The 72,089-nt window shown below is 38.9% G+C and overlaps 1 protein-coding gene across 1 annotated transcript; it reads right to left on the bottom strand.

Moving 5' to 3' along the window:
* Positions 1-21,929: 21,929 nt before the first annotated feature.
* TMEM161B (transmembrane protein 161B) lies at positions 21,930-52,727 on the bottom strand. The gene is made up of 12 exons (XM_060761749.2): positions 52,562-52,727; positions 39,145-39,248; positions 37,301-37,384; positions 35,954-36,051; positions 34,142-34,298; positions 29,476-29,627; positions 28,568-28,628; positions 27,828-27,968; positions 26,209-26,322; positions 25,439-25,613; positions 24,092-24,188; positions 21,930-23,147 (listed from the first exon to the last, which is right to left on the bottom strand). Exons 1-12 carry the CDS (start codon positions 52,562-52,564, stop codon positions 22,870-22,872), a joined length of 1,464 nt encoding a protein of 487 aa, XP_060617732.1. The 5' UTR covers positions 52,565-52,727; the 3' UTR covers positions 21,930-22,869.
* Between the last annotated feature and the right edge of the window lie 19,362 nt (positions 52,728-72,089).

Genomic DNA, 72,089 nt, shown 5'->3' with positions numbered 1-72,089 from the left:
ACAGGTTGTGATGAGAGAAAATGCTAAGGAATCAAACAAAAAATGTATACAATGATACATTTTTCAGAGTGGGAGAGACGGGAGAGGTGAGAGACAACTGGTCTCCAGCGCTGGTCTGCCCTTGGTTTGTCTGCACCACCAGAACAAAGCAGGTCCCGTGTGCAGCTGATCTGGGAGCAGGCCAGAAGAAACCCAATTGTCTTCCTGGCTGAGCACACCAAAAAACACAGGGCACAAGGAAGGAGAACCCCAAAGAGAGGATGGCGGGTGAGGTGCGCCAGCTGCTGCAACCTCCCTGCCTTGTAAGTCAGGCAGGGCATTTGGACAACAACTACAAATCATGATGGATATACAATATATTTCAGAGAGTTACAGTTATACTCATGTTTTATTTCACTTAGTCATCTGTTCAACCACTGAGTGAACAAAATAGTTGACTTAGGATCTCTTCACACATCCCCCGGAGCCATGCCATTTTGCCAGCAGTTGTTGATGAAGCAGCAGGGTTGTGGGGCACCTTGTGGTACCCTACATGCCCTCCCATCAGATGGGGACAATGGGATAAGGTGTGTTGGTGCCTTGTTCCCATCAGATGGGAGAAAGGGCAGCAACAAACATTACTGCATTGTCCTTTCCCCCATCACATGGAGGAAAGGGCCCAAAAATGCAGGTAGCGCCTTTGGAGCTACCCAAAACTCACATACCTTTCTGTAGTTGCCGAGGAAGCATCTTGCAATGCTTTCTCAGCACTTGGAGCATAAAGAGGGCAGGGCTTGCCAAGCATCTGGTGATGGCGCTCAGGAGACCCCATCCCCAAAGTGCTTCAAAGGGGCAAAATGTCCCAGTGTGATGAAGTGGTGAGACTTTAGTTCAATCCAGCATTATTTTCTTAGATTCCTAAAGAGGCTGGGTTACATACTTCTTGCAATTCTGTGGTAAATGAGATGAAGGAATTATCTTGGGATCTGTAATAGTTGCAGGTTATCAGCTGTGAGGAAGACATAAAAGATGTCTACTACAAACCATCTCTCAGGACACTTCCAGTCAGTGACAAAATGAGGGTTTAAAAACTGGGGCAAAAAATCCTAAGACCTGACAGCAAGTCCACACACAGACCTGTCAGTCCCAGGAAATGGTCCTCTGCCATCCTCACATCTCCCTTTGAAGCAGATCAAGACGGAAAAAGGATGGGAGACATCCAGTGGAAGTTTTGTTTTTAAAAATTCTCTGAGATGCTCTGGACCTCATATGCACGTATGTGGAGATCCTAGTGTACACACTGTAGACTTCTTATATCTCTCTTTACCCAACTGTTAATTCTTATAGTATTATAAGAAAGAAAGAAATGGTTGCAGAGTGTTCTAATTGCTTTGCAATTCTACTTCCCTTTAGCCACCTGTGTGTCTGTGTCTCCATTTTTTGATAGCCCAATCAGCTGTTTTGTGCTTTTAAAACACGTATGCTGGTTCAGTCCACACAGGGTGTGGGAAAGAAGTCACGTGTTTTGCATGACTGCAGGGATATACAGTCATGTGAAGGAGTGCATTTTTGGGGTGGAATCAGGTTTAAAGCAAGCCCTTTAAACACATGCTTTTCAGCTGTTAACCTGATTCCACCTGCACTTCCCCCAAACATTGTTTAGCCACCTCCTTTTTATCCCGGTTACTTGTGGGTTTTACTGCATGTGTAGAAGACCCACCCCCCTCTCTTTTCCTTCCTTCCTTCCTTCCTTCCTCCTTCCCTCCTTCCCTTCCTTCTCTGGATGACTGGCTGAATATGTCCCCCACTCTCTTGTCCAAATGGTTTAATACAGAGAAGATCAAAGTATTTATTGAGGAATCCATTCAGTAAAAAGTTTGAATGTACAACTGTACAACGACCAACTGTGCAGGAAGAATCAGCCATACTACTTGTGTTTCTCTTTCTGTTTTGTCTAACAGCAAATCAGAAAAGGTTGTGTTGTGACAAGAGACATCATGTATACATGGAGATTTTGAAGGTCGGAGGGAGATGTTGTTTGCACAATTCCCTGAGCACTTTGGTATTTAAAATTTATTCATGATTTGAAAGCTTGGAAGATAGGAAGAGATTTAATCCACATAAATCAGTAGCCAGTTCAAAATCACAGTAGAGTATGTTGCCCATTGCTGTTAATGGTTACAGTCAGCAATGGCAACAAAGAAGATAAGGTACAAACTACTTTTACAGTATTTAAAACTTTCTCCAAGCTTTTGTATGGTACTCAGACAATACCCCTCAGTATTGGCTGAACAGATAACATGGAAGAACATGATCATGATTACTTTGGAAGGGCAGGAGAAAGGCTTGGAGTGTTGAAAACTTACTCTTGGGGGACTGAATCCTCAGTTCTGATTAGAGTACACCCATTAAACAGATTCCTTATAATGAACAAAACTCTATTAAATGCATTAAATACTATAGATTGTTTCCTTTATAATGTTGTTTTTGTAGGCAGGATATCTATTTAAAAAATAATCAGCAGCAACCAAAGTCAGGTTCTCACGGGTTTTGCTCTAGTAGAGACTAACCACTGGATTTAGACTACTGATTACAAGTCACAGTATTTCTCATGGTAGCTGTCTAAAGATTATTTAGAGTCGTCATCTGAAAGATAACCCTTTCAAACTCTGGATACACATTTTTAAATATCCATATTTACTCAAGTCTAATGCATCATCAAATATAATGGGCACCTCAATTTTTAAAACCCTGAAACAAAAAAAAAAGTATTTGCTGTCAAATGTGATGCACAGCACCAAAAAGTGTAATTTGGCCATTACAGATGCTGCCTGCTTTGAATTCCTTCTTTAAAAGCAAAGGTGCTAGGACACCAAAGCTTCCAGCAATGAGGGGGGAACCCTGGAATCCATCTATGGTGTAGAATGAATCCACTTTAACTGCCTTAGGTCAATGTTATGGAATTCTGAGCATTTAGTTTTACAAGGTCTTGAGTTTTCTCTGCCAAAAGATGCAGGTGCCTCATCAAACTACAAATCCCAGGATCACACAACATTACATTTGAAAATGATGTCCTTCAAAGAGAAGCTCTGGGTTTAGTTCCTGAGCACCTTCCCCTTTTGCTTTGGCTCAGCACTAAGATTACTGTATTATGTGGATCTAATGCACATCCTAATTTTGGCAAAGTAATTTAGCCAAAAAAGGTGAGCATTAGACTTGAGTAAAATGTGGATGGGAGGTATATTTTCATTTGAGGTTTCAAGTACTTCTCTTATAATTGGTTTGATTTACTTATGTTGGATGCAGACTAATTTGAACTTAGATTTTATTGAAATCAATGGGCCAAATGCACACTCCCTTGTCCTGTTGATTTCAGTGGGAATTAACTTCAACTAACTTAAGCCAGATCACTTGCTATACTTTTGCTATTTGAAAAGAAGTATTATTATGTTCAGCAACCAGGAGAAGGTACACCTTTTTTGGGGGAAAAAAAGTTACTTGATATCTAACAGAGGCAGAAGATCAAATTTTCTAAAGAGCACCTCAAACAGACAGTCTCTTTATACCTGCAAAGATCCTGAATACAAGATGAAGCAATAAGTGATATTATATACTTGGAATACAGCTGGATGCAAAGACAATAGGTGGGTAACTGGAGAAAAACACACACTTCAAATGTCCCTGTTACTCTAAAAGCATAAACCTTGTCAGTAGTCATCTTCAAAATGTCTTCAGAACAATTTTAAGTAAAAGCAAAGTATGCTGAATTTAGTATTTCAAACCTCTTCCTCCTACATAGTGAATGACCAAGCAATGCGATCATGTTTTTAAAAAAACTATGGCAAGTTTCAACGTGCAGATCTGGAAAAGCTTTAAAATATGGCTCATTTGACAAGCACAAAAGATTAATCTGTCCAACTCCAATTACCAAACATAGCTGGTAAGTGTTGAACTCAATCTGACTTTTGCAAACTTTTGATCAAGGTATTCAAGGGGATGGCTCATAGCTTCACTACTAATATATACAGGTTGGGTTCAGATTCAAAGGCAGCAATGCTATCAGGTCAAGAGGCTGTCAATCACTTGTTTGAGGCAGAAACCTAGGTTTCCACTTAGTGAAAGAAGTAGGATCAGCCCCAAATGAAACTTCTTTCCATTAAAGATTTTGTTATTCCTCCTACACACTTGTCTTTCAGTCTCTGGTGACAAATGTACTGTATTTGTACAAGCTATGGGGGACTACATAAATCTTTGATTTATCCTCTGTGGCTACAGATATTAAAACAACAGAGAGCCAGCGTGGTATAGTGGTTTGAGCACTGGCCTATAGAGACCAGGATTTGCCTTCTTTTTTCAGTCATGTAAACCTTCTGGGTGGCCTTATTTATTTATCTTATTTATACCCTGCCTTTCTCAACCCCAAGGGGGACTCAAGGTCAAACTTACAGTGCCTTAAAACATACAATGTTAACTTTAAAATAAATTGGATTAAAGTTAATACCAGGAATTTCTGTTTAAAGACTTCTAGAAGGCAAACTTGAGAGTTTTCTTGACATGTTAAACTTAGGAATAGTAGCTGGGGGCACATTGCAAATCAACATTCTGATAACCACGAAACAGCGAGTCCGTGGTAAGCGAACCGAGAAGCAGCAAGGGAACACTGTACATATTAAACATAATTAAAATACATTTCAATGTTAAAACATGCCATCCAGGGTCAGAGTCTAAGGCCATTCCGTAATCAACTGCACATTAAAATTATTGCACTGCACTTATTATTGCCTCGGGTAAGTCATACTCTCTCAGCCTCAGCTATCAGAACTGAGTGGTGATTACATAAATCACAAATTTACATAAAGGGCTTTCTTTCACCTATTATTGTGGAAATTTGCTGTCTGGCCACCACCGTTTGAAGCTAGCTGTGAACTGCATTAAATGATCAGTATAGATCTCACTTTTCCTCTAAACTAGAAGTCCCAAACACTTTATTCTTTTCTCAGACATCATTAGTACTCCAGATCTTTGATAACTTTTGTTACCTTGCTCATTTCTCCAAAGGTTTCTATCAGTTTTGTAGAAATATGACTGAACCCACAGATGGTAATCCATATGTGCTGTAGGGATATATATTGGACCAACCCCCCCCCCCCCCTCAAAAAACTTAAATTGTTCATTGAAGGACCTTTCACAGGCAATTTCTTTTGACTTCAATTACCTTTCTTATTAAGACAGGCTTGTCTTTTCTGTAGAAAAGCACGGGACTTTTCATCACAGTTTATGTCCCAATGCATCTCATAATACTGAGGAAGGCTCCAAGCAAAACTTCTGGGCTGGAGGAAGAGGAAAGAGCTCTTCCTCCTTCCTACAACGCTCTCTGCCTTCACCTGTGCAAGTAATCAGATAAACTGGGTCAGCAGAAATGAACAAGGTGAACCAGCTGCAAACTAAACGGACAAGGCAGCAATAAGCAAGATGGCTTGGAGGGCATATGCACAAGAGTTCAAATCTCTGGGGAACAGATTCATGCAGCACTAATCAATTTTTAACTGTGCTTACACCCTCTCCCTTTTTTTGTGCAACCGAGCTGAGACTAAGTATTTCACACTAATTTTGTAACCATTTTTGGCATCAAAAACACACTAAACCTGTCATTTAAATTGCAAGCACTTCAATTAAAGTTTTCCTTTCCTGATTATTATACTTAATCAAAATTTATTTCCCCCCCCCCCCCCCATTCTTCTTGTTCCAATAACTCTGCCTTGGCATCCAGCCTTGCATCCATTTCCTCATGTATTTTGGAGGCAGGAGAGACATCCTGGATATCCTATAAATAGTTGGTATGAAATATACAGGCGCCTGACTGCTGAATTGCAGAAGCAGCTTTAGGCAGCTTTAGTGGAAGATCTAAGGTGCTAAGCAACCATGTTCCTTAACAGCTCGAGGGCAGCTAGTCATTATGCAGGAAAGAACATTTTTTTTCAACCCAGGGCTGCTCTGGCTCATATGCTTACATTGCCAGATATAGGACAACAGGTAGTGAGAGATAGAAGGCCCTCAGTCTGTTGCTGTGCTTGTCAGTATGATGGTGGGTCCAGTCTAGGGTTTATAGTCCAGACTTTAAAGGAACTATTTAAAGTGCTGATGTTATTTGGTGATAGCATTTAGCACCTTAAATGCTGGTGGGCAAATGTGCTTCTAGAGATGTTGTGGCCTCCAAGGCACTCTGAAGTTTAAAAACAAGGTTTTAGCATTTTTTAAAAATGCCCCAAACACTGTCTAGGGATCATGACAGCATAGGCCATGTGTTCACTGGCTGGTAAATCCAAGGCCAGATTGAACAAGAAATGCTTCAGAGGTGGCCACATGCATGCTTCCAAACCTGCTGTAGCAGTGGATTAGAGATTGCATGGTTCAACTTCTGTGTCACCTTCATCATTCCCAGCTAACCACAGAGTTTCATTTGAGTTCCTGATCACTACCACAGCCTACGCTGACACAAGCAGAACTGCCCCTGCAACTAGGAAGAGCTGATCTCCTCACCTTCTTCTTCGTCATCTGAGCACCTCTCTTTTTTATATGCTTATTGAATATTTCCAGATTTTTTTTCACACAAGAGTAGAAAATGGAACAGTGAGGTAAAAAGTAAAAAGGGAGTGTGATGGTAATAGAGTTATTGTTAATAGGTTAACTCTTTACAAGTATCTAGTATATTGCTGAGGAAGAGGAAGGGGACTGAGGGACGGAGAGAAAGACATTGGATAAAATTATAGTTGTTACATCTAATTCTCTATTACCCTTATACACATTACTTAAAGTATTCAAATATTACAAAGTCCATATATTCGCTATAACAAAAAAGAAATCGTATTGTCATTTAATTTTAAATCAAATAGTCGTATCTACTTATATTTTCTCTATGGATACCTTTCTTGATGTCAGCATGAGCATCCATAATAGCCAGGAGATAATTTGGAGCTCTTCGGCTATCTGGGAGTAGCAATGGGAGTGACATAGGCACAGTCTGTCCCCATCACTTTTTGCCTGTGTTAATAAGTGCAAGCAAAAGTTGATGGTGGCAGTGCTTGGTGTGGACGACAGTCACCTCTGAGGAAGCTTGTCAAAGATGCAGGTGAAACGTCAGGAGAAATGCCTCTAGAACATGGCCATATAGCCCGAAAAAACCCACAAGAACTGAGTGTTCCAAAACCATTGGATATTCAAGAGTTTAAAGCATTTCTCAACTTGGGGTGAGTCCATATTTTAACTCTGGGTAGATGAGCCCCAAGCCATCATTTTTGGCTTCCTTGGGCATGGGAAGATATCTTTTTAAGAAACAGTGACTACAGAAAAGATACGTCTAGCTGAAATTTCTATAGGATATAGATGCATTTAATGAAGTAGACTGTAATCTACAAACGTTTATACTAGAAATGTATTTTCCTCTTTTAGTCTCTAAAGTGTTGCTGGATTCCTTTTATGCAGTTTTGTTTCTTCTAGTCCCTCATAGCACTAAGCAGAAATAAAACACTAATTTGCATAAAAAGAGCTAAGAGAATGAAACCAAGACTAGAAATTTACATAAATGTATTCTTGTTACAAACATCTTAGAAATAATTTGGGGAGAATAAATATAGGTTAAGTAGCTCTTATCTAAAATACATGGGGCAAGAAATGTTTTGGATATGGGATATTTTTCCCGAATATCCATATATATATATGTTTCCAAGTTATCTACGTGCGTGCATGCGTGTGTGTGTATATACACACACACACACGTAGATAACTTGGAAACATGAAATTCATTTGTTTCATATAGATCTTATAAACGTAGCCTGAATGTAATTACATACAATATTTTAAATAATTTTGTGCATGAAGCAAACTTTATGTACCTTGATATATCAGAAAGCAAAACTTTCACTATTCCAGCCAATGTTTGGACATATTTTTTTTCATTTTGGAATGTCTCAGAATTCTGGCTAAATGATATTCAACTGTCTATGATCATCTATCTAAAGATTTTTATTTTTATTTTCCAGAGGCATTCCCTTTCATATAGACTATTTGTACAGTCAATTTTTGGCTCATTCTAGCATACATTCTTTGATATATTCATCTTCCATGTGTAGTTTTAGCAGCAAGGTGTAGATTTTTGTATAGTTGTTTATTTCTTACTTTTCTTCCTCAAATCCTATGTGTACATCCTTTTGATATTGATGGTGTATTTGTGTAAATTCAAACCAGGTTGTGTCACGATAAAGATGAATGCAGGCACTCACAGACGTGGAAGTTTTTTGCCTTTGACAAAAAAGCAAACTCAGTTATTGTCTTTTGCAGAGTTTATAAAAGAACATATATACGTACAGAGTCCAAATGTTCTCTTTGAGACACAAGCCTTAGAGAACTCCAAGCTCCTTCCACCAAACTCCTCCAAACACACTGCCCTTCTGCACACTCTTCCACCTCCAACAATCCACACAAAGGAGTTGTACTTTGGTTCCTTTATTCCCCCTGCAACTGCCCCAGCCTGGCTGTAACTACACAATGTTGGCGAGGTGGTTTGGCTCATTTCCTGCTACATTGATCCTTACATCATTTACATCACTTACTACTTGTTACTTCTAACAAGTTGTAGCCTTGTTGGTTTATTTCCATCCTTGTTTAAGTTGTAGATTGCCTTGTGTATTGTTGAGTAAATCCACATAGGTTAACCTCCTTCTATATTACCCTTGGGATTTCCATTTTGCTTAAGACTTCCTGAAGAAGAACTAAGAGGCTTTGATTATCAAGACCGATCCATGTTTTTCAACCAGTTCAGTATAGCTGCTTCTCAGTATAGTTTTAAGTTTGGGAAGACAAATCCTCTTCTTTCTTTAGCATCTAGTAAATTTTTCACCTTTATTCTAGATTGTTTCCCTCTCCAAATAAATCTTGTAAATTCATCATTCCAGTTCCTATATTCTTTTTCCTTAATATCAATTGGGATATTTTGGATCAAGAAGCATAGTTTGGATAGGATGCTCATTTTTATTGTAGCTAGCTATCTGTCCTAGAAGAGAGATCTCCAAATTCATTTGTTTTTTTCAAGTCTTTTTATTTCATTTTAGGTTTTTAGTTATTTTTATATAAATCATTATTATTCATCATTATGTTTATTCTTAAACATTTGCTTGAGTTGGTTTCAATTCCTGTTTTCTGTCTTAGTGCTTTTTATTTGTTATTTAGCTTTGCCACTAATATTTTTGTTTTACGTAAATTGATTGAGAATCCAGCAACTACTTAAAATTGGTTAACCTGGTGTATCGTTTTAGGAAATTCCTTCAGTGGGTCTTCTGACATTAGCATAACGGCATCTGCAAAGAAGTTTATTTGCTGTACATTACTTTCACCAGCTAATACATTGTTTTGTTTCAGGGTTTTTAAAAATTGAGGTGTGCATTAGATTTGATGGCACATTAGACTCGAGTAAATACAGGTATATTACATAATTTATTTATTTCACTTTTTTGACTGAGTTTTCATGTAGTCTTCATAGTATATCATCTTCCTTGTCTCTATTTCTTTAACTTGCTTATGGGCCGAAGTTAAATTTTCCTCAAACCAGATTACTTTTCTCTTTTAAAGTCATGATGGTGTGGATAAAACACAGCAACTTTCATGCCCCTAGGCAATGTAGCTACATGGGAATTTGTGGAGGGGTAGAAAAGAAAAAGGGGGCAGTAGCAGCAGCAAAGATTCCACAGAATTTTTAAAAACAGTGATGAGCAACTGCAGAGCCTTCAGCTTTCAGAACTATATATAGAAATTGGAAATACAGTTGTTCCTCTACATTTGCGGTTTTGACTTTTGTGGATTAGATTATTCATGGGTTTGATTAAAATCTTTTGGTCCTCCAGTTTGGTTCTATGGTCGGTTTCCGATGGAGGTCAGCTATAGAGACATGGTAAAATACTTAGACATTCCTAGATAGGTGTTATCTCAGGAAAAAAGGAGTAATTTCTTTATTCAGTTTTTCTCTTTTATGGGGGTCCTATGTCCCTAATCCCATCAAATATGGTACAAGTAATGCAAACTTTGCTGTTTGTTTATGTGTGTGTGTGTGTGTGTGTTTATGTAATGGTAAAGGTTTTCCCATGACATTAAGTCCAGTCGTGTCCAACTCTGGGGTGTGGTGCTCATCTCCATTTCTAAGCCGAAGAGCCTGCATTATCCGTAGACACCTCCAAGGTCATGTGGCCAGCATGACTGCATGGAGCGGTGTTACCTTCCTGCTGGAGTGGTACCTATTGGTCTACTCACATTTGCATGTTTTCAAACTGCTAGGTTGGCAGAAGCTGTAGCTGACAGCGGAAGCTCGCGCCACTCCCCAGAATCGAACCTGCGACCTTTCGGTCAACAAGCTCAGCAGCTCAGCACTTTAACCCACTGCGCCACCGATTTGGGAGGGGGCCCTCCCTCTCCTCCCCCTCTCTAAATATATATATATTTACACTCAGTTCCTTCATAGTTAGCCTTACAAGTCTTAGGCCCCTTCTACACTGCTATATAAAATCCAGATTATTTTATTTGAACTAGTTTATTTGCCAGTATGGAGTCATATAATCCAGTTCAAAGTAGATAATCTGATTTGATTTTTTTACTGTGTCAGGGGCGACTTGAGAAACTGCAAGTCGCTTCTGGTGTGAGAGAATTGGCCATCTGCAAGTCATACCCTCAGCCTCACTGAGCAGCAAAGAAACTGTCTCCTTGAAATCATGCCAAGAAAACCCCAAATACAGGTTCACCTTGGGGCTGCCATAAATTTGAAACAAGTTGAAGATAAACAACAGGAACAAAAATAAATTAAATCACTTCAGCAATAAAATGTAGCTTTGTCTGAAACTCTTCACAACTGGAAATCATTTTATTTCATCTTGTCCTCTTACAACATTGGCCTCTTACAGGTTATGCAACAAACAAATTGTAGCTGTCCTATTTCTTTCAGATATATGCATAGTTTTTCATGATCTACAGACTTATCTATAATCTAAAAAGCATGGGCTGGTTTTCTTTTGAAAATCTTATTTTTATTACCTTACTAGCCAATTTCATAATGCTGATATAAAATTTGCTTGTGTCACTTATTACTTTCATTATAATATGGATCTAATCACAATCCCTGTGTGTTGAAAATGAGAATTGATATAAAAAGTGTACTAACTGCAAAAAAATATCACATCTCAACAAACTACACTAATGCCATACCAAATAGGTCAATGCTGCCAATTTGCAACTGAGGATTTGACTTGTTTCTGCTATAGAATGGACACATCTAGAGCAGAAATATACCCCATCCAAAATTTTCAGCTGAAGTACTCAACTAAGTTGGTGGCTCCTCAATCCATATTATCTGCTTTGAACTGGGCTATATGAGTCTACACTACCATATAATTCAGTTTAAAGCAAGTAATCTGGATTTTTCATGGCAGTATAGACGGGGCCTAGGATTCCAGAGAGATTGAATTAGAGATTAAGACCTTGCCAAAGACCAGGTCTGGCCAGCCCACGCCAGAGCTCCTGTCAGCCATCACCACCTCCAGCTCCTTCAGAGTCAAGCTAGTCACTTCAAGGATACCATCCATCCACTCATCTTGCCTTTGATTGGCCCCTCTTCCTTTTTCCTTCAATTTCCCCCAGCATCATTGTTTTCTCTAAGTGTTCCTGACTTCTCATTATGTAACCAAAGTACTTCATTTTTGTTTCTAATATCCTTCCCTTCAATGAGCAGTCGGGATTTATTTCCTGAAGTATGGACTAGTTGGATCTTCTTGCGGTCCGAGGCACTCTTAGAATTTTCCTCCAACAGCACAGTTCGAAAGCATCTATCTTCCTTCACTCAGTCTTCCTTATGGTCCAGCTCTCACATCTGTAGGTTACTACAATACTACAGGGAATAGCATTGCTTTAACTATGTGGATCTTTGTTGCCAGTGTGATGTTTCTACTTTTCTCTAGTTTATCAAGATTGGTTATTGCTCTCCTCCCAAGAAGTATACCATACATACCTCATTAAATGACACAACTACTGACTGCGTACAGTAATCCATGTATGGGTTCTTGCAGTCTAGGGTTGCTTATTACCAGGTCCCCAAGGATTTAGAATTTTATGACAAAAGTTCAGAGGAAGCCATGTACTTAGAAAATTATAATTATTTCCATAAAACTGTTTTTAATCTGTTTTGAGTGACTTTTTTGTTTCACATTGCTTTGGGAGCCTTGGTGATCAGGAAAACAACACTATTAATACCTTATCAATACTTTATCAATTTTAAGATGACAATTTCTGTCATTGACATTCACTTCACTTTTCCTGCTAGTCTGCAGTCCCTTCTGGTTTCTTCTTAGGTTGGATCTACAATGCCATATAATGCAGTTCAATGCAGTTAATCTGCATTCTGAAGTTGCATTATATAGCAGTGTTGATTCAGCCTTATTTTGCAAAAGAAAGAAAAACAGTAATTCTTGAAACTGGTCATCTTAAGTAAATCTATGCAAGCAAAGCTCATTTCTGGGTTGCTTCCATTTCAGCAGAAAGGGAAAAACCATGAAAACAAAGAAAAGCATGCCTGCCAATATTTAAAAAAAAAACTTCTAAAATCAGGACAGTAAATAAAGAGCAACACCCAAAAAGCAAGGGAATTCCAGACGAGAATCAATCAAGGCCAGCTAATACCTCCCAACAAAGATTCTTTTAAATAGCAAACAGCCAGTCATTGAAGCTGCAAGGCCATTAAATGCTAATCAAGGTGGTCAGTTGCAACATTCACACCTGCCTCAAGCAGACAAGAGTTCTTTCTCCCACCTTGGACATTCCACAGATATATTAACCTCACTCACCTAGTTTCCAACAGATACCTCAACCTCTGAGGATGCCTGCCATAGATGTGGGCAAAACATCAGGAGAAAATGCTTCTGGAACATGGCCACACAGCCTGGAAAACTAACGGCAACCCAGTGATTCTGGCTATGAAAGCCTTCAACAATACATTGAACCTCATTTCCATGATCTGTTATAATTACAATATGTGGAAACCCAAACTTCCACTTCCCACACCAATGTATATGCAATTGTGCATGCATGCGAGAATGTGTGTGTATCCCTTGCTAATGGTGTCTGTGAAGTAACTGAGCTCAGAGGCTGAACCGAGGTGTATCTCAATTCTTAAATACAATGAGAAGTGTATAATCATTTTCTCTTTCTGAAGCTTGGACTATCACACTGAGGCGAGCAAATATGAAATGGGATTTAAAGGAAACAGTCCCTCCCATGTCAAAGTCCACCCTATAACATTTAACACCTTATTAATAGCCTGTTAAAGATAAGTTATCTAAGAAAAGGACTGAAGAAGGGCAGCAGCAATATGTCAGTATGAACTGAGTAGTATCCATACAGCTTATTGCTATCTGGCTTCTCATGTTAGGAACTTTAGATTTTTGTAGAAGAAAATGCTAGATAGTAACTGTGACTACAGCGCAGATAAAATCTCAAAGAATGAACAGATGTTATTTTCAAATTGCATACAAGTCTTCTTGACATAAACCCAAATGATGTATCTTCAACTTTTAGATTTTTCTAATATTAAAAACTGGCACTCTACTACTCCTTTTTTCTTGTTTTTAGCATAGACTGAAATGGTTTTGCTTGTGTTTTACAAGGTAATTCTGGACAGATGGCTTCCAGAGCTACCAGTTGAAAAAGATTTTTTTTTTTACCAGTTTTGTGCTTTCCCCTCCTCGGCAGATTTTCTGCGATAATATGATAAAAGAGTGAGACTGGGAGGGTTCCGCATGGAAGACAACTTATCCAATTTCCCACTCACCCCACACCTTTCTGTAATTAATAAAGCACAAAACCTGCTGTGGTTGGAAGCAATTTTTTTTGCTAAGCATTTATTTCTTTATTACTAAAGAGGTGGCTACCAGTAAATTTAAACTTTTAACAGAAAACAGGACAGGGGCATCTGAAGAATGTGGTCTATCTGCCATTTTGGGTGATTGAGGTGGAACATGTGGGGATTTGTAAAAAAAAAAAAAAAGTACCATGATGAAATGGGTTGACTGGAAAGACATGTGTTGGCAGCCGATTGGCTGAGCATGCCAGGAGCCAGAATTCTGATTGGCTACTGGTTCAAGCTTGCTGCTGGGATAAATGGTTTTAATTGCCATTTTCACCTCAGAGAGTGAAGAGAGCGCTGACTGGAAACAGCAAGAAAGGAAATGGCTGCCCACTCTCTGAAGCCTGATCATTTCTAAGACATGAAGCATATTTTAAAGACGGTTTAAAAGGATTGTTTATTTCCTCTGTTCTCTAAGAATTCAGAGTCTGCTGTGTTGCTCTATTTGACCTTTTGAACGGAAGTAAAGTTACTGTTACTCATTACAAAATCTGAGTGACACATTACTATATTGCAGGGTATACTTTAGTAAAGAAATAGTGATAGAGCTTCTGTTTATTTACATTTACAACCGCCAACAGAGTAGAGTGGCAGTGGCCATTTTTATTCAGGGCTTTCTGTAGAAGCCTCTCTGCAGAAAAACTACCACACCTCACATGGCTTATACAGTAGGCCCATGTTCAAAATAAATCATATTTGCCTGTTTATATAAAAATAAAAGATGTCATTTTAGTGTCCCTAGGAAAAGAATTCCAGAGCCCAGAGACAGCCATTGAGAAAACCCTTCTGACAACCATAACAGCTAGGCTTGTGTGTCTTCGGAAAGCTCATACATAAAGATACTGTCTATCAAATAACCTTGAAGTAAGCGATGTCATAAACAAGCACTTAGTACCTGGAAACATTCTGGCAGCTAGTAGACCTATAGTAATACAGAAGAGTCTCACTTATCCAGCATAAACAGGCCAGCAGAACGTTGGATAAGCGAAAATGTGGGAATTAATGTGAGATTAGGGAAAAGCCTATTAAACGTCAAATTATGTTATGATTTTACAAATTAAGCACATAAACATAATGTTTGACAACAAATTGACAGAAAAAAACATGTTTTACAACAAATGGATAGAAAAAAAGCCGAGTGGGCGGAGCCTCCTACTGCTCACCGCCTCTGTTACTCCGGCCTCGTTGATGGCGCTGCCAGGCTGGGCTGGGGCCTCTGTGGAAGGAGTGGGGAGCAGCAGAGGCGGCAAGGAGGAGCGCCCGGCTCCCCCCTCCTCCTCCCCCCTCCCTGCAGCTCGGGTGGAAGGAAAAAATTGCGATATGGCGAGTCCACATAAACCGAACCGCGAAGTGGCGAGGGCACACTGCATTTACAAATTTAGCACCAAAACATCACAATGTACTAAAACAGCTGTGGATCTGGATGGGAGGCAGACTGTGTTGGATAATACAGAACATTGGATAAGCAAAGGTTGAGTAAGAGAGACTCTACTGTAAATAATTGTATGTGTTGGGAATTGATGTTTTCCAAGGTGCTAGCCCTTTTGGGAAATGTATGAAAAGAAAAACTATTAGGAATTAGCCTTCATTTAGTAATGTTTTTCTGTGTTGCTCTCCTGAGTCCCCCTTTGCTAACTCCAAAAACAAACAAGGTAGGCAGATGTAGGTTATAAACTTAAACGTTTGCACCTACTTATGTATGCGGAAACTGTTTCCTAACTAGATTAGATAAAGTCTGCACTCTTAACAATTTTGATGGAAAAACAAAACACAACGGGAGATTGGAGAAACAGAGAAAGAAACCAGAAGGGGAGGAGCTCATATAACCCAAGGCCCCAAGGAAGAAGCTAGGGTGTCATGGTCTTCTTGCAAGGTATTATGACCATGCATTTCAAAGGATAGTAAGGACAAACATGGATATTTAGATGAGAGGAATAAACAGAAGGATTTGCAGCTTATTCCATTTGTTTTATATATGTTCTCTAACTTAGTTTTAACTTGTGATTAAAATACCTTTGGTAACATAAGCAGAAAAAATTCGGATAGAAATTAAACCTTTCATGAATTATATTTTTTAAAGTGTGTTTTGATTTAGAGTGTTTATTACACTGGCATCAATACATCAAAAGGAATGTTGTAATTTCTATAAGCACTCCAGCGTACAGAAAGGTTTACAATTCTTATTGGAACTAGCTGTTATACTTCCTCACCATTATTATTCAAGTGCTGCCTGACATGCAAAAATATAAAGTAGATTAATATATGGTTTTTATTCCTCAGAAGCAAGAGAGCTTTCTAAAAACAACAACATGGCATAAGCATTTCTAAGTTACAGGAGATCCCTTGGCCCTCATCTTTTATGTATACATTTTTATATGTCATTGATAAAAACGTATAAGCTATCCTTTATCAAAGGTTCAAGGCACTGGACACTTTTCATGGAACACTGGAATACTAGACAAATTGCCACAGGCAATGAGTCAAGAACTGAGCATGCCAAAAGCTTAAAACATAGAAGAGCAACATTTTCTTTGAAGGCAATTTTAATTTAACCCAAAGCCCTACTTAATGAAATCCTGCACTCTGATTTATAAACTGATCCAACTTCCAGAAACCAGGAAAAGGGGGTGGTGGTGAAACATGCTAATTTTGCATAGAATTTTCCAAATATGGGTATTTAGGCTTGAAAATCGCAAAAAACATAAATATTTGTTGTATAAGACTACAAGCTTAAGCACAATTATTTTCAAATGCCAATGAAAGGAGACACTTCCATGCAGTATCTGGATCCATTGTTTTAATCCAAGAGTAATAAAGTTTCACCACAAAAGTAGTTCCACTTAGTATGCTCCAGTTGCCAAAAAAATGGAGAGTTGGATTTTCTGATTCTCCATTATCTCTGTAGGCCTCACTCTCACTAAGCCTCTGGAGCAGCTCTGAGGAACATTGGAGGATGTGAAGGGGGAAATTACCACACCGTCCAAGGAAGGACCCATTTCTCCAAACCAAAAGTCTTCTACAAATGGAGTGGCAGCGGTCAGATTCCCTGACAGTGGGTTAGTGAATCTGCTCCTGGTTTTCCTTCAAACTTCAAAGGAAATACCCAAGCAGCAGAACCTTGTTGTTTATTCATTCTGACTCTTTGTGACCTCATGGACCAGCCCACGCCAGAGCTCCCTGTCAGTTGTAGCCACCACAAGTTCCTTCAAGGTCAAGCCAGTCACTTCAAGATAACATCCATTCATCTTGCCTTTATTGTGAAGGGATACCCAAGACGGGAAGGTCAAGTCAGAGAGGTCAGACTAAATACAATCCCCGGGGAAGGTAATGGCAACCCACTGTAGTATTCTTGCCATGAAAACTAAATAGATCAGCAGAACCTACTTTGGTATGAAGTTCCATACCTTGGATACCTTCTATAAAATACAGAGTAAAACTCACAATAGAGTCACCAGTTGCTGGCACAAGCTGGATTCAACATATTGTGCAGACTGCCGTGAAAATAACTATGGTATAAATCTCCGAAGTTAGAAAAGAAATCTACCTGAGGGTTTAAAGAATACTCGGATATTTTCTTATTTTCAATGAGAAAGGCTATCTCTATATACTGAGACATCCTGTCAGTTTTTAACAGCTCAAGTCACTCCATCATATGATACATAATCATAGGATAACCAATATTTTAAAAATACTGCCTGCAGAGAAAGGGTTATATGTAGCAGTTTACAAAGAGTTATATTAAAATCTAGGCAACTGCAAGAATCTGGACCTTTTGACATAGATACATTCTTCAAGTTCTTTCCGGCTAGCATACTTTTTATTCCATTTTTCAAAGCAGTACTAGATTTTAGTAGCTGCTCACAACCCAAGTTGTTATAGTACTGTTCTCCATACTAGCGTGATTATTTTGCCAGCACTTCCCCTTGCTTTATATTCTTCAGCCGACACAGACAGCTCATATTAGGCATTTGTACTACGATGACATTCTGGTCAAACCTGCTGGTTTTTTGTTTGAAAGTAGGGATCAAGGCTGGTTATGACTTGGATCAGAGACCCCTTAGGAATATTAGGGCTCTCCTGGCAGGGTTAGGAATTAATCCTGGCTGAAACACCCCCAGCTAGTATTGCTAAATGGATCCATGGTCTGAATCAGTATAAAGCAGCTTTCTTAACATAATGTGCAGGATCCGAGTTGCAAGAAATCAGCATACTGAAATCCTATGAAGGCAAGTTGTCCCACACACTTTGATGATTTCATGAAAAGGCAATTTACATTTTTGTTTTTGTTTTATTTGGCCAGATGAAGAGTGATTCAGGGGTGTCAAGAAGTGTCAAATGACATTTAAACCATCGTACGCCTAATAGACTAAAATTATTTTTTGGGTTTAAATCTCTGGTGCTGGGAATTAGGCATCAGAACAGTGGCAGAATACTTCGATGGTAGACATACTGTTCGTATTCCTCTGACAAGCTTCATAATGTTGATTAGACATGACCTATGTTCAATAGGCAGTCAATTCTATGTACAAATGTATCACTCTTTTAACACCAAAAGGAAGGGAAGTATTTCCGGCAATAATGGATTCCAAGCATTTTAACTGACAATATCACAGCTTAATTTGGCACTTCCTGAGAAGATCTGAAGTGTGACATTTGCAGAAAGTTACCGAAGAGGAGCTATAATGTGGGCAGGGACTGACACATACAATCATTGGAAGGGGCCATTATAGAATTCAGCACCAGGCAATGATTTCCATTCATTCCTCATTGTTTTAGGATGTTATCATTCTCATGTGCTTTTTTAAAAAAACTACTAGTTTTTAAAGTTTTAGATGGTCTTTAAACCTATTCCAACCATACCAATCTTTAAAACAGAGATAATATACTGTAGTTTACAGTGTATTTCACCATAAGCTATAATAGCTAGCAGAGCTGTGCAATCAAGGAAAAAAATGTTTCAATACTCATTACTAAATTGGGGAAGTGTGGCAATAGTTTTTGAAGGTGTTTCCAAAATTATGGACCTAAAATTGTGTAACTATAACGAAGTAACAATTATTTCATTACTTTTTTCATTAAGTAATTTGAGCAAGTGAGGAAAATTTAGAGCTATGTGATGAAACTTGCCATGATTGTACCACACATTTTCCACTGTTTTCAATAATTTTAATTATTATCATTAGACTGACTTTAAACAGATGGCTGCTGCAGCCGTCATTGGGGCTTTCTCACGCTGAGCACTGCGTTCTGGGAAATGTAGTTTAGGGCAGTGCCTTTTGAATTCCCTGCCAGGGGGCCTTACCTTCCCAAACTACACTTCCCAGAATGCTATGTTCTCAGTCTCCCACCCAGGTCAGCTAGTCCCACCCCAGCTGCCCTTCCTTATGACAACCGGCAAGCAGCTTAGGTCTTAATTTAAACACTAGCAATTACCTCTTTGGCTTTGACAAAGTTGCTTAATGCTTATACTGAAAATTAAACTGGCTTTGGGAGGCTTCCGGATGTTACAGAATCTTAATGAAAATTATTAGTGTGTGTTTTTATTTCTTAAAATTTCCCCCTTTGCTGCATGTTTCTTAACAGCAATTCATTTGCATGAATGTAATGAATTACTAACAACTTACGAGAAATAACAATCATTTCGCACAGCTAGGGTTTTGGTGAACCATAATCCAGAAACATCCAAAGGACCACTCTTTGCCCACCAAAACTTTAAACATCTGCAACAGACTAAACACATCTGTCCTAACATAACAACTGATACACTGTATGTTCCCTGGTGCCAATCCGTTGGGTTAACTGGCCCAGATTCCACAACACAATCTCTCTCAAATGAGCATGTACATCAGCAGTAACAAGTGGAAGGAAAAATCTCACTGCTAAGGAGAAATTCACTTGCTTAATATTGAACGTAGTCCAGTAGTTGGTAAGATTATAGCAAGAGCTGCTGTTATCCAATGTGCTGTTGCTATCACAGAGAAAATTATACCAGTACCATAAAAAACATCATTCAGTTATTGAATAATTCTTTATGATTCAGGTAAAGAACTTGTACCACACCAGATGTTGCTGGACTAAAATGTCCAAATACATAACCATTAGGCATGCTGATTGAGACTTATGTAATTTGGTCTTCAATGTTATCTCAAAGACCAGTTTCCTTGTTCTCACTTTAAATGATACTGGGGGGACTGGGGATCCATAGAGCAAATATTGCCCACAAAGGGTTCCTTCTGGTCCTCCAGGTCCCACCCTTTTCTTCTATCAGGAAAGGACCAGAATTTCCACATTGGCACTATTTCCACATTGGCACTAAGGAAAGAAAGTCTCAGCCTCTGAGCCCAGCATGGAAGGAATGCAAGCTGTCAGAGCCTAAAGAGATGGCTTTGCTTTTTTCCCTGGCAGCAGGCTGCATTTTTTGCTGAATGTAAAGGAAGCCCCCTGCCTACCAGAGATGTCAAGGAGGTTGCTCATGGAGAGAGAAACTTCCCTCTTGTTCCAAGCCATGTTAGACTCTTTTGGCAAACAAAGATATAAGGAATCAAATGGCATTCTTGAGACTAAATGGAGAAAAGGCATAAGCTTTGCTGAAGTAGACTGTAGCCCACTAAAGCTTATGCTACGAATTTCTATTTCCAAGTCAGTCTCAAAAGTGTTACAGCATTCTATTCTGTATTTTTGCAGTTTTTATCTTTATGAAAAGAAACCATTTCTCTTTGCATCCAGCACAGAAGATAGATGAGCTGCCTTCCGAGGAACGGAAAGAGGATGGAAAAGTTATGCTCACAATCAGCCAACTGGAGAATGAGGTTAGAAGAGTCTGGGAGTTGTAAATTCATAACTGTACCATGGTGACTCTAGAACTCTCTTCCTATGGAAGCTTAGCTCACTTGTTCCTTGTCCTTTCATTAGCAGGCAAAGTTCTTTCTATTTGCACTGGCTTGTGGAAAGTAATTGTTTTACACATATATGTCTTTTTTAAAAAAAACCAACAACTGTACTTTTATTCCATGCTTTAAAATTAATGTTTCAGCCTTCGGTGGCACAATGGGTTAAATCATTGTGCTGGCAAGACTGCTGACCAATAGGTCAATGGTTCGAATCTGGGAAGAGCGCGTTGAGCTCCCTCTGTCAGCTCCAGCTCCCCATGCAGGAACATGAGAAGCCTCTCACAAGGATGGTAAAACATCAAACATCTGGGAGTCCCCTGGGCAACGTCCTTGCAGACGGCCGATTCTCTCACACCAGAAGTGACTTGCAGTTTCTCAAATCGCTCCTGACATGAAAAAAATAATGTTTTAAATGACTTTATTTCTGCTTTTTTTAAAATCCAACTTTAACTACACAAATATGCTCTCACTTGCATGTTTTATTGTGTGAGCCACTTTGGTTCTCATTTTTGAGGAAAAGCCAGGGTATAAATAAAACTATACATTGTCTAAAAATAATTTCCCCTAGCTCTGGAAAGTGATTGCTCTGTGTATAGACCTGTATTGGGAAAGGAGGAGGAGAAGCTGGTGGGAGAAAAACTGGGTGGAAATGATTGAACAGGAAGGCATGTGGATGGCAGGAGAATGAAGAAGAAATCAGAGGAACGGACTGAGGAGAGAGAGAACTTTCAGGTGAGGGAATCTAGTAGCTGACATTAAAAAAAAGATTGCCCAGTATGCTATACAGTGAAATGGCAGTAGCCAGACAGAACAGATTGAAAAGCATATAATTACTTGTAACTGCAAGAGTGAATTACACTAACCAATTGGGGTACCCTTATTCATAATTTAAGGTGGCTAACAACATTCTTTGTAAAGGATAATCTTTAAAAAATGGCTCAGTGTCTTTTCTGTAGTATATGTTCATATGAAAAAAAAATCCAGTAGTATTGCAGATGTACTCAGGATTGGTAGACAGTAATCATTAGCAAGATCCTTCAGTCATTGTTAAGAAGAGTTTATCTTAATCCTGGGACATTAAAATCCAAATAGATTTGTTGGATAAATATTAGCATCAGTACTAAACATCCAAGTATTCATATGGCATTTATTATTTTTAAAAAGATTGTTAAGACTGGAACAATATATTTATAATATTACTCTTACAATATGAAAATTATTCAGGATTTCCTCACACATTACATTATGGGGTACAGTGCCTCACTAAGAGGATGCCGCAGCATATTATACCACTTTGCATAGCTTAATACATGAATGTGCAGGAGTGAGGTACATGTAATAAGCTGCCACACTATTTTTGGACTTCCTACTAGTCAGTTATAACTGCTAAAGAATCCATTTCAAGTATGTGAGTGCTGAAAAGGGAGAAAGCTTTTAAAGTCAGGTAATTGCACACTCCTGAACATTCATCTATTAAGGGACCAGTGACATAATATTGTATACTGCAATACAATACCCTTGCTGTATAAGTCCTTCGGCATGTACACTTGCTGAGGCCATGCATTTTATTTACAATACACTTGATGCAAACCTTTACTGTAATATACAGTATTTCTTTCGTCCTGTTGGATTAGTTTGCTTTTCAGTAGAAAAGTCATCCATGATTTTCCAACAGATAACTTCTCCCGCTCCCCTATATGGCTCAGTTGAAAGTTCATTTTCTAAGCAGTCACCATAAATATTTCCCTAGTACCTTAACACCACTAAGATCAGCCAATCTATGACTGAATACACAATGTATTCAGGGCAGCATGTAGTTCATGAAAACAAAGGTACTTGGATATATTTTAAAATAGCTCACCAACAATTCAGCAGTTACCTGCAATTTAAGGTAACAGTTATAAACTCGCAGCTTCCAACACCACCCACCAACATTGCCCAGAACATAGAAGAAGCATATAAGGAAAAACAAGTATGTTTTCCTTTTCATCAAGTTATCTCATTCCATTTTCTTCTGCCTTCTTGAGGCATAAAAAGTTCCTAACATTGAAGACCTGCCTTGTTAGGTCACGCCACTGTCAGGTATTGATGATAGAAGAGCCCAAAAAGGCTTGTGGAAAAAAGGCAAGCAGCAATCCACCAGGTGAGGAAGGACAGGAGTCCCCTGAATAGGAGTGGAGTGAAAATGTTCTTCAGGCTAGCCAGTGCCACTGTTAGTTGTATAACATTTGTCTTCATCTTCCCATCCTCAGAGGAAGATTCAGAGTTTACTGAACTGCTCAGTGGATTGCTCTCCACTGGTAAGTCTGAAGGTGATTCTGAATAAATGCCCCAGGAATAGTTTCCTAGAGAAAAACAAACAAACAAACAACATGTCAAGATGCATAGAGTCTTCACTTGCGCTTTTAAAGGTACCTATTTGTGAGTAATGATATGACAGATGTCCCATATTGTAAAAAGCAGAATCTAGTTTGAAGGACAGAAGAAAATAGCTGCCATGTGAATCTGAGCATTTCACAGTAAAAACATGAAGCTCTTTTGTTATTACTTTGTAGTGTACAAAGCCTCAATAAAGAGAAGGAAATAAATATACAAGCTATATGAATTTGGGAAATGGGGGGTGGAACTGATAAAGAAATGAAATTACCCTATAGTTTTATAGGTTAATGTCCATTTTTTCACCTTTCCCATGACTAGAAACCAAGTAAAAATTTTCTTTTCCTGCCACATATGCAGATGTACTGAATTCACTTAATACATTCATTGAAGTAATTATTTGGACTTCTAGATATATATAAAAAAGGATTGGTATTGTTAGTAAAGGAATAGAATGGATATCCCATATTCTGTTTACATTCCTCAAAACATATTTTGAGTCCTATGCAGAGAAAGCAAAAAGACATTGCATTTACTACTTTTACTAATTTTAGGCTATTTTTAGGCATGGCACTCTCCTGATATATGTGTGCTCCTCACGTACATCTCATTGTTATACATTTCTATGGAAGGCCAGTAGAACATTAAATTCTGTAAATTCTTTCAACTGTTTTTCATCAGGAACTTTCCTCAACACTGGTTATGTTATATATGGACATCTTGTTGCCTGCCATTCTAGGATCCAAAACAGAGGAAGGAACTAAGCTGACAGAAGCATGAAGGAATGTGTGATGTGTAATTATGGTTCACTATTTTGTCCTACAGCCTCTTCTCAAAATCCCAAACTAAGATCTACAGAGCCTTGACAAGCAGAACATTCATGAATAGCTTGTTTTTCTTTAAGAATTCTTACCTAAAGTTTTCAAAAGAAGAGTCATATGAAGCAGCATAACCAGAGGTGCCACATACTGGAGGGCAATTATACAAAGGTAATAAAACACCCTGGCCACCTGAAGACAACAACAAAAAAGGATAATTCAGTGTATACCATATTATACCATGATTTTCATAGAAGTATGATAGCCAGAAATAAAACCAAAAAATAAGCTTTGCTTGACACTATGATATTTATCAGATAGAGGTTGGATCCACATATCCTTCTGTGGTGGCAGGGTAGTAAGCTATCCCTGAAAATACTGCTTTCCTCAAAAGGTTAGAAGTTTTAGTAGACTGTGATATAGACTGAAGCATCTTTCATGAATACTATCTGATCTTCTGCAATTTTCCTTTTCTATTTGGCCTTCCTGCTCTCAGAAGAGCTTACATTTTTAGGAACACTTTCAGGAAGTTGGAGAAGAGAAGCAAGGGTAGAAAAGTCAGAATCGACCTTCCACATTCAGAAATCTGGATCCAACCAAATTTTAGTAATTTTAGTAATGATTTTATTCTAAAAGTCATCTACTAATCTTAAATTTGCCCCAAGCAATTCTGAAAGATGAGTTTATAAACAGAATATGTTTCCCCTTTATTTTCTTGTTAGTTAATAATACTTACTGAAAACAAATGATCAAAAAACTATGTAAGTGCTTCCATTATACCATTAAAATAGGAAAGGTAGAGAGATTCTAAAGTTTTCTTCAGATGTAATCTCCACTTTTAATCTATCCAAACTGACTTTGAACTGCCTATATGATACCATCATATAATCACACATTATGCAGTCCTAGATTGGTGAACATCCCTAAAGGATAAATTAAGCCAAAATGAATGGATGTAACTGAAGCTGTAGAAGATAAACAATGTCTATGGACATCAGCAAAAGAGGCATATTTTATTTTCCCTATCACATTTGATTTCCCTAAAGCACTCCTAAACCTTTGTATTGTAATGTTCTAGCTTTCCCTTTTAGAAACCTATTTCTTCTCTAGAATGATAAGGGAAGTTATGCACAATCCCATTTAGAACATTAGCTATTGTATTGTTCTGAAATGTAATACTTTGCACATACATGGCCTCATAGAACAGGATAGTTAAGAAGGAAAGACATACAGAAGAGAATCAGAGTAATATTCCTCAGGGCTAGTGAAAAATTAATTAAGTAGTGCCACAATTTCTTAGATTTTAAATATGTGAAGTATGAGTGTTATGGTTTCCAGATTCTCTTCAGATTCTACTTCAGACTACTAAAAATGTTTTATCTTATGCAGAAGAAACAAAACATCATTTCTATCTACATACTATTATTGTTTGAGTGGCTTACCATTTTCTGCACTTCTACTGTACTTATTCTTCCAACTTCCTTTTTCATTTGATCCACAGATTTCTGTGCTAAATTCAGATAGGCTTGGAGATGACTGCGCATCATGGCTAACCTCAAAGCACACATGAGAATTATTATCCACAACCTAATAGTATCAAATGTAGCTTCTGACATTCTGTAGATTTAAAAAAAGGAACATGATTTTCAAGAGGTTATTCACAACTGTATGAATCAAATATCCCGAATTTTGTACAAGATGCCAAAAATACTAAAAGAAACAAAAGCCTTTCTAAATCCTGTCAGACAGTAAGAGAGGACTTTTAATAATATACTCTCTCCACTTTGCAAACACTGTGGACATATATGGAGATGCTAATGATTATATATTTTGTGAGGGATGGGAGTAGATGGCAGAGAATGAACAGATGAATGAATACAGGAGTATGCAAACCTGTGAGAAAAATGAATAGCTGGAATACGGTTAAATGAAGAAAAGGAAGGGAAGGCATTTCTCTCTCTGTGGGAGAGAAATAATAACTTAATGAAGGGAGATATAGACAGAAGACATGGCCATCTCACAATGCCACTATATTTCCTTCAAGCATATTCCCACCAAAGGGATATTCCTCTCTATTCAACACACTAAGCTTAAAAAAACTAAGGCACATGCTGTCTTCTTTTCCACCAATCCAGCTAAAACTGTATTACTTTTCTGGCATCCAGAAACAGCAATATTGTCCAATATATGTAGGTTTTCAAAAGCAGCTTACAAAGGCACACTTTCTTTTCCCAGTGGTGGATTCATTATGTAGTCCTTAGTAATGGGTTTTACCCACAATAAGACCATAAGCAAAGGTGCCAGGAAGTTTATGTGCAGCAGGGTTCTGAAAGAGCAAGAGAGAAACAAAATCAATACATTATAACTTTTACAGAAAATATGTTATTGACTTTCCAAACTGCCATGTGTTGAAAGTAATAGATTATCAACCAGTCATTGCCTGTCTACTCCAATAACAAATATGCACTCAATGTACTCAGGGTTGCAAACAATTCCATAAGATCCTGCAGTTGACTGAAATCTTTTAAGTGGTTCCTCAGGTAAGTTACAGTTGAACAACTCTTACAAATCTCACTTGTTTTCCATTACCAACCTTCTCCTAAAATGTGCAATAACAGGAAAGTTTGGGATTTATTACAGGATTTACTATCTATTTGCATAGGGCAACAGTGAGGTCCCAACAGGTTTGCAGAAGCTTCAGCATGAGCTAGCTGCTTGCGTAATAATATTCTTTGAATATTCTGCAACACTACAGAGGTTCTGTAGTAGGAAAGCAGAGATATGGGACTGCTAAGGAAATATTTCAATCCCTTATAATTTTGTGTCCAAATTACAATTATAACAATAGGTAGCTTGTTGAAAGGCAAGCAACCGAGTTCAATAACCATTAAAAGAACTAAAACGGCCGTAATCCAAACATTATACAGCAACAGATCTGTTAATTGGTTGGTGAAGAAGAAAACCTGATGAGTCAATTTGGACAGAAAACTAAACTGCATAAATCCATTTTTTTTGTCCTGACAGTATAATCTACTGAATTAATGGGAACTTTGTACATAATCCATCATGTAAATTCTGTTGATTTAACAGATTTACTTGTAAATAATGCAGGTGGCATGAGAAAGTAACTCTCCTTTGGATTATGCTTGTAAATGTGGCCCATGCACAGGTTGTAGACCAAGTGACAATGCTAGATGTCATTTCTGGCCATCATCTTTCTGTGAGTATAGCTGATAATTAAACTTTGCTTTTTTTCAATGTGAATAACCAATTAGACCAAGGCTGACCAGCCAATTCCATGCCTCGATTGCTGTGAGTTTTCCGGGCTGTATGGCTATGTTCCAGAAGCATTCTCTCCAGACATTTCACCCACATCTATGGCAGGCATCCTCAGAGGTTGTGAGACCCAGTGATTCTGGCCATGAAAGCCTTTGATAATTCCATTCCTGTTTGCAAATCCTCCTAGATGGCTTTATAGCAGCCCTGATCATCCTTTGTTCAGTCCTCAATCCTTTTCCCAGAATTTAGCAGCAATGTTGCTTACTACTTTAGGTAGCCAAGATTTCATTATTTCTGTTCAGTATGTTAATAACATACTTCTAGAATTTCAGCTTCCCACCTCAATGTGTAGTTTGTGCCAGTTTCTTAAAATTGCACAGACAATTGTGCTTCTGCTATGGCATACTTCTCGATGACAGATATGTGCCATTTAGGCGCTCACCTGTAAATATCTGGGAACAGTCTTATTTCTTTACATATCTTTTAAAATACAAAATGCAATGCCTTTTAATAACAACAGAGCAGAGTTCAATTTTACATAATTTTGCTTACTGGGTAATTTTTTCTGTTGTTAAACTCAAAGCATCAAGATGCATCTGAGCCAATCTCAATCCAGGAAATGTTAAAAAAGCACCAATAAGGGAACAAAGAATAGCCAGGAAGAATTTGAATGTTACTTTAGAAACAGGACCCCTGGAGAAAAACAAAAAAGAAACAGAGTTATTGTTTTGCTTTTCAACACTTTAATGATATGGAACTGAATTATCAGCATACTTGAAAGAAGCACTTACAGAAGTACCAAAAGGTTTGGGTTTTTTTGGGGGGGGATTAAGGGGAAATGGTTTGTTTTTATTAAAAGTTCAGATCTGTGGTCTCTGACACTTATTTTGTTTTACAGCCTGACACCAATTTACAGCCTGACACCAATTAACAGTATCATTTTAGAAAGGTACATACTAAATCCAGAGCTAACAGATTTCTTGATAACAAATACTTGAGATAGGAAACATTGACTACTGTGCAAGGGCTTGAACTGTTACTATTATTCAATTCTTCATGTTAGTTTGTATCCAATTGCGCCAATTTGCCAGCACAACAGACAGCACTGAGGGAATGAATTTCTCCTCCTTTGCCCAATAACCCCTCCCCCCCCCCACAACCCACAGATCTATCCTTCTGGATATTACTATTATTTTATCAACACAAAAGGAGAGAATGGGTAACATTTTAACACTAAAATGGGTAACATTTTAACATTAAAATACCAGGACACTCTTGTGATTTATACTTACTTGGATTCTAAGCCTTGCTTTTCAAAAAACTGCACAGCACTTTCTGAAAAATTTGAGAAGCCTGCAGAGGGGGGAATTGCAGAAGGTAAGCATAGAAGCTAACACTGAAGCCAGAACCCAGCTGCTGCACCCACTTTGTATAACGGCCCATAATGTGAGCAGCTATACGTTTCCCAGAGGTCTGCAGTGGCAAAGAAGAAAGGAAGGCAAAATTATCAGCATTAGGAAGAGGGGAAGGCTGTTTCTTCAAGCAGCCTATTTCTCCTATGGCTGCCTTGTGATAGAGGCATAGAGAAAACTCTGGAAGGGCTGGCTTGGACAGTCATCTGTTCGGTGGGACAGGTGATTGTTCAAGCTAATCTTCATAGACAACATTGCTTCTGAACATATATCATGTCCCCATGGAAGGCAGCTTAAATAGGTATCTCCTCCTGAAAATGATAGCTTCAACATCAACTTGCTCCCTTCACTGTTTGTGTGTCCATAGCCTTTTCAGTGCTATATCATTGCTCATGCTAATGTAATTCTCAAAAGAATCTCAGTTCAAATATTTTAGAATTTGTTATCAAGTGTATGGCTATTTTTAAATTCATTGATCGGAATACATCAATTCACTTATGAACAAGCTGCAGCTTTGACAGAATCCCTTCATTATCTCTATATTTCATAAACTATCTGTATCAACTCTTTAAGAAAGCAAGCCACACTGAATAGAAGTCAACAGGTGAGAATTCACTGATCTTGTAGTTCTGAAAACAACCTAAGCATAAACAATTTTCAGAAAACATTTTACATGTCACATACAATGATGGGGAAAGGATTAGGAAATCAAGATCAAAACAAATGGAAAAGGTTAAAAAAAAACAACAATAATGCTGTATAGAATTGTGCACTTTTAAAGCTATTACCTGATTCAAGTCCAAATTCTAAATAGTTTTCTGTTACTATCAGAATTGTCATGGCTTTAACAAAGAAAAAGAAGCCAAAGGTTACACAGACTGATCTTTCACCACCTTCTTCGACCTTGAAGTAATGCGTGGTTAATGAGAACAATATTTTGCTACATAAGAAGAGTCAAGGGAAAAAAGAAGTTTCGACCCACCCTAGATAGGATATCAATTTTAATTAAGCTCTAAACCCAAATGTCAAAATACTATACAGGCAACCCCAGACTTATAAATAATCCGATTTAGAAAAAACTCAGTTACAAATAGGGGTAGGACAACTGAAAGTTATCATGAGGAAAAGTTGTATTGTATGTCAGCCTGTGATTGTGTCTGATGATCATGTCGATTTTCATAATGGGTGTGGAGACGATGTTCATGTTCACGTGGATTTCCATTATGGGAATGGGGATGATGTTCATGTTGATGTTTCTGAAGAGTATGGGGATGTGATTCGGCTTTGGGGCCACGGTCTGGGGATGAGAGGCCAGAGAGGCCTGAGTTGCTGCACAGGCCTAAATGGAGTTTAAAAGACAGGTCACAGAGTTGCTGCAAGAGGACTAGTTTCATGGACTCTTTGTTCCTGTCTTCTTTTAGATCAACTGGATTACTTTTTACTGTGGATAACCTTTTACTGTTTTGGATTCTTATATTCTTAAATAAGCTGTTTGCTGATTTTACCCAGCTAGTGTGGTGTTTAAAGTCAGAGGTAAATCTGCTCTAGAGTACAACAAGGTATCTCCCCTAAGCTTTATGTTCAATCTTTGTTTCCACAACAAGTCAAATGTTTCAAAGTCCAATTATCCCAGAGACAGAAAGTGAGGTGAAATCTTCTGAACAGGGGCACAAAAAGGAAAACAAAGACCACAGGGGTGTTAACCTTCCTTATGCTATCCAATGTTACAATATATATTTGGCCAGAGTTACACTTTTAAAATGTACCTGTTCCAACTTACAAAATCATCTTAAGAACAAACCAATAGAACCTATCTTGTTTTTAACTTGGGGACTGCCTGTATATATTAGTTATATAAGGTAAATTATATTTCAGGGAGTCAGGAGTATCTGTTAATTCCAACACAATTGACGTGTTTAAATACAACAGTTCTCATTAGAGGTAATAGTAAACTAATGTTCAAAGAATGAGACAACTAGTACTACAGGTCCAAAGAGAATTGAGCTGGAAAAAAGCAATGCTAAAATTTCAGCTAAGCTATTACTGTTTAGAATAAGACAACTTCAAAAAGAAGTGGACATAGAAAGAGGAAACTGTTTGGATGGTAAAAGAAAAATCATACATAGGACACTTAGAATAATTCTTATGATCCCAACTGTAACATGGAAATAAATTCCATTTGAAAGGCCTACCACCAAGGCCTTGTTCAGAAATCAAGTATAAGATGAGCCACTATAACTACATTTGATTTCTCTTTCATTCAATTATACTTAAGCCTTTTATATCAAATACCAAAAATTCAGTAGCAAATAAGCAAACTTTGCTCAGTTGGATATTTAATTAATTCCACTTATTAAAGGACACAGAAAGTTAAACGGATCTATTAGCTAATTACGAGTTTCAGTGTTTCTTATCACAAGTTATACAACTGAGCAGCTTCATTTGCAGAGGCTGAACACAAAAAAGTAATGTTAAACCATGATCACAGGTTTTTTCTTCTTCTCTCATTAATCACACTAGCATCACTTCCAAAAGACTAACTACTTCAAATTATAAAATAAAGGGTTCTTTCTGTTATTGAAAATCAATAGAAAACTTCAGAACACTGGCTGTTAATCAATTAGTGCAGATGTACAGCAATGAAATTAGACAAGTCTTTTAATACAAAGTCAGTGGTCAATGAGTTCAAACAAGTACATATATGAGCTCCAGCAGAAACTGCAACTCCAGTTTTCACTGTCATACACAGAAATCTGTATTCAGGAGCGAAATTTATGGCTTGGAATGTTTAAACATTGTATTATAGCCTGACGTGGGTGAACTATGACAAATTAACACCGAGGAACCCTAGCTGTCATTACTAGGGTCTCTTAATGCAGCTGCCTGAAGCACTGGCTCTAAAAGCATGAGTTACTTTAATTATATTTTACAAAATACACAAACAATAGAAAAGTGAACCCCCCCCCCCCAAGTTAACAACACTGCATTTTAGTATAGAGCAGTGTTGTAAACTGCTCTTTCTATGTCCACTGCTTTTTGAAATCTTACTACTGGATGGAAGATTTGTTTTAAAAACAAAATGAATCCTTTCCCACCCACTCCAGAGCTCTCCAAACCCATAAACCCACAAATAAAGAAAAACTGGCTGAAATCAGTCAAAATGGCATCTGGAAGTGACACTTCATCACATCCAACACACTGAAATAATGTGAGCCATGAGAGGATCAGGGAATGGCTATCTCTCAAACAGAATTACACTTAATCTTAAGATTAAGCAATTATTAATATAAATTTGACTGCACTCATTGATGTTCAAATAGTACTAGTATGCTTCTTTTATCTTTCTTTTAAAGGTAAAGATTTACCCTTGGCATTAAGTCAAGGGGTGTCCGACTTCTGTCCGTAGATGCCTCTAAGGTCATGTGGCCAGCATGACTGCATGAAGTGCCGTTATCTTCCTGCTGAAGCGGTACCTACTGCTTCAGCAGTTTTGCATGTTTTCGAACTGCTAGGTTGGCAGAAGCTGGGGCTAGCAGTTCACTCCACTCCTCAGATTCGAACCGCAGACATTTCGGTCAGCAAGTTCAGCAGCTCAGCAGTTTAACCCACTGTGCTACCAGTGGTTCCTTTTAACAAACTATTAATCTGAAATATTTTCTTAAAAATTTTGAAAAGTTTTTAGGGTGTTGGAGGTACAATATTTTTAAAACTTTGCAAAGATGACTGCAAACAACTAACTGAAGTAGTTGTTAATAAGCAAGCGATAGCCTCCTTAGCACCCCGTATTTCTATATTATTTAATGTTAAAAAATGCATGAGAGTGCAGTCCAAAGATAGAAACTGATTTGTTTATTCATTTATTTAAAAGATGCATATCTAACAACTTCCCTGAAAACATTTAAAAATATTTGTCACCACCACCCCATATTCCACAGATTAAATTCTGCCATGTTTAAAAGATTTTTTCCCAAGCTTTCCTCTTTGACAGTAAAGCCTACAGATAACCAGAGGCTGGCACATGCTGGGATCTTTTTACAAAGGAAAAGAAAAGTGCTATATATAGCTTACTGCTGGGGGTACTCTTCTACAACAGCTATCTGCACACCAGAGCTCCTTTTAGTATATGGCATTTATAGGTATGGTTTTTGCCGCATGCTGTGCCATATAGGCAGCTGTATACAGAAATCCTAATTTTATTGCAGATCAATTATTTAGTCCACATTTATATTTAGATTCAAATGAGAGAGAAAAACTGCACATAGAACTGCTATGTTGGAGTCCCATTTTTAGCACATAATGATTTAGTACCTCATAACATTCCCTATGCAAATAATTACAAAACAAGCTGTAGGGCAAGATTTTGAAACCATGCCCTTGACAGATATACAGTCCACAAACAAGGACAGTTTTACAACGTATCATGCCATTGTTTAGTTAACATGCTTTAACAATAAGGACATTAAAGCCAACTATCAGCATCTTGCAGTAACTCTGGGGGTAATCTTGATTCCTAGGACTATAAATATGTTTTATGCTACTTGCGTCAGCAACCAAATGTTATCATAAGAAATATTTATCAGTCTCTCAGCAGCAATGACTATCATTACAACTAGGCAGAAGAATATATTCCAAAAGAGTGTATTGTGAGCACAAGAGCCAGACAGATGAAGGATGCTGCTTCTGGAAAGCTTGCAAAAATGACCCTCCTTTATAGCATGGTGTGCTTGTGTAATGGGAGAGAATATAATTGACCACTGACTTGGCATGGGGCACACAACAACGCTGCAAGGTACAATCAGCATATGTGAGACAGCATCAGCATTCTTTAGACATTTGTTTGAACAATAGTCCTTTGTAATAGTTTAGATCAGGAAGCAAAGAAAATGTATCGTTACTCCACAATAGCTATTTAAGTATTATTAAACACATAATAAAATAAATAATTAAGACTGAGGTGCCTTAAACATATAATTGGGACTCGGACTCAAAATCAGACCCAGCCAGCATGGGCAATGGTCAGACAGAATGCCATCTGCAGGTCAAGAAAATCCGCTTGGCAACAGCTTCCCTATCACTGTTTTATAGGAATAGTTTCATAACATTTTCTATGTTACGACTTAAAAAGGAAATTTATTTCTTAAGGCTTTTACAAACTGCTAGGCCAGCAATGGATTAAAATTGATTTCAAATTGAAAAAAGATTTCACCTAAACACTAGGAAGAACTTCCTGACAGTAAGAGCTGTTCGGCAGTGGAATATGCTGCCTCAGAGTGTGGTGGAGTCTCCTTCTCTGGAGGTTTTTAAGCAGAGGCTGAATGGCCATTTCTTGAGAGTGACTGATTATGCTTTTCCTGCATGCTAGGGGGTTGGACTGGATGGTCTTTGTGGTCTCTTTCAACTCTATGATTCTATCTTCTTTGATGAACTGAACAGAATAGCCAAAGCAAAGGATACATTGCAAAAGCCAGAACAAGCAGACACCAAACTATGCTGATATTCATTTCTTGTGAGGGCTTCATCCAGCTGTAGTAGGCTTCAGTTACCAAATACACCACTGTAGCTGCAACTGTGAAGTCCACCAGCCACTGATATTCAGGAAAATAATGCAAGGCTGAAATAGAAAATGATTGTTTTAGATTAATTAATTAATTACGCGCATAAAATTTCCAATATTACATCTATAACTGAGGCTTTACATGCTCTAGAAAGCTTGGTATGGTGATATCAGAAATAGCTGTATTGTGGGGATTTTTAATGTACACCCATCCACATTTAGACTGCTAGGAAGGCAAATCAAAAAGAGAAGCAAACACAATGCATCAGCTATAGGAGGCATGGACAAATTTCAGCCCTCTGGGTGTTTTAGACGGTAGTCGGTAGGCTGTTAGGAATTGTGGGAGTAGAAGTCCAAAACATCTGGAGGGCCAGAGTCTGCCCATGCCTAGGCTATAGCCATAATATTTCTGGTAAGAGGAAATGGTGCAATCACATTATGTTAATAAAATGTTTTTATATGAACATAATAATGTGATTTACTGCACAAAGTTTAACCAGTGCTCTATGTGGTATAATATTGTCCAAAGCGGGTGGCAATTCCTTGTCTGGATCTCAAAAAGAACTTATATCAGCATTTTTTTTTAAAAAATGCAAGGTACCAAAAATTGACTCTGGATCCTGGGCGTGTAAAGCATGCTCTCTAACACAAAACTACTAAAACTATTTTAACATCAGAATGATCTGTTTTTTTAAAAAAATTAATTTAGTTTCAATGTACAGAGAACGCCTTTTAAAAATAATGTTGAAGCCAGGGCATTAATATCTGCTGAAACCTTAACAAGCCAAACAGAGACACTCCATCAAAATCATCTGATAGCCACTTCTCCAATATACTCTAAAACATGTACATTGATTCTCATAACCCTCAAAAGAATAGGTTTTTAAATACAGCCTTCAGAATCAATAAAATCTGCCCATTGTTCAAACCATTACGCAAAGTTAAAAACTGCTACAGTGAATTCGTCATTTATTTCCATGTTTTCCAACTAGTTTTTTTTTCTCAACCCTTCCACTTTAAAAGTGGTTTGCTTCAAAATTCAAAAGATAGTCTAATGCATGACTTTTAAAAAATTTCAGTGAGAAGCACCTAAGGAAATCTCTAGAAAGAATTATGTATCTCTCTTCACACAAGGACTGCTGAGTAATATGAATTGGAATATTCAGATGAATTAAACATTTAGCAGAATCTCTCAAATGAAAAACTTTGGCTTAAGAAGTAGGATTCCCACACTGCGGCACTTGCAAATAATAACAACACTTCCACCTAGCAGAAGGATTTGTCAATGAGTTGTCTTTTTCAACAGACTGCAAAGACAGGAAAAGGGAGGGGAAGATGCTAATGGAAAAGAAAAAAAATATTTACAATTCCAATAATGAGTAGTACTAGCAAGGAACATAAGAATGGGGAAATCCAGTATGCACTTTGTACCTATTCAATTCCTATCTAAATCATAATAGAGCATTTCATATTGTCTGATTTTATTTATTTTTTTGGATCCACTATGAAAATTGAGTGTATAACCTATGTATATAAGGTATATATGAATATTGAATCTTTTTTCTCTGTATATATATCATGAAATATCCTAGTTTCACAGAAAAACAAATATTTTTATTATAAGCAGGATGTATAACTCTTTTCATTAGCATACGTTTAGAAGAATTCAACATTGTAACATTACGTATTATATTGTGGTCACATCTCCTTACCTAACGCATCTATTTCGGTGATAGTTTTTGTCTCTAGACGAAGATCAATGTCCTTAGGAATGGTTAATGGTTTATTTTCAATGTGACCATTGTATTTCCTGTAGAGGCACACAGATATTAAAAACCATACTAAGGTTGTCTCAACTCCTACATATCCAGCATGATCAAAGCTATCAAATTATGAATTCAAATAAGACTTAAATATAAATATATAATCTGAGTCACAGAAGAACAAGCTCTCCCAACCAAATTTGTAAAGAAAAATATTAGAAAGTAGGCCAAACATGATGCACTGTTATAATAAAAGGCAGGAGGCAGCAGCAGAAGTAGTACCAAGCCTGGACTAGGAGGCATACAAAGAGGCAAATATTCTTCAGCATCATCTGCCTCCAGTAACATGTAAATGCAGCAACAGCATGTGTGTGTGTGTGTGTGTGTGTGTGTGTGTATGTGAATCTCTCTGTAAAAGTCAACGTCTGTCTGTCTATGTATACTACACAGTCTGTTGCTAGGTGAAGGACTGGACCTCTGTGATGTCACTGGATTGGTTGTTGCCAAGTGAAGTGGCCTTCTGTGATGTCACTGGGAAAGAAAGGTGACTTGTATATGTGGAAAAGGGAGGAGATTGCCACAAAGAAAGCCATGTTGCCATGGAGACATTGTAAGGTAGGCCCTCTCAGCTGGAGAAAGGGGGAAAAGGAAGGGATGGGAAGAAAAAAGATAAAGGAATGGAGAAGGAAGGGTCAGTGAGCAAGAAAAAGGAAGGAAGAAAGGAATAAAGGGAGAAGAAAGGAATGGAGAAGGAAGAGGGAAGACAGAAAAAGGAGAAAAGGATGGAAGGAGGAGAAAGGAAAGGGAGAAATGTATGACAGGAGGGAAGGAAAGATTGAGAAGATGGGATGGGAAAGATTGAGAAGAAAGGGGCAGTGGTCCCTCTGACATCCAGGCAATGCTGGGTATATATGCTAGGATCTAGCTAGCTACAGGCTGGCTACTGGCTAGCAAGACTAGAGAAACACAGAAATTTAATGGAACCAGCCTAAGAAGCAGTTTCAAGGTAACAACAACTGAGAGGGTGGTAAGACCTAGATGTCATGCTGACATTCTTAGGTATTGTGATGTGGCAGGCTTATGCTCCCTGGAGGGTAGGGATAATGAAGAAAGCTCACTTCATGGTGAGCTTGCCACTACTCCCCCTTGGAGCCTGACGCTGTTGTATGCCAGAAGTTTGGGGATGTAGGATAGGGCATGTTCAAAGACCTTGTAGAATTGATAGAGATAGTAAACACAGCCTACAATGGGAAAACAGGTTGAAAAAGGAATTTTGTGTCCAATTTGTTTTCCTACCTATCTTTCTTGCTTTTCCCTTTTTGTTGTTTTCCTGCAAGGATACGTAGCTCTTCTTCTGTGGGATGGAGGTACCATCGCAAACTAAAATATATCAACAAAACAGGCATAAAAAATTACAAACAATTTTCAACAGAATGAACATCACAATACTCCCCTTTCGATTAACAAAATCTCTCTACATATTACATTCTAGTATGTAGCCCCAATCATAAGAAATAGTTGCTGCTGTGTGTCTTCAAGTCATTTCTGGGGACATAGTACCCATATTCTTTTCACTTTCAGCTTCCAGAAGTCTATCTACTGACCCATTTTCAATATTTCTCTTTTATCAAAAACAACTGTAACCAACAGTACTCATTCTAATGTCAGAATAAAATTGGAGGAGGAAGGATAGCTAGGGTGTAACAATTTGCATATCTTACTATTTACACTAGTGACTTTGGACAGACAGCAGGAATAACTACCAGCAAAAGTCTACTATTTCTACGATTTCTACTATTGCAAAGGCAGAGAGTATTTCCAATCCTAAAATCCCACCTCTTTCAAAGCTATCAAAACCAGCCTAAAATTTATATCCTGATGTGAAAACCAGAAATAGATTTCTAGGCACGTTGAGTCACATTTTCAGTCTATTTTGAGGCCCAGTGGTGGGCATCCCTGAATTAAACTATATGACACATCCCAATTTCCAATATTCTATTTCCATCAGACATCCATGAGCTGTTGTTAAATTCCCGAAGGATTCTATAAAGAAACAGCAAGGAGGCTATTATAACATTTATTAATTTTTCTCCCTATACTGTACTTCCATATGTCTTTTCTGGTGAACAAGGATCTGGATTGAAAAGGAGCTACTGGGAAAGGGTGACAGGCCTACACAATTCTATGCATTTCCTACCCAGTTACCCAGCTCCCAAAAATTGTTCAATATATCTAAGATTCACTAATAAGTTCTTGTTGAAACAGAAATGTACATTCTATATAAACACCATTAATTATTTGTTAATGATGCTGTAATACAGTAGGTATTTTATATTCTGGGTATGTCTAGAAATTGTAGTAAAACAAATTGCTGGAAATTCTTGAAATTCAGAACATTTATATCAATAGGAAAAGTACCCAACAAAAGATAATGTTTCTAAAACACAACTCCTCTTTCTGAACTCTATCTTGATAAAGGTACATGCTCAAAGAACTCTATCTTGATAAAGGTACATGCTCAAAGAATTTCCGATAGAAATTCATGACTAATCCTGAAGATTTTAGGAGACTTGCTGGTAGCCAAAATATGGTTGTTTAAAAAAGAATTAAGGAACATGGAGAATTTAATTATCTTGAATGTTATCTTAAAGTCGCTAAGGAATTTGTCACAAATAGTATGGTTGTCACTAATCATTATTTTGTTCTGAATAAGCTATCTCCTTTTTTCTTCTAATTTCAACTGTGATTTTCATGTACAGAAGGTGCAACTGTTAATTACAGGTACAACTATGCAAAAGATATATTTGCACATTATTTAAGTACTTAAACAAAAGATTGTTTCTGCAAAAGGGAACATGGCACCTGTCAAGAAGTCTTCTACTTCTGAAGTTACTGCATAATGCTAATCTTTAGATGAGACTTCAAATGATTTAAAGCTACCATTCTATTGAGAACTCAACTTTTCAGATCTACCCATCATTGTAATTTGTATCCAGACAAGCTCAGACACACGATGCAATAGGGAAATTACAACAAGGAGTCCTAGGACACCTTATGGTCTTATCAAATTTATTATGGTGTAAGCTTTCATGGGCCAGAATCCATTTTGTCAGATATTCAATTTATTCCTCTTATCTTACCTGCCACTACAGAGAAGCCACCGGGCCAGAGAGTAGTGAGGTATGATCTTCTGTATAATACTAGCCATCACCATGGTAACCACCAGCTGCACACCTATCACACCCTGTGGAAGAATACGCAGGTTAAAAATGCCAAAGAAACTTTGCTCTTTCAAAGCCCGATTTCCACAACTGCTCTAAAATCAACTTTTATATGCCACAATTTTATTGTAACGGAATTTATGCTAATTATTTGCAATCTTCCTGGAAAGGCATTGATGATTTCAAGAATATGGCCTTCTGGGAATAAGCCCACACATTTACCTGTTTGTTCACTGTAGAAATTCCAAAAACATCAGTGGATTATGTAAACGCTAATATTACTTTTTAAAAATGTATATGTTTTTAAAGAACACTGTACTGTACCAAGGGCCCATCCAGACACTGAGGGTGCATCTATACAGTAGAATGAATGCAGTGTGACACTGTTTTCACTGCCATGGCTCAATACTAGGAAATCATGGGAGTTATTGTTTTACAAGATCCCAGAATGTTCATGCCTTGCTAAACTATGATTCCCAGGATTCCATAACATTGAACCATGGCAATTAAAAGTGGTGTCAAACTGTATTAATTATACAGTGGAGACGCAGCTCAATTAACTGGATCAATTGGGCCAGGTTTGCAGTTCACCACTGCTCTGGAACAATTCACAACTGTTTGAAAGCTTGCCTCTATTCTTAACACACATTATGGAGTTGGGTACCCAAGTAACATCCTTCTCAGGCACATGCCCAGTATACCTGGAGACAAGTCCTGTCTGGTCAAAATACCAGCCTATACAAGCTCTTTAAGAAAATAATGCCATTACTTATCTGTAACTTCTACCTGTGGCTTGTAGCTAACATTAATATGACTTTTCATGCAAGAACATATGTTGCAATTTACACCTTAAAGATCAGAATGTTCTATTTCCAGTGGACCACCAGAAAATGAAATACATGAAATAGGTCATGTATTCATTATACAGTACATTGTTTAATAATAATAATAATAATAATAATAATAATAATAATAATAATAATATATTTGTATACCGCCCTATCTCCCTAAGGGACTCACAGAGTTTCCAACATGTAAGGCAAAAATTCAATTGATGGAAAGAAACCATACAATTACATCAAGATAAGCACATTCGACAATATAACACAATCTAATTAATCTTAACAGACAAAATAAACAACTGAAAACATCAAATACAAAAAAAAGATTCTACTAAGATACACAAAAGATAAAAAAATAATTAAAAACCCATTTCATTGTAGCTCCATCAGTAGAGGTTCAACAAAACCCAAGGCCAGGATTATCAATGGATGTGACGAACTATAAGAGGGCTAGGCATGGGATAGTGCACACAACAAATCACAGGACCAGGGAAGTGGATGTAGTGCAGGACATAGTGCTATCTGGCTACCTGAGAACTGGGCCTGGGGACTAATTATTCTCAAAAACTTGCTGAAACATCCAGGTTTTCAAATTCCTGCAAAAGGAGGGTAATCTCCTCGGAGAGGGAGTTCCACAGTTGGGGGGCCAAAACCAAACAGGCCCCCTCCTTATTGCCACTGACTGTACTTGTGACTGCGGTGGAAGTGAAAGGAGGACCTTCCCGGCACATCTCAGAGCCTGTGATGGTTCGTAGTTGGAGATGCAATCCCACAGATAGGCAGGGCCCAAACCCTTTAGGGCTTTGTAGGTCATAACCTGCACCTTGAATTGGGACTGGAAACTTATCAGACCAGTGGAACTGCTTTAATAGGGGTGTCATACATTCCCTATAATTAGCTCATTAGAAGCTAATGATTAAATTAGTATTATACAATTGGGAGCAACAGACACAAAAGGTGGATGATACTCTGAAACTAGCCTATTATTAAATGAAATATCTACCAAACTATCAAGCCAACAAAGAATTGAACATGGAAAAACAAATGAAGCAACTATTTAGGGGTCAGAGCTGTAGGAAAATAACTCAAACAGTAAAAAATAAAAGTTCTAAAAATAAGCTATAAAAGCCCAAACAATAAAGCTTCAACATCAGATATATAGGTATAGATATACACACATACATACATACATACATACAGAGAGAGAGTAGATGAAGAAAGCACAAATAATCCAAACCAATGGACAGTGCAAATGTTTTCTATAACCATTGACCAGTCAATGCTGAAAATGGACAAGTCAGGAATAGCATTACACAACTCCGTATTTTTTTTAATAAGCTTTAAATGTTTCTTAAGCACTCCAGGGGTTATTGGCAATAGCAAATAATTCTGTGTTTATACGCTACAATACTTCTGATAAGCAGTGCACGTAACTTGCTGCAACAATACTTCAACCACAATGTGACATTGCTGCTATGCTGGCTCTGTACAGCACCTTCATCTGTTCCACACAAGAAATGGTCAGTGATATGTCAACACTGCACAATGCGTTATCATTCACTCTAATCTAATATAGATTAGTGAAAGTACAGGAAAAGGAGATGTACAATTTTATATAGCTAGTAACAAACATAAAAAAATTAAATCCAATGGGTCCGGCGTCTTAGGACTAATTTGGTATGCTGAAGATCAGGATAGACTTCAGGAGGCTGGTGAAATCCTGGCTATGGAATGAAGCATTCCCAGAGTAATGATTGAAATCGGCTACAAAACAAAGTTATTGACCACACACACACACTGAGTTGGACATGATTTCATCTTGGCAATTTGGCTTATTTGTAATTTTAATCGATATGTATTTTAACTTGTTATTATATGATGTTTTTAGATTGTACTGTTAGCATTGAATCCTTGCTGTAAGCCGGTCTGAGTCCCTCTACGGAGGTTGAGAAGATTGGGCTATAAAAGTTATAAATAAATAAATAAATAAATAAATAATAGACTGAGGAAGAAGAAAGAATTAAATATCACACTTAGGAAAGCAATTTGTTCACTATCCAGTTCTGAACACTATTACAGAACAGAGTAATAGTCTTCCCACTAAGAGGCACTTGACATTGGATGAGGAAACTGCATTGCATCAGTGTTTCACATCATAAACATATGAAGTATGCCAGAGAGATGGCAATCCCTTAAACTTCTGCTGCCACCACCCCAAAACAGATGGTAAAATATTACATAACAGAGTCCAACAAACTTATCTGTCCACAAACCAAGGCTGTAATTAAATATTACTTAAAGTTAAATCATACTTAAAGTTAAAAGAGACACATCACTGTGTTAGCTAATCTTCCCTTCAGCTCAGAAGAGAAAGCATGCTAGGCAATTAAGCAAACTTTGCCTTTCTTTCCTCACTCTTGGCTTCTGTAGCTACGATCACTGCTTCCATTAGATTCAAAAGATTTCAGTCAATCTTGCTATAAGACAATGGCAGCTACTCAACACCAGAGAGTTACAAGTTTAGAAATAATGTACCCAAAACCAACGTCATGACATGCTATTTTGTGTTCCACAGTGTCTTGTCATGCACATCAATGCTACAGTCCACTCCATTATAAGCCCCAGCCTTCAAACAGAGATCTTGGGGGGGAGGGGGGGGGAGAGGATTATTCCCACATTTTGGCAGCAATCTCTATCCCTCAACCAAGCTTCAAGATGGTGGCTTTTTAAATAGTGCATTAACAAGCTGCTTGTATGTATATGCATACCTTCAACTTTCCTTTCAACTTATAGCGACCCCATAAATTTAACAGGGTAAGGAACATTCAAAGGTGGGTTTTGCCAGTACCTTCTTCTAAAATGCTTGTTCTTGTGTGACTTCAACTTGTTTCCAACTTATGGTGACCCTAAGATGAAACTATCGCAAGGAAATGTTTCAAAGGGGGTTTGCTTTTGCCTTCGAGACTGAGAGAGTACAACCTGCCCTAGGTCACCCAGTGAATATATACAGTATATCCGTCCTTTATGCTATTTATCTCAAAGCAGAGTTTATTTGATAAAACTATAAAAAAATCATAAAATGCAGAAGTAACAAATGAACAACAAAATGAGCCCAATATACAATTCGGAAACATCAGTTAAAATGTACAGTCCTTTAATTCCCATATTTAAATCTCTTAACATCCTTCCAATAATATTTTAAAACATGAATTGGTAACTTTCCTGAAAGTATCTTAACCTGATGCAATAATAATAATAATAATAATAATAATAATAATAATAATATCACACAGTCCTAGACGCTTGGGAAGTGTTCGACCTGTGATTTTGTGATACGAAATCCAGCACATATATCTCGCTTACTGTGACATACTGTGCTTTTGTGTCAGTAAAATAATAATAATAACAGTAATAAAAAATACTGTACACCATTTACCCTTCTTAAGATGGGTCACACACACATTTTTATTTCTTTCTTACCTCAAGATACAAGTGGCCTTTTTAAAGCAATGCCAGTAGTGTTGATAAAGCCAAGGCAGCAAACATGCCTTTATTGCTTACAAAACTATTTATTATGGCTACATCTATTCTATGTTATAGTAAAACTGTGTAACACTATTTTTATTCCTGGATTAAAATGTCATTTCCTAATTGGTTCTATGATAAAAACATTGAAAAGGTTTATTAAACTGCAAAAAAAATGTTTTTGCGGAACATCCTGCAGAACATTTAACAACAGAGTCAAATTATAAGAGGACTTTTTCAAGGGCAAGGAAAGTGTACATAATGTGGCTTAATATTGATTTAAGGAACTGAACTTGCTTTGAAAAGAATTTGACATTTACATTGTAACAATATCTAGAGATCGGCTGGTCTGGAATTACATTATATTAGTAACTGTTTCTAGATAAGCAAAAGGGTTGACAAGATGGATTAAGTATGAAGGACAGAAAGCATGAAAAGCAAGATTAGCAGGGAAAAGTACATACACGTGTAAGTAACTAAATGGTAATGGAGCCAACAACAACAAATTATCCATAGTTTTGCATATTCATGCTATGTCTGGGAATGTATCCTACTGGACATGGGGTAATACTATATTTGTAAAGATAAATTTAGCACTCTTGTGCAAATTTGCCGTGCTACTTCAAGATTTAGTAGCAAAACAGAAATGCAGCAATAGGAGCTTCTGTAAAGTTCAGAATCTTAGGAATGGATAACAAAGCTTCTCCATATCTTACAATATCATAACTTACAAAGTATTGATTCTACATCATGAGAAGGCATAATTTTTCCTTTTCATTGAGGGTCACACTTCTTGATTTGTATGAAGCACTGAAAATGGAAAACAGAGCTGAAAGAAATTTGGCTGGAACCAGTTCACTGTCTACTGCACAGCTGACTGCTCAATGAGGGGCAACTGCATCTAGAGCAACAAAATGATCTCAAACAGAGGACTCCTGGCTAAGGATGGCAGCAAGCAGGACTGAAAACCACAGGATATCCACTCCAGCTTTAGATAAGGAATGGAATTTGGATGCAGCTTTTACCTTTTTCTTTTAATTCAGTGTAATTTGTTAATTGTTGCTGTTATGAGACTGGTTTTATTGTTGAATGTTTGTTTATATTTACTGGAACTGACAAGTCTTTTGTGGTACTTTTATGCTATTGAATGTTGGCCTTTTATGTTGTGAACTGCCCTGGGACCCCATGGGGAGATAGGGCAGGAGAGAAATAAAGTTTTACTTACTTATATGAAGAGGTAAGTCAGAGACAGATGCAGATTTACACAGTGTAGAAAACTATGAGAAATTAACTTCTAATGCAAAAAAGATCAATCTACTTTGTTCTATACAAATTCTATACGCATCATACACAAATGAAATTAGACAAGCTAACATGCACATACTTACAGTGTCCGTATATGATTTGAGAGTATTTGGCACATACTGTTATCTACCATGTACAGAGGTATCAGGTAATAAACCTGAAGAAATGAGCAGCTTCTCTTCCTAACTTTCTCCCAAAAAAGATAGGCATGTAAACTGATTTAAATTGTTTAAAAGCTAGTGGTAATCTTGAGTTTGAAACCTGCTATCTGCCTCTTTATTCTGCTAAAGTGTGTCACATCTAGAACTCAGAATGAGGCCAAAAACTAAACGGATCCTGACAGGACTCACTAGACTCCAGGTATACAGGAGTGCTTCCCATGATCTAAATCAATGGAACCAAATAAGCAGTTGAGAAGACTGCTGCTTAGTGACCTAGTTTCTCAAATATCACTGGCTAAGAGGTTCTTACTTAAAGTACGATAACTCATGTTGTTCATGCAACATTTATCGTGCCTACATTAAGAAGTTTTGCCTCTAAAAATACCATGCTGTAAGAATTCTACAGCTCTTCCAATATTCGCAGCAGCATGGGAGCCTTTCAGTAGCTCCAGAAACACCCAAGTCATGAGGGAGACGCTGAAACCAGAGCTTTTGCCCATTCTAACATCGGCCCAGTTCCCAAAAGAGCAACATTAACATGAAAGGAGCGCTGATGAGACATGGGTCCTTCATTCTTACCAGCAAAAAGGAAAAATGTAGCAGTGGCTCTTATGCTATCATGTTAGTGTCAAAAGAGCATAATAGTGTAATACGTTGGGCTTCTCTTATCCAAAAAGCCTGGGACTCAAGGTATCCCCACCCCAGATTTTGAAATACTTGTATACACATAATGAGATATCTTCAATAAGGGACTCAATCTAAGCACAGCATTCATTTATGTTTAATATACATCTTATACATAGCCTGATAGTAACTTTATACACAATATTTTTTAATAATGCTATACATCAAACAAAGTGTGTGTACACTGAATCATCAAAGGGCAAAAGGGTTGTTATCTCAGCTGCCCATAAGGACAGTTTTGGATTCTGGAGTATTTTCAATTTTGGAATTTCAGATAAGGAATCTCAACCTGTAATATTATCAGCCATTAGGAGAATTAAGTCTTAGCCATTGAAAGAATCAAGATACAGCTAATACTTCTGACATAGTTTTAAAAATCTATCTAATACCACAGTAAAGTAATAGAATGCATACTTTTGATTTTAAAGAGTATTTTAATGGTTCAGTGTGTTATACTTTGTGTTTCCTTGTTTGGGATGTTGTGATTTAATGTATTTCACTAGGAAACATCCAGCAATGTCCAAGCAGATTTCCGTTCAGGTGATTCTCAGATTTGCCCTCTGCCTCCTGTACTACAATCTCTTTAAGAATTTCCAAATTTGCCTCAGAGGATTTGCCATACTCTGAGAAAGGTCCTGTAGAAGGAAGAAGGATCTATTTTTTCAATAGTATCTGTACTGGATGAACACCAGTAGATTTCACTCATAGTTTTTTATAGATAGAAATTAGATTGGTAAGATTTGATGCAGGGTGGAATATAAATTCTATAAACAGACAGACACAGTTTTCCTAGGTTATAAACAAGGCCTCATTCAGATTGTTTGTCCTAACTACAACAAACCCACTGAATCAATGGTAATTATGTAAGTGTTGGCTTACCATTTGGCAACTGACTCAGCCTAACTGAGCAAGAGCCAGAAGAACTGAAGCATGGGTCACTGTTAGGGTGGAAGCCAAAAGGACACTAACTGCAGCCTCAAAGAAAGAGAATGGATGGATGACAGATAAAACTCTTCAAGCAGTTAAGAAAGGTCTAGAAGCAAAAGTAAAATGTGACAGAAAGATTCAGAATTCTGAAGTCATTAATCAGAACTGAGACTGCAATCAAGGAGCCAGAAGACGACTATGACGTGGAAGGACAGCTATGAAGGAACTAGACAAGCTCCTGAAGTATAAAGCTATATTAATAGATACTAAAATTAGGATTATTTGTGCCATTGTATTTCCATTTTTTATATGCAGTAGTGAAAGCTAAGAAGTGAAAAAAACTAACAGGAAGTCAATTAATCTGAAATGTAGTTGTGGAGAAGAGGTCCATGAAGGTTACAGACTGCTAAACCAATAAATGAGTCCTAGACCTAACCAAGCCTAAGCTCATCATAGAAGCCAAGATAGCGACCGTTGTACTTTGGACATATCAAGAGAAGACATGACTCACTAGAAAAGGAAATGGTGCTTGCTAAGATAGAAGGCACACAACCAAGTTGGTGCTGTCAGAAGGACAGTCAATAGATGGGTTGGAAAGTTGTCTAAAATTTTGTTGGCTCTTTTGAAGAGGCAACAGGTTGAGAGAAAGGATTGGGAGGAAAAGACTGGAAGGAGATCAATGGGTTTGAAAAGGTTTAAAATCTGGCTGGCTGGCGCTGATGGAAGAGTAGTAGATTGAAAGGAAGGGATCAGGAGGTGGACCTAGTTAAGTAGCAGCTGCAAACTCATGAATAATCAAATCCACCAATATTGGGGTGGGGGGCAACTGCAGTTGCTGGTCATCTCTCTTGACTATTCAGACATTCAATATCCAGGTGATATACTGCAACTGACCACAGTATTTTCATTTACTTATCACGGCTAATCATCTTTAACACAGCTATCTATCCCACACATTATTGGGAAAAGTAGAAATTTTGCAAGGACTGTGAATAGGGCAGTAATAGTACCGTTTTTCAAAATGGTATCTGGAACATTCAGTAGATCCAACAAACAAATGTCCAGAAACGGGGCAGGTGGCGGGGCTCAAATTTACTTGGCGGAAATGGACCACGTGACAGCTGAAAATGGCTTTTGGTTCCTTTCGGAAGCAATTTATTTACAGATCCCTTAAGCAAATTATCATAGACTGACCACATACTTCACATGGTCAGGCCACTGAAGTACAAAATATCTGCAATCATGATTATTGCCTTTGAGAAAGATTCTCAAAAATATAGACACTGTGACCACAACATTATCACTTTTTTGTCCAGCATGTTCTTTTACAACTTTTTCTGATGAAGAAGTCAGTGAACTTCAAAACCTATTGTGATGTGTTTTGCCCAATTAAGGTTAATTCAATTTTAATTTGGTTTTGTTTTATGATCATGGGTATCCCTAGATAGTTTTAATTCAAAGATATAAAACTTAGGTACTGAACGGCCAATTCTATACAGCTTGCAGGGGTTATGAGTACAGCTCCCTATGAAAGTGGACCCCCCCCCCCAGGTTTTGGGGGGGGGAGCACTGTTGCTGAACATAGAAACCCAGGAAGGGGGAGGACTACTAACCATGGTTGCAGGGGGAAGAATAATAGAAACTGGTTCCATACTTCACTTACTCTATTTCCTTTTCATCTTCTTACATACCATGAGTGTCTACTTCATCCGTGCAAAGGAAGGAAGATACCATGGTGAACAGAAACTGATGGCAAACAGGTAGAGGAGAGGGAACTGGACCCATGCATGCCTGTAATGTCACTTTCATTATCAGATTCAGCTCCCCCTCCTCTTCCTGTGTGCTGTATGCTTCTGTTCCCTACAGCATTTCCCTTCACATCCTTCCTACATTATCTTAAAGCAAAAACATAGATGTCATGTTCACAACACATTCAGTTTTGTGCCCCTGTATGGCCAAATAAGGCTATTATCACAAGATGATCTTGGAGTTTACCTTGTGTTTATTTCCAATATGTGCTATTAAAGAAGCTCAATGACTGCATCAACCTCTCTCATGCACATATGTAAACTTGAGTGTAAGGAAGAAGTTTTCCTTCAATATTCAGCCTTGAAAATATTAAGCAGAGTGCAAGAAACACATTGAGTAGAACAAATGATGCTTCAGAACACTAAAGAAACAGAGGGACTGTCCACATACTGGAACTTGAGGGAAGAACCTGGTACAATGAGCCCTAGGCATGAAGGATTGCTTTTTAGAATTACCGTCAACCCTCCACATTTGTTGGGCATTGGGCCCCTCCATGCTTTTCCTTGGTTTTTAACATGAGAGAAAACATTTCGAGGAATCTCTACATTCTCCAGCATGACTCTATGGTCAATTCCTGTTGGAAGTCTGACTACAGAATGGCATAAGACAATCTCTAGGTCCTCCAGCACCACCTTGATCAACTTTCTGAAGAAATGACCAGGAAGTGGCCAGGAAGTGCAAGAGATTCCTAGAGAGAATATTTTAACAAAATCTGTGAAGAATCAAATTTGCAAAACTCATATCTGCAAATGTGGAGGGCAGATTTTGGAATATTTTAGCTCATTTCATATTATACCTTTAAAACATCTGTGTGCAACCTGGAGAAGAGCATGGATTCAGAATCCGTGAAATACAAACTAGATCTACACTGCCATATAATCCAGATCAAACTGTTTTATATATTCAGTGTAAACCTGTATGCTATATAATGCTGAGAATACTGTACATCTCGGGCTGATAATACGTCTTGCAATCTACCACATACTTTTGTGACTGGTTGCCCACATATTTTATTACAGGCAGTCCCCAAGTTATGAACAAGACAGGTTCTGCAGGTTTTCTCTTAAGCTGAATTTGTATGTAAGTCAGAACAGGTACATTCTTTAAGTGTACCTTATCATCGTGACCGTATCTCCCTCTATGAACCGGCTCGGGCTCTAAGATCTGCTGGGAAGGCCCTTTTCTCACTTCCACCTCAGTCACAAACACGGTGGGAATAAGGGAGAGGGCTTTCTCGGTGGTGTCCATCCCTCCTCCCCTCCCCCGGGGTCTAGAACTCTCCCTAGGGAGATTAGATTAGCTCCCACTCTGTCCACCTTCCATAAACACTTAAAAACTTGGATGTTCCAATGTGCCTTTAAATAATAATTTAGCTTCCGATCAGGTCTGCCCAACCTTGATTTATTACCTTAGTTTTCCAGACTTCACTTCCAGCCCAACCCTATAGTTTGTGGTTGCACAAGCCCTTGCCCTGCCCTCTTAAATCTGAACATTCCCTCTTTTTCCCAGCTACTGGTTGTGATGTCGATTGATCTTTTTATGATGTTTTTACTGTTCTGCTTTTATTGTTTTTAAGTATATTTTATATTTTAATTGTATTACTTTGTAACCCTTGTCTATGCTGAGCTTGGTCCCATGTAAGCTGCCATGAGTCCCTTCGGTGGCGGGGTGTAACAATAAAGTTGTTATTATTATTACTTCTGACCAAAACAAAATCATTTTGTACATGTTGTTTCATTTTGAGACTTGGTTGGGTTGTTATCGTATTTGTATTTGGATGTATAGTTTTGTCAAGGCATTGAATGTTTGCCTCTTTGCATGTTGGAATCTGCCCCAGCTCTGGCGGGAACGGCTCTTCATGCAGTCATGCCGGCCACATGACCTAGGAAGTGTCTACGGACAACGCCGGCTCTTTGGCTTAGAAATGGAGATGAGCACCAATCCCCAGAGTTGGACACAACTGAACTTAATGTCAGGAGAAAACCTTTACCTTACCTATTATTATTTTAGTTTTGGATGGCATAGAGAAGGCTTGACACCCCTATATCAATTGTTTTGCTATCTGTGCCCCCCCCCCCCCCCCAATTCAAAAGATTTCACCTCACTTTCTGTCCCTGTAATAATCGGGTTTTGAAAGTTTTGGGGTTGCCATAGAAACAAGGACTGGGGATAAAGCCTCAGTGGTGACACCTTTCCCCCATGATAATAACTTTTCCAGGAATTGATTTCCCATCCAAAGAGTGGATAATCTTCCTGTTGTCTCACTCCCATTCTTAACTAGGTGTCGTCTGTAAGTTGGATGTTTGCAACTTGAAGAGTGCCTGTGAAGGGGCAACTGATGTAGGAGCATTGGCTCACCAGCACTCCAAATACACAAGCTTAGAAGTCCCCTAATCAGCCCAATGTAGCTATGCAAAGAGGAAGCCATAAGTTAGATGCTTACTACAAAGGCTTTATTACATGGCCGTAGCAATAACGACAAACATGCATGTAGGAATGCAATCAAAGCATTTGTCACAACCCCCGATAGGGCTGCAGAGGTTTTATCATTTTTGGCATACACATTCTCACTGTTTCCCAAAGGCAAATTATTTCATTGGTCTAAGCTAGCTATATAGTTGCTCACTGGTTATGATTTTGACTGACATAATAGCACACGTGGGACCCTAACAATGACAGAACTATAGTACAACGTTAGTCTATTGTTCTCTGACCATGACTGCCTTAATCAATCAATCTTATCGGCCGTTCTATGTAAACATAAATCTAAAGTGACTAGGAAACTTGGGACTAACTAGCCACCAGCTAGCTGGTTTTTTCCGGATATACTGTAAACCACCTTGAGTTACCTTCGGGCTGGGAAGAGCGGTATATAAATATGGTAAATAAATAAAGAAAAGTAACTTCCTCTCTGCAGCATTGTTTTCTCAAACAATCAACATTTTCTGTAAACACAGGCCTACTGCATAAACAGGCTAGTTTGGCAGTAAATAACATCTCTGAAAATTTCCTATTAAAACTACATCTTCTCCACCTATACTACTCCTCTGTTGCACCACTCCTCTGTTGAGTCAGCTCCACTGGCTGTGAGTTTGCTACTGGGCACAATTCAAAGTGCTGGCTGTAGCCTATAAAGCCCTAAACAGTTCCAGCCCAGCTTACCTGTCCGAACGTATCTCTCCTTATGAGCCAGCTATGAACTTAAATCTTCTGAGGAGGCCCTGCTCTCGATCCCGCCTGGTGGGGACGAGAGACAGGGCCTTCTCAGTGGTGGCCCCTCGGCTAGGGATATTAGATTGGTCCCCTCCCTCATGACATTACGAAAAAAAAGTAAAAGCCTGGCTCTTCGAACAAGCCTTTGGAAACATAGTGTAATTAGATAAACATGGAACTAGGAAAGAGTGAACATGGAATGGCTTAGACAATGCTTCTGGAAAATGAGTTAATCAATAAGTCACTGGTGATTATATGTTTTTAGTGATTTTATATGGTTTGCATAATGTGTGTTAAATGTTTTGAATTGTGTTTTATGACTATTATGGCATCGAATTGCTGCCAATTTGCAAGCAGCCTTAAGTCCCCTACGGGCTGAGAAAGGCGGCTTAAAAATACCATAAATAAATAATACTGGGGGGTTGGGGGGGAGGGAGGCTGGGTTTCACTTCCTGGCTACCAAGGTTACACAGAAGTTTTAAACAAGCTAGACCTGGTGTTCTGCTTTTTTAAAATGTGCCCCTAACCCAGACATGGGCAAACTTAGGCCCTCCCTCCCTCCAGGTGTTTTGGACTTCAACTCCCACCATTCCTAACAGCCTCAGGCCCCTTCCTTCTCAGGGAAAAGGAAGAGGCCTGAGGCTGTTAGGAATGGTGGGAGTTGAAGTCCAAAACACCTGGAGCAGTGGTTCTCAACCTGGAGTCCCCAGATGTTTCTGGCCTTCAACTCCCAGAAATCCTAACAAATGGTAAACTGGCCAAAAACATCTGGGGACCCCAGGTTGAGAAGCACTGACCTGGTGGGAGGGAGGGCCCAAGTTCGCCCATGCCTGCCCTAACCCCTTCCCTGTTTCGGCCCTCCGGACTCACCATGCTGCTCCAACGGGCGGCTACGCCTCGCCCTCTCGCCCCGCACCCTGCTCATAAATCCTCCACACTCGGCCCGGGATCCCTCTCCCTTCAGCCAGCACCGGCTTCTCCTTCCCGGCGCACGCCTCCTGAGCCTGCAAAGGTCACGGCAGGACCCAGCTGGGAAAGGACCCCAAATAGAGCTGTCTCCAAAGGTGCCTGAGTAGAAAAATAAAACCACCCTCAATCCCCGCTCCAACGCCTTCCCCGCTACACTGCTACACTGCTAGAGAACTGGGACAGCAAAGCTACCAACGGGAGAAAGGCTGAATGATACCCCCCAATAAGCCGATTCGGGAGGGCTGTTAGACAGGCGCGAGTTAGAAGACCGGCGCCCGAAGATGGGGGGAGGGAGAAAAGCAACAGTAGATTGGCTGGTGGAAATTGCGCATGCGCCGCTGGAATCCCGGCGAAGAAGCAAGGAGAGCGCGCGCGCACGTTGTTTAGGATAGTAACCAACGATCGCCTTGATGAGAGTCTCCCTGAACCCGGAAGTTGTGGCTGGCAGGTCTCGTGCCGCCTGTAAAGGGAGAGAGCGAGAGCGCGCGGAGGGGAGGGTGTGTTTTTGAGTGAGGAGTCTCGCGCGAGGTACAGAATCAGCACACTATTGGCGGGAAGGGAAGAGAGGAGGAGGAGGAGGAGGCGCCTCGCGAGGGAAGCAAGCAAGCAAGGAGGGCGGGGCCGCTCGCGCTTCCCGCCTCTCTTATTGTGCGCTGTCTCACTCAAGAAGGGCGCATGCGCAGAGGCAGCTCCCGTCAAATGGATGAACAATTGAATCCTCCACAGTCTTCGCTCAGGTTCCAGGCTCTCGGAAATATATAGATCAAGGCCTATAGCCGTGGTTCAAAAGCTTCCTAATGCTGAGACCCCTTAATACAGATCCTCATGTTGTGGAAACCCCCCCACCCACCCATCAACCATACAATTATTTTCGTTGCTACTTAATAACTGTAATTTTGTTACTGTTATGAATCATAATGGTAGCAATTATCATTATGAAGCAATGGTATTCCCCGTAGTCACCTACGGATGTGAGAGCTGGGCCATAGGGAAGGCTGAGCGAAGGAAGATAGATGCTTTTGAACTGTGGTGCTGGAGGAAAATTCTGAGAGTGCCTTGGACTGCGAGAAGATCCAATCAGTCCATACTTCAGGAAATAAAGCCCGACTGCTCATTGGAGGGAAGAATAGTAGAGGCCAAGATGAAGTACTTTGGCTACGTCATGAGAAGACAATATCATACGAAAGCTGACTGGCACAACCTGGGGATCACAACCAGATACAGTGAAGACATCTGCCCTTGCGCTGTTCTACTCTGCTGCTGAGTATGCATGCCCAGTGTGGAACACATCTCACCACACTAAAACAGTGGATGTGGCTGTTAATGAGACATGCCGCATTATCACAGGGTGTCTGCGCTTTACATCACTGGAGAAATTACACTGCTTAGCCAGTATTGCACCACCTGACATCCGCCGGGAAGTTGCAGCCAATAGTGAAAGGACCAAGGCAGAAACATCTCCAGCTCATCCCTTGTTTGGGTATCAGCCAGCACGTCAACGACTTAAATCAAGAAATAGTTTTCTTAGATCTACAGAGACACTCGCTGGAACACCTCAGCAAGCGAGAGTTCAAAAGTGGCAGGCTCAAACCCAGCACCTCAATCTGTGGGTGATACCAGATGAGAGACTCCCCCTGGGCACACAAAAGACTTGGAAGGCACTGAACAGACTGCGCTCTGGCACCACGAGATGCAGAGCCAATCTTGAGAAATGGGGCCACAAAGTTGAATCCATGACATGCGAGTGTGGAGAAGAGCAAACCACTGACCACCTGCTCCAATGCAAACTGAGCCCTGCCACATGCACGATGGAGGACCTTCTTGCGGCAACACCAGAGGCACTCCAAGTGGCCAGATACTGGTCAAAGGACATTTAATCAGCTACCAACTTTGCAAAATTTGTGGGGTTTTTTTTCTTATCTGTTTGTTTGTTTTGTTCTGTTAGAAATGTAACGCAATGTTCTGGTTGCGGATGACACAATAAATAAATGTCATGAGAAGAAAGGAAAGCTTGGAGAAGATAATGATGCTGAGGAAAATGGAATGAAAAAGGAAGAGGGGCCGACCAAGGGCAAGATGGATGGATGGGATCCTTGAAGTAACTGGAATGACCTTGAAGGAGCTGGGGGTGGTGATGACCGAAAGGGAGCTATGGCGTGGACTGGTCCATGAGGTCACGAAGAGTCGGAAATGACTGAACGAATGAACAACAACAAAATGAATCATCAAGTAAATATCAGATATGCAGGATGTATTTTCTTTAATTGGACCGAATTTGGCACAAATACTCGATACGCCCATATTTGAATACTGGTGGGGTGGAGGGTGATTAATTTCGTCATTTGGGAGTTGTTTGTTGTTCATTCGTTCAGTTGCTTCCGACTCTTCATGACCTCATGGACCAGCCCACGGCACAGCTCCCTGTCAGCCGTCACCACCCCCAGCTCCTTCAAGCTCAAACCAGCCACTGCAAGGATACCATCCATCCATCTTGCTCCTCTTCCTTTTTCCTTCCATTTTACCCAGCATCATTGTCTTATCTAAGCTTTCCTTTCTTCTCATGTGGCCAAAATACTTCATCTTTGCTTCTAATATCCTTCCCTCCAGTGAGCAGTTGGGCTTTATTTCCTGGAGTATGGACTGGTTGGATCTTCTCGTGGTCCAAGGCACGCTCAGAACTTTCCCCAACACCACAACTCAGAAGCATCTATCTTCCTTCGCTCAGTCTTCCCCATGGTCCAACTCTCACATCTGTAGGTGACTACGGGGAATACCATTGCTTTAACTATGTGGATCGTGATTGCCAATGTGACGTCTCTACGCTTCACTATTTTAGCGAAATTGGTCATTGCTCTCCTCCCAAGAAATAGACATCTTCTGATTTCCTGATTACAGTATGTATCTGCAGTAATCTTTGCACCTAAAAATACAAAGTCTGTCACTGCCTCCACATTTTCTCCCTCTATTTGCCAGTTATCAATCAGTCTTGTTGCCATAATTTGGGGTTTTTTAATGTTTAACTGCAAGCCAGCTTTTGCATTTTCTTCTTTCACCTTGATTAGAAGGCTCCTCAGTTCCTCCTCACTTTCAGCAGTCAAAGTGGTATCATCTGCATATCTAAGGTTGTTGATGTTTCTTCCAGCAAAAAGGAAAAAATATATGTCTGGCTATTCCCAGTAGCTATTGGTATACCCTCTGATGTACTTCATTTCTTTAAAATAAAGACTCTTGAGACAGGATTAAAGTTAACCAAATAAGTTTATTGGAAACAAAAGCAAAGTTAACTTCAGTCAGTCAACTATATTGGCTGTGTGGTATATGCACAATTATGATGGTCTGTACTAGCTATGCTGATGGTTTAGTACAAGCTATGAAGACTATAAGGTATATACTTTTGGTAAATACTAAGCTGTACGGTGCTATAGAATGCCTGTTTAGATTGCCAGGCCAAGGAACCCAGACAATTTCTGGCCTTCTCTAAAGCTCTGGCACAGACTAAGAAAGGAGGAGAAAGCCTTTCAGACAGTTCTGAGGCAACAGGCTAAACCACTGAGCCAGGCCTCTAGGGGGTTTTAAGCACCACCCTTAAACTAAGCACAAATGGAAAAATCCACATCAAAGAGAGAGCAAAACAAGGAAATGAAACAGAGAATGGAAAAATGCTAGACCAAGATATCACAACTGTAATTTTGCTACTGTTATGAATCATCAAGTAAATATCTGATATGCAGGATGTATTTTCTTTAACGACCAAATTTGGCACAATAACCCAATACACCCATATTTGAATACTGGTGGGGTAGAGGAGGGATAAATTTTGTCATTTGGGAGTTGTAGTTCCTTGGATTTACAGTTAACCTAGGATCAAAGAACATTTGGAACTCCACCAACCATGGAATTGAACCAAACTTGGCACATAGAACTCCCATGACCAATAGAAAATACTGAAAGGTTTTGGTGGACATTAGCCTTGAGTTTTAGAGTTGTATTTCACCTACATCCAGGGAGCACTGTGGACTCAAAACAATGATGCATCTGGACCAAACTTGGCACGCATGCTCAATATGTGCAAATGTTAACACTAGTGAAGTCCTTTATTTATTTATTTATTTATTTATTTACAGCTTTTATATTCCACCCTTCTCACCCCGCAGGGGACTCAGGGCGGATTATAGTGTACACATATATGGCAAACATTCAATGCCAATCTTTGACATACAAACATATACAGGCATACACAGAGGCTATTTAACTTTTTCTAGCTGCCAGGGGAGCTGTCGCTTTCATCGTCCATCTGTGACACTGATGAAGCACTTGCGCATTCCCGCATGCTTCCCCACTGGAATGCTTTGCTGGAGTCTTCTTTATGGCCTCATAAATCAGTTAATTTAGCCTCCCCACACTTTAAGGTGGTACGTTATTTCCCTACTTGACAGATGCAACTGTCTTTCGGGTTGCAAAGGTCGACAACAGGCTACACACAATTGGTTGGAAACCCACTCCAACCCGGGCTGGCTTCGAACTCATGACCTTTTGGTCAGAGTGATCTTAATGCAGCTAACACTCAATCCCGGTACTTTGGCCACATAATGAAAAGAAAGGAAAGCTTAGAGAAGACAGTGATGCTGGGGAAAATGGAAGGAAAAGGTCTGACCAAAGGCAAGATGGATGGATGGTATCCTTGTAGTGACTGGCTTGACTGAAGGAGCTGGGGGTGGTGACGGCCGACAGGGAGCGTTGGCGTGGGCTGGTCCATGAGGTCACAAAGAGTCAGAAGTGACTAAATGAATAAACAATGAACACTGGTGGAGTTTGGGGATCCCCAACCATAATATTATTTTCATTGGGGAAAATAGACCTTGATATTTGGGAGTTGTAGTTGCTGGGATTTGGCAGAGAAGCCTAAAGACCTTTTAAAACTATAGTTCCCATGATTCCATAGCTTAGAACCATAGAAGTTAAAGTGGTGTCAAACTGCATCAATTCTAGGATGTAGATGCACCCCTTAGGGTTGAGTGGTTAACTGGGTTCCATTCCCTTTGATGAAAGAGGCAGTTTGGCATTTTTCTATGAAGTGTCGAAGATCCATCCTTTCTCTTTCCCTACTCTTATATCTTTCCCTGGTTTCTTTTTCTTCCTTCCTTCCTTCCCTCCTTTTTATTTCTTCACCCAGCCCTCTTTTCCTTCTCCATTCCTTTCTTCTCTTTTTCTTTCTTTCCTTCCCCTCCCCTTTCTCCAGCTCTGAGAGGGCATACCTCACAATGTCTCCATGGCATTTTAGAAAAAAAAATCATGGTTTTGGACCAGGCCTTTGGGCAGTAGAAGTAAATGTATGCAGCATTTCGGAAAGACAATGACTGGAACGGTGATTCGACGGATGAGACTGTTTTATTGTTTTAATGATTGTATTCTTTCTCATGGATGTATTTTTTAATTTAATTTATGTCTAATTGTAGTGTATAATTGTAATGGTTTGTACTGGCATTGAATTTTTGCCATTACTTATGTGTAAACCGCTTTGAGTCCCCCTCAGGGTGAGAAAAGCAGTATACAAATACTGTAAATAATAAATAAATAAATAAAAGTCAAATCTACAAATATGAAGGGCCAACTCTGCCAGGAAATGTCAGTAGCAGTTGAGTTTTTGCTTGCATTTAATATTCAATTATACTTCTTTATTTGCCATTGGAAGTGATCTTCCTACTGTAGACACCACACTGGCTAGAATCCTAAGAACGGCATGTACCATAGTATGCTTTACGTGTACAAAGGGTTTTCATTTGTATCTCCTGTTAACAATCCAGAAAAGCTGCTTGTGGTGCTCAGAAAGCACGCACAGGCATAGGGGTCTTTGAATCCCGACCCTGCTATTGGGCTACAGCCTTTTTATGGGGAGTAACCCTTTTTGAATACACAGGGCATATTTCCAAATGGCTCATAAGCTTAGGATGTTTATTGTTAAACAGAATTCCAGAGCTTTTTCATCTGTTGCATCTAGTTAAAAAGTAACTTTAAAAACATGCTAGTAGTATTGCAATGAGAGTCTGTGGCCCTTATTTGCCCGACTTTATCTTTTAGCAAATTGTGAATCATTTTACATTTTAGTGTCTGTGTTCTGAATACAATCAACAATATTTTAAAATGTATCATGACTTACCATGGTTATCTTTATCATATACATTTTTGAGTTTCAGTGGAGGAATAAATATTCTCTTGCACTATAAATGAAGAAGACTGACAGAAAACAAAATCATGAATAGTATAAAGTAATTGTAAAATAGTAGAGAGTCTCTACTATTTACTAAGGTAGTAAACATTTTACTGAAGAGTACATTCACATAGCACACATAATTCAGGCTCAATATCTCTTATCTGAAATGCTTGGTACTATGAGTGTTTTGGATTTCACATTTTCTTAATTTCAGAATATTTTCATTTACATAGATGTTTTGGAGAGTAGATTCAAGTCTAAACACAAAATTTGTTTATGTTTCATACATACCTTATACACATAGCCTGAATACAATTTTATAGACGTCACTTTTAATAGTTTACTGCATAAAACAAAGTTGAGGACTTTGGACTATTATAAAACAAAGGTGCTGTTTTTTCAGCCACCAACATAGACAATTCTGGAGCCTTTTAGATTTCCAGATAAGGGATACCCAATCTGTAGTATAAAAATAAAATTAGTCAAACCTTTAGTTTTCCATCCCCAATTAGAGAAAGAGCTTTAGAGGCTAACCCCGTAAAAGAAGATGTTGCACCTCATCAGACAGGCAGGGAGAAAGCAGAGGGAAGCATCTTCCATTCCCTACCATCTTTCCTTGTCTGGGATGGCCTCCTGTCCCACATCATTTTCCCAATTCCTCCCTACGTTCCCCAGTTAGGAGTCAGGTAGCATATGACTCCTGAAAATGAAGTCTCTCCATTTTCAAGTGCTGGCAACACTGGGGGTGGCCTTCGTTCGCCTCCATTTTTGCAGTGCCTGAAAACAAAGAAGAAGACGCAGAGAAGACTGTGTCTGATAAGGACTGTAGTGCACATTTAGAGTCATTGTTTGGGTAGAAATTAGCCTTAACAGGGGCTCACCCTGGCCCAGAATTCAGACTGTCCCTCAACTTTGGATCTCTCTGAAGAGTTGAACTGACTGCAACTGTTCTCACTGCCATCCTGTGCTTCCCAAGCTCGGGTGGCATGGGGCCATGGGCTAGTACTTGCCATCCCTCCTATCTATGTTGCAACACTCTTTGGCTGTAATATGGGGCCTACCTGTCAGTTGTTGCCTGCAGTGAGCTTGGATGAGTGCAGAGAGATGAGGCAGCAACTCCTCCACAACAGCCAGAGGAAATGCTTTTCTGAGTCACCCCAGGGCCAATCCAGTATATGCCATACTGGATTGGCCCCAATATAGAGGGAAAGCGTAGATCTATCCTTAGAGCCTTTCTGAAGGATGAACAGGGAAGTATCAAACTGGAATCTTCAATTCTTAATGAAAATGGGGCAAAATTTATAAGTATAAATATCATAAATTAGATTTTTGAGACAATCATTTCTGACATTCCTGAACATACCTTGAAGAATAATCAACTGGTTTTTCTCTCTCATTTTCATTTACAGCTAATGTTTGTATCTACTTGAACACAATACCTTGGAGAAATCTAAAGATGTGCTAGAGAAGTATATGCTGTGACTTAAAACTTTGTCGCACGAAGCTGCTTTCCCATTGCATTGCATTTGAGTTCCATCAACTTATTAGATCACCCCTAGTATCACATATGTTCTAGTTGTGCGGTAGCAATGTCTGACTGCACTGTGGTACTCTGACTTTCTGTTAGGAGGCTAATATTACTCACAGTTCCACTTGTTCATAAGGGTTTTTTTTTTAAAAAAAATGTAAAGCAACTTCACAATTTCTGTGAATGTTGTAGGTTTTTTGGGCTGTTTGGCTATGTTCTAGAAGCATTCTCTTCTGATGTTTTGCCTTCATCTATGGTAGACATCCTCAGAGGTTCTGAAGGCTTTTCACAATAAATTTCTGTGAGTTTTAGGTTTAAAAATAAATCAAAACCTCACTTTTATTACTGGGAGGGGAAAAGGAGGACAACCTCACTCCCTGACATCGCTTCTTTACTCCATGCTGGCAGAGAAGCAAATGGAAGTTGTCGCATCTGGTGAGGTGTAGCATAGTGGTACGATCAAGAGCAATTGACAAGTTTGCTTGTCAATAGTGGACAGATTTGTCATAGGAAGGTGGTAGACCAGCATTGGATTGAACATGGTACCATGAAATAGGAACCATTCTACTGGGCCGGTTTGCCATATTTGTGCAATAAAGTCCCTCACTCAAAATACTTCAATGTTTTGCTCTAGTGTTCATGTATAAGTCTAGACATTTCAGTCAAAATAATTAACCTCAAAACTTGGGTCTACTTATCTATGGGTCAATGTAACTTGAAGGAACTGACCTTTGAGTGAAATGGTGGAAAATGGTAGTCTCTCCTGGGAGAAGCCAGTTTCTATTAATAAAACAGTTAAGATATAGTTAAAATAGGGATCAGTTAAAAACTCCATCACTTAAATGGTAGTTAACCATTGTCAAAAGCCTGCTTCCACATCCATATTCTCAGTTCCTTTCTAAAGGTAAAGAGAGTGGGAACCAGTCTGATCTCTTTGAAGAGAGTGTTCCAGAGCCAGAGGGCATGACCAAGAAGCCAATTTCTCTCATCCCCACCAGCCACACCCGATGGGACCATGAGTAGGGCCTCCTTGGAGGACCTCGGGGCCCAAGTAGGTTCATGGGGAATATGCAGTCACTCAAATAGGCTGGCCCCAAACCACAAAGGGGTTTAGAGATAATAACCTTCACTTTTAATTGGGCCCAGAAAGACACAGGAAGCCAGTTGAGATGCTTTAATGGGGGGTGGGTGATAGTATGCTCCTTGTAGTCTGCTCCTGCTAGTAATCTGGCCGCTGCTCTTTGCACTAGTTGCGGTTTCCGAGACATCTTCAAAGGCAGTCCCACATAGAGTGTATTGCAGTAATCCATTCGAGATGTACCAAGGCATGGACCACTGTGCCCAGATCAGGCTATTAAAGGTCCGGGCACAGCTGGTGCACAAGTTTTAATTGTGCAAAAGCCCTCCTGGCCACCACCAGCACCTGAGCTTCAAGAGTCAGTGCTGAGTCCAGAAGGACTCCCAAGCTGCAAACGTGTGTCCTTAGGGGGAGTATAACCCATCAAGCACAGGCTGCCACCCTATATACCTCAATTGGTCCCAGACTGACCAAGAGGGTCTCCGTCTTGTCAGGATTAAGGTGCAACAGGATTAAGCAGCTCATCACAGCTTCCAGGTACAAATAGGTTAATGTTGCTTTATTTATTTATTTATTTATTTATTTATTTACAGTATTTCTACCCTGTCCTCCTCAAGGACTCAGGACGGCTTACATTTGGCAACAATTCAATGCCACTACATATAACAAAGCAATATATCAACAATTAAAACAATAAAGAGTGTTAATTAAAACAATAAAACAGTATTAACAGCCGTATTACCAAATCCAGTCGAATTCCGCATCCAAAGTGTTATTTAATTCTTTCTGTATTGAAACGCAGTTCACCAGAGTTGAAATTCTGTGTACCACCTCCAGGATACAACTAAGAAAGTGTAATCATAATCCTGTAATATTTACTCTGAAGTAAGTTCGATTGAATTCAGTGGAGCTTAACTACAGATGGGTGGATTGCCTTAGCTTAGCCTTAGCTTCTAAAATCAGTTTTTATTGCAGCATCAATAAAGTGTAAAATCTCTAAAACACTAGTATTAAAATGAGATTTTTTTATTTCAATACAAAAAAAGAAAAACAAATGTTAAACCATTACGTTTTATTTTCTGGTAGTCTTGTATGCACGTTTTTCGACCAATCCTTGCTTTAGGGAACTAGTGATGCAGCTGAGCATAATTATAGTTGCCTGTCCTGTTCTGTTCTCAAGGAGATTATTAGTGTTTTGCAATACACCTCCTCTATGAGACACATTTCCATGATAGTGCGTAACCTACAAGGTTAGACACAGAGGTGTCAGTGATGACAACATTACTAAATCCAAATAATTATGGAATCAATGTTCAAAATGTGACCCAAACAATCAGAATGTTTTTTTTTGTTATGACCAGGACAATGGGTTTTTTATATTAAAATATATTTTTATTCACAGGGCTTTAAAATAACCAGAGTTCTAAAATTATGCCAAATAATCACTGCTACACTCTTGATGTCAGAGATAATAGCAGATAATTAAAATCGAGCTTGCCTCTGCTGAGCAAGTGTAGAGAAGAGACTACGTAAGTCTGCAGGAACTTGACCACTATAGGTCACACGGGTCAGAAATAGATTTTTAAAATCAAGCCATTGCTTCATGGAGAACTGGTATAATGAAGTAAATAACTACAGTATGTTCTGAAGCTTGGGAGGAAGTTAACAACCTGCCAACAGCATTCTTCAAAAGCTCCACAAAAATGCCATAGGCCTTGTCTAGTTCTAGAGTTCAAAGGGCATCTGCGAAGAATACTTCCAACTATGGGGACATGTGTATTACTTTTTGCCCATGAAACCTATGCACAAGAAAAGCAAATGGTACATCTGAAGACTATATCGCTCCCATGCACATGACCTAAAAATATAGCACTGTTCTCTTTTATAAAGAGAAGAACTTCCCCGTCATAATTACAATGCTTTACACTTTGAATGCCATTCAAATGTATGAATTTGTAGAGCTCCATGCTAGAAAATAAGAATACTTAGAATGAAGGAAAGGCAGAGCATATGTTTCAATGGCGGAAAGACCTTTGATGCCAAGGGAAAGGCAAGGGGCAAAGCTAGAAACCAATGTCAGACAGTGAGTTTCCTATTTTTCTATTTTGTCTTCTAAAATGAGAGAACCAGCTCATTAATTATAATACCAGATTTAAAGGGTCACTCAAACATGTGGGAGACTAAAGGGTCAGATCTTTGCTTTCACCTGTACTAGCCTCTGATTCTGCAATAATACCAGAATATGCATAATGTATCATATTTCCTTCTCCCCAATCCCTTTGAAAGTACACAGGTGGGATCCCTTTATGATTTCAGCGCCGCAGAAACAGGCAGCCGCCACATCCAGCTGAGGACACAATTGCTACCTAATGATAGAGTTAAATAAACTGAAGTGGTAAACCAACATGTGAATTATGAAGGTCTTTCCTCACTGATGGGAGTTGTGTGGTGTCCCATAGATGCTCATTATGTATTTTTTATACCCAATAGTAAAGTCTGCCACTGCTTCAGTAGCATTAGCTGGAAGTAATGCTGTGTGATCATAGAATAAAAGCTTGTGAGAATTTTTGCTGTTTGAACTTATTACTCACGGAGTGTCTCTGAGAATTCTGTTTATATGACTGACTATTCACTCTGGTTCAAATGCAGGAAACCTTGAAAACGTCTTGATGCTGGCTGATTTGGAGAAGCAGGGATGTTAGCGCCAAGAAAATAAAAGATCATCCCTGGTGCAAATTTGTTGACTTCAGCATTTACACCAGCGAGGAATCTGGGTTGGTAGCTCCCCACCCACCCCCTTTTTTCATTTTCAGGATATGCAGTTAGAATGTCAGGTTCAAATTAAAAAACAGAACATAGCAAGGCATGTCTTGAGTGCTTTCAACTATGCCCTAGTGTGCCTTAATGTGAATCCAAAGTAGGCCTAAGGTAAAAATGTGAAGAACTCTCTTCTCTCTGCATAATAAGAAGTGTCATTGAGGCACAGGAAGCCTGAGCTTGCTGTTATGTAAAGGAGAGAGGAATAAAGCTGATACACTTCCTTTTGCAAAATGATGCTGAAAGATGCCTCCTTTAGAACAGACGATGACAAAAATAAAATATGGGTCCCTTTTGGTATAATCTCAGTTAAGTGGATTATTAAATTCTTGACAGCTCACCTAGCTTAGTTTGACAGGACTGCAGAATTGAGGCCTGCAGCAAATGGTTGCAGCATTGAATATTCCTGTTCTGTGTTAGCCAACTATACTTTCCTCCTGGATACACTTTTCCGTTCCCACTTCCACCTGGTTTTCTGCCCATTTCCCTCATATCAGTCAGTACTCCATGGCCACCAAGTGTGGCCTTTGGGCAATTAGTGCAGAGCTTTGTTCCATTTAGAGTTCACATTTCTAAAAAAAATCTTGTACAGTTACAAAACTTGGATTCTGCCCCCCTCCCCATTCTACTGCTACCTTCCACTTACATTCTTTTGACTATTTGGGCAACATAAGGACTGACACTCATCTCTGGACTTTGGAAACAGAGCAATTGTTTGTTGTTGTTGTTGTTAATTCGTTCAGTCGTCTCCGACTCTTCGTGACCTCATGGACCAGCCCACGCCAGAGCTCCCTGTCGACCGTCACCACCCCCAGCTCCTTCAAGGTCAGTCCAGTCACTTCAAGGATGCCATCCATCCATCTTGCAACAGAGCAATTGATGATGGTGAATTTCTAAGTTCTTGGGATCAAGAACCCAAGGTTGAAGTGAAAAAGTGTGTTTGTTTAGAATGGAATCTGTATTTTGTTTAGAATGAAATCTATACTTGAAAAATATAACAGAATTTACATGGCAATAGTTCTATAATTTAAGATAGCTAGAGTGTAGTTTGAGTGCACTGGAAAGATTAACATATGATTTGGAGAGCAGAATCATTGCAGCAACTTTCCTATTCACCCACCCAGTTTTTCTGCTATAGGCTCATTGCCCCATCAATTAATTTATTGGATGTCTCTGTGTTATATGTGCACTTACATAGGAAGAAGATGGATTGATAAATAGATATTTCTGTTTTTCACACCCTAAAGCTCAAGGTAACTTGCAAAAAGCACGCACCAGTAAAAAACATACAAAAGGTAAAATACAATTAAATGATCAGTAAATTTAAAGGAAACTTTAAAACCACATCCACTAAAAAGCAAGAAAATCGAACCTTTGCTCTTCCAATAATATGCATTTTGAAGGGAGTCTACCTTTCAAACATGGGTTCTGAAGCAGTGGGAACTGGAATATAAGGAAAATCTGAAGCTTACTATGGAAGTTCTTCAACAGGGTTGGATGGGTTAGGAAAGGAGCTTTGTGGTAATCCCAATGTGAATTACTGTAAGGCAGAGAACTAACTGCAATAGTTGAGTGTAATACTGAAATCTGTCGTGTCATATGTTGCTTCCCTACATGTCCTCTGAGTTGCCACGTTGGCCTATATCTTTTCAAAAATTGGGATAGTAATGGGAAGGGCTTCCTTTTTAAATTTTGGGGGACTTTTCAAAAATATTTTCAAGATGGTGATATTTAAATCTGTGGATACATAATCTGTGGATACAAAGGACAAATATAAAAAAGACTTCCTGAGGTGGACTTAAGATAGCAACTAGCTATTATTTATTTACTTCGTATCTACCCCACCTTTCTTGACCCAGGAGGAAACTCAAGGCAGCTTACAAATCCAGCAAAAATTCAATGCCTCACAGGTAAACAATAAAACACATATCATAAAATATAAACAATCTAAGCATATAATCAATTAAAACACATAACAATCTATCAAACAGATTAAAACCACATATAAAATGCTGAGTCATTATCTCATGTCCAAATTGTTTCCCAAAACCTGTCATCCATTATTCAAGCTGCTGATGTCTCATTCCATAGTTTTCTATTCACTAAACACCTGTGTAAAAAGCCAGATCTTAAGTTTCTTTCTAAAAACCAGGAGGAATGAGACCTGACTGATGTCACTGGGGAGGGAGTTCCACAGCTCTATGTGCTAGAGCACATAGGCCAGCAGTAGCCATGATGAAAAGTAGATACATGCAGCAAGTAACACCAGAATGTGACAGTGACAAAGATTACTAATAAACAAGAACATATGAGCTAGGAGAGGTTGCAGCTGTGTATTTCTGCTTGAGCCCACAGATGACAGCAAGATTTTACCCTATCCTTCCTTCTTCTGCTGAATTAACTGGGTGCAAAACATTTTTGTACTTTGAACTCAGTTTGCAGCAGTGGGAAGAAGGCCAAGGGCAAAGGGAGAACATAGGAAAGGAGAAACTGGGATATTTTAAAAGCAGATGGAAAAGTTGGAAAGCACATGATTAATTGAGATTGTTCTTGCTAAATAGACCCAGAACTGAGATTTCAGAGACAGTATTCTAAACCACAATCCAGATTGGAGTGGGAATAATGGCTTCCAGATGGTGGACAGTAGAGCTCACCATTACTCACAATTAGTAATGCTGGCTAAGGCTGCTGGGCCTTGCAGTACAGCAGCTGCATGATTCCTGCCCCTTGTCTGAACCAAGGCCATCCATGAAATGTGTTTTTTGGTTTCTTTTTTGTTACTGGACCAACATGACTACCTACAATTTTTCAGGTGCCCTATGTCAGAGATAAAAATTATGCAGCTGTGCAGAAGTCATTGGACTATATTCCAGTAGCCCTGAGAACCATGTTCACTAGTGAAGAGAGCTGAGAGTTCATAGCCCAAAAATATCTGGAGGATCACATGAGCCCTACCCATATGAAGGGTGGAATAACTATGTAGGATGGGAAGAAATGGGTGGTAGAATTGTTACAAATATTTTTCCCAGATTTGCACTGGCCAGGGCAGGATGTATGGGAACATTATATCTGTCCTTCCTTCCCATCCCTATCATACCTCACCAGCAATGCAGACTGGGTTTTTTTTTCTTTCTTTTTGCCTCCAGTGGGAAATGACTTGATTATGTCAACTCTTAGATTAGTGTAGGTTTAGGTCATCTTTGGCAGGAGTATGGAAGTATTGTGTTGAAATAATGAGGAAGCTTCTACTGCCTTGAAATGGTCTCAGACCACCCAGTTCTTGGCCCTAATGTAGGCAGAGAACCAATAGCAGGATAGCCAGAGTAGGAAAAAAAAAACCCTGCCAACATTTGGAGTGGACTTCCAGTAATTGGCATTGCTGTCTTCATTCAGAATTTCCTCTTCTCTGGCAAGAAAATGAAGCCCCAGTATTCAATAGTTCTTTGTCCAGCTTTACTTAGAATGCAATACCTTTCCATACACGTACGTTTGGGCACATATATGAAAAGGCTTGTGCAACACTTTGAAAAGCCCACAAGGGCATGACAACATAGCATTTCATTTAAAAACAGGTGAAAATTTTCAGCAACTTTTTCTGGCTACATGTCCAAGATTACCATACCACTGGGCTTTGTTTTTCCAGTTGGCTTCCACAAAAATTGGGACATTATTACAATTTTAATTATTAAGATTATTAAAATAGAATTTAAACAAATTCTGTTATGAACTCCGGGATCTTTCCCCCGCTCAAATGAGGGCTGTCACCCAGTTTAAGAGATTAGTTAATTAATTGCAGGAGGATTAATTAAACATCCATAGATTTACACTGAAGTGTCATTAACACCGAAGAGCATGACATCTATTGTTTTGCTTGCCTTTCTCTATATATGCATACACACACACATGCACATGCACATTGCTTTGGTGGGATGGATGGGAAATGGGCTTTCAAATACACATCTCTTCTACCAAATTTAAAATAGGGAGGAGTAATATCATGGAAGGAAGCAATATCATAAAAGGCATTTTTTTTTGTTTCATTCTGAAATGGTTTCATTCAGATTTTTCATGTAAATCTAAATGTTTAATGCAATAGTTGCTTTCTTTCTAATGTAAATGCAGTTTAATTATATATTTTAGCTTATTAATAATTAATTAAATGCATTAACCCTATTCTAATTTTCCCACCTTTGATTTTAAATATTTTATTTACAGTAATCATACAAATCATTAGACTTGGGAAAATGCGGTAAGAAATCTGAATTGTATCTTGAACATTAAGAGCTGAGTAATGAATACAAGATAAATGTGGGAATTTCAAATATGGAAGAGAAATGTGTGTTTAAATATGGTCATTTTTCTTACGTCGCTCTCAAGCACTCCTGTTTCTGGAGATCTATGAATTTATAATAACATAACTGTAACATATTGTGAAACTATCTTGGAAAGAAAGCAAATATAATAAGGGTTGTTGCATTCTCTATTATAGCATGAAGTTAGTGCTATACAATTGCTAAACAGTAGAAGTTGAAAATCTAGAGTTCATGTATCTTTGCTCTGAGAGACATATGTGTATTCTACTTCCATTATTATGCTTTCCTATGTCTTCAGATATTGTGGAACTTCTCCAGAATACCAACCTTTTCTCATGTAAAGAAGGAGAAACCCAAGACATTTTCTTTTGGAGAAGAAAGTGAATAATTGAGAGCCATGTTGAACCGGGAAGATGGTTGATTGACCTAGAAACAGAGAGAAGGTGTTTGAGTCCTACCTGCCTTCTATTTAGAACCACTTTGTACCTGCATATATGTTTCTACAGAAAGTCAGCATGCTGTAGATGTTTGAGCTCTGAACTATCACTCTGGAGACCAGGAATGAGCCACCACAAGTCAAACTTCACAGCAGGTCTGTATTTTATTACTTCCCAAGTTTTTTTTTCAAAGGAATCACTTGAAACATTTGGAATAAAGTAATAAAAGTTCAGCACATACTTTTGGGTTCTCTGTATTCTTGGGTATGCCTGCCCTGAATCCAGTAGGATCATAGCAATGTCAGAAAAGCTCAAATTGGAGCTGCCAATCAGGTCAATTTTCTCATTTTACTAGTTTTCTCCATTGGGTGTGTATATATGGTGAGTTCTTTGTAGTTTACAGACCTTCCTTTCCAGTTAAAGTTGAACTAGGAGGCAAGGAGGGAAAACGGAAAACACTCTTGAGTCTGGAAGACATTGGTGCTCCAATAGGATATTATATTGTCCTTTTTCAAAGATCCGCATAGTTAAAGCAATGGTATTCCCTATAGTAACCTATGGATGTGAGAGCTGGACCATAAGGAAGGTTGAGCAAAGGAAGATAGATGCTTTCGAACTCTGGTGTTGAAGGAAAATTCTGAGAGTTCAAGAAGATCAAACCAGTCCATGCTCCAGGAAATAATGCCCAACTGATCACTGGAGGGAAGGCTATTAGAAGCAAAGATGAATTGCTTTGGCCACATAATGAGAAGACAGGAAAACTCGGAGAAGATAATGATGCTGGGGGGAAAGGAAGGAAAAAGGAAGAGGGGCCGACCAAGGGCAAGATGGATGGATATTATCCTTGAAATGACTGGCTTGATCTTGAAAGAGCTGGGGGTGGCGATGGCTGACAGGGAGCTTTGGCTGAACGAATAAACAACATCTCGAACAATCCAATAACCAGTTCAGATGGGCAGGATTATGTCAGAGAATACTGCATTGACCAGAAGACATTTTAAGTTATAGTTCAGATAACTCACCATTTGGATAGCTGTGTACAGAACATGGATTTTTCTAGTCTGCTTGGCAGCTCCTAATGCTGGGCATTTTTTCTTTCATTTAACTCTATTTAGTCTTCTAGGAGTTGTGTGTCAGGCCCCATCTACACTGCCATACACTGCAGTTTGAAACTTCATTATATGGTCAGTTTCGGCACATAAAACCGCAGTATGTGAATTTACACAGACCATATAGTACCAAACTGCATTATATGACAGTATAGATGATGCCTCAGGCTGAACTTTGAAGATGGGAGTGTCGGAATGAATGACTGGGACACAATTATTCCTGCATAAATTCCACATTATGACCTTTTTTCAGAAAGGGAAGGAAATAGCAAAAACAATGTGATGGTTGTGATTGCAATATAAACTGCTATTTATTTACCTTGAAAATGCATAAGATCAAGCTAGAATAGGCATAGGCAAACTTCAGCCCTCCGGGTGTTTTGGACTTCAAGTCCCACAACTCCCAGTAGGCTGTTAGGAATTGTGGGAGTTGAAGTCCAAAACACCTGGAGGACCAAAGTTTGTCTGTGCCTAAGCTAGAAGGGTATTCTAAATCTCTCAGTTCTTGTGGGTTTTTTCGGGCTATATGGCCAAGTTCTAGAGGCATTTCTCCTGACGTTTCGCCTGCATCTATGGCAAGCTTCCTCAGAGGGTGAGGTATTCTAAATGTTCACAAAGCAGTTGTTCAAACAGTAGTTGTGAACATTTAGGTCAACTTTTTAGTTTGATCTTATGCATTTTCAAAGGAAGAAAAATCTATAATACAGCGGAATTCCTGCATCTGATAGAATCTTGCTTATGACATTGTTTTCTTCCTGGTATGAACTGTGAGTTAACACATCTTCTTTTGAAAGAGGCAAAGACAATGGGCAATTCCAGACAGGCTCCAAAATGCGGGGTCTGTCAGGCCTTTACCGGAGGTGTCCAAACTACGTCTCTGATAAAAGAGAATTATTTTGGGACAAAGCAGATAAACCCTGCTTTGACTCAAATTAATTAGATACCCCATTAGATCCAGACCTTCCTGAAAGGCCCAGGCCAAATGGGTTATTGGGCCTGTGTGGACTCACTCCTGGGGGTCAGTCCCCACAGCCCTCTCGGTTCTTCGGGTTCCTGACATGTCATTTCTATGCACCAGGAGGCCTGCTGGAGCATCTGTGGGGGCCCTGTAAGTTTTTACTTCTTTTAGGGGCTGTTTTGGGGTGGGGTGGAGTGGCCCCATGCCATCACGGTAGTTACTACAATGGCATGGAGACACCCCTTCCTAGAAAGACTGGGTTTTGAGGAGAGGTATGAGGACAAAAACCCATGCCTAAGTGGTTTTTAAAACCCTCTTCAGCAGGGGTTTTCCCCATGTCTGGAAGCACCCCATATGAAACTAGAACTTGGAAATGCTACCATTGGTATAGTCTAAGAATAATTGGATAATTGGAGTTAGATTTATACTTCTGGGATTTTCTGCCCTGATATTCTGGGTTATATGGCTGTGTGGAAGGGTCCTGAGGCTCCTTTTACACTGCCAAATAATCCAAATTATCACATCAGATAATCCACATCTACTTTGAGCTAGATTATATGAGTCCACACTACCATATAATCCAGTTTAAATCAGATAATCTGGATTTTATATGGCAGTGCAGAAGGGGTCTATGTTACAGTAATTCAAATGAAATATAACTATGGGCCCTTCCACACAGCCAAATAACCCAGAATATCAAGGCAGATAATCCACAATATCTGTTTTGAACTGGGTTATCTAAGTCCAAACTGCCATATAATCCAGTTCAATGTTGATTTTATACAGCTGGTGGAAGTGGCCTAAGCACATCAAGGGTAGGCCTGATTCCTCAAGCTTCCATACTCAGGATTTCAACCAAGACTTCATCTACACTGCCATACAGTGCAGTTTGAAACTGCCTTATATGGTCAGTGTGGACTCATATAATGCAGTTTAATTGCATTGAAATGCATTGCATTACTTTGAAACTATATTATA

The sequence above is a fragment of the Anolis sagrei genome, chromosome 2, assembly GCF_037176765.1.
Source record: "Anolis sagrei isolate rAnoSag1 chromosome 2, rAnoSag1.mat, whole genome shotgun sequence".
Lineage (NCBI taxonomy): Eukaryota > Metazoa > Chordata > Lepidosauria > Squamata > Dactyloidae > Anolis > Anolis sagrei.
The sequence above is the reverse complement of the archived record's forward strand: the minus strand, read 5'-3'. Positions and strand labels throughout refer to the sequence as shown.

Excerpts from the sequence above, each read along its gene's own strand:
- TMEM161B (XM_060761749.2), bottom strand. Across the intron at positions 36,052-37,300 it reads GGGAAAAGCAAGAAAGATAG|GAAATACAATGGTCACATTG; the intron begins GTAGGAAAACAA and ends GTGCCTCTACAG. Across the intron at positions 29,628-34,141 it reads CTTGTTCTGGCTTTTGCAAT|CAAAATATTGTTCTCATTAA; the intron begins GTATCCTTTGCT and ends CTTCTTATGTAG.